Raw genomic sequence first — 72,089 nt, forward strand, 5'->3', positions numbered from 1 at the left:
TTTAATTGCATTAATATGGGATCTGTATGCTGAACAGGAAGATACAATTAGAACTGAATATGGAGAAATCGATCAGTTTCTCATTAGTAAGGGTGTAAGACGAGGATGTATCTTATCACCCTATCTGTTCATTCTTTATATTGTATACATAATGAGAGACGCCAGATTGGATGAAGACAAACAGGGAGTAAAGATTGGAGGAAGGAATACAAACAACCTTTGTTATGCTGATGATACTACCCTACTAGCAGAAAATGAAGATTTGAAGGGCTTATTATTAAAAGTTAAGGAACAGAGCAAAAAGTTGGGTCTACATTTGAATGTAAAGAAAACAAAGACCATGACAACTGAAAGTTTTAACACATTAGTAGTGGATGGAGAGAAGATTGAAATAGTTGACAATTTTTTCTCTCCTGGGATGAATAATCAATAATAAAGGAACTAATGGTGAAGAAATGCACCAAAAATTAATGCTAGTAAGACTTGTTATGAAGAGCCTGGAAAAAGTCATGAAATGTGCTGAGGTAACAATTGCCACAAAAATACAAATTGTCAGTTCTATGGTGTTTCCAGTGACAATGCATGGACCAGAAAGCTGGATAATGAAAAAAAATCGAGTCTTTAGAAAAGCAATATTGCAGAAGGCTTTTGTGAATACGATGGACTATCCAAAAAACAAACAAATGGATTTTGGAGCAAATTAAGCCAAGTGGTCTTTGGAAGGCCAAATGACTCAACTTAGATTAGCATATTTTGGATACATAATCAGGAGAACTAATTCTCTGGAGAAAACACTAATGCTAGGAAAAGTCCAGGGAAAATGTGGAAGAGGCAGACCAGCAGCTAGATGGATAGAGACCTGAACAATGATTAATGGAAGAACCATTAGAAATGTTTTGGATTATGGCAGAAGATAGGACGTTTTGGAGAAAATATATCCATAGAGTCACTGTGAATCGGAAATGACTCGAAAGCACTTGATAATAATACAGAAAGTGAACAGTTTTTGAAGTCTTCATCACAAGTCACCTACCTAACAAGCTAGAAGAGTAGCATAGGGGAAAACTAAACTCCTTCAGAGCTGGAGAAGGAAAATGAGTGATCAGTACATTTATTATCTGTGACTGTGCTTTTATATTTATCAAAACTTAAATTTTAACCTTCATTGTGGATTGTAGATCTCACATCTGATTCAGGAGATGTTTCAATTGGTATGACTTCAGGTACTTTCTGATTTTTGGATTCAAGCATCAGGCTGCAAAGCACAGTATACAGAATAGTAAGCCTACAGAAAATTACTGGGATAGGCCTCTTAGAATGAAATCAAGGGGTTTAGAGACATTGGACTAAAGCAGCTCAATACATCATGCTGTTACTGTATCAACATAGAGATAAATGAGAAAACCTGTAGTTTGGAAGTGAAACAACTCTTGTGGCTTTCAACATTTCTCAGTATGAACCTAGTTAATGTAGACTGAACATCTCATCAAGTCTTCCTCTTAACCTGCCTACTTGGCAAGCTAGAAGATTAATGGCACAGGGAAAAACTGAACTCCTGAAGACCTGTACATTGCAATTCACTCATCAGTGTACATATCATCTGTGATTGTACTTTTGTAGTTTATGAAACTTAAACTTTGAACCTTCTACCAGAGTGCATTTGGGATCTCATGTCTGAACTAGGAGATGAGATTCGACCAGTGTGACTTGCCAGAAAACGGGCATTGGCACAAGGACCGTGAGCAGATCCTGGGTACCTCTTCTGGTATTGAAAAGCTGGATGTGGGCTCGATAAGATGGCTGTGGGCAGAGCCTGAGTTCTTCTTCTGGCATATAGACAGGGGCTTTGGACAGAACCTGAACAACTCCTTTGGCAAAATCTCAGGAATTGTGTTCACACCCTGGGTTCTTCTCCTAGTTCTTATTTTTCGCCTAGGTGCCTCTTCTGGCATTGACACAGGGGCTTTGGACAGAGTCATGGCACCTCTCCTGTCAGTCTCAGGGGCAGTGGTTAGTACCTGGGTGTGTCTTCTGTTATTGACATGGGGAAGTGTGGGATGAGACTGGATGCCTCTTATGGCATTGACACAGGGATTGTGAACAAAACTTGGGTACCTCTTCTGGCTGTGACACAGGGACTATAGGAAGTGACTGGATGCTTCTTCTGTAATTGATGTGGAGCTTCAGGGAAAGAGGCACCCGGTCACCTCTTCTGGCATAGTCTCAGGGACTTTTGGCAGTGCCTGGACCTTTATTTTAGCATTGATATATGGCCTGTGGGCAGAGTCTGGGTGCTTCTTCTGACACAGAGATATGGGCTGTGGGCAGATCCTCTATACCTCTTCTGTCATTGACACAAGAGCTGTGGACAGACCCAGGCACTTCTTCTGGCAGAGACTCAGGGACTGTGGCCAATCTCTTGAGTTACTCTTCTGGCATTGACACTGGAATTATGAGCAGAATCTGTGGCCACTTCTAGCATAGACCCAGGGATTTTAGGCAGAGCCTGGGTGCTTCTTCTGGCATTGATGAAGAGCCTGTGGGCTAAGCCTGGGTGCCTCTTCTGGCATTGACACAGGGACTGTGTCAATCATCTCTTCTGGTAGAATCTCATGAGCTGTGGGCAGAGCCTGGGTGCTTCTTCTGGCAAGGGGGCTGTGAGCAAAACTTTGGTGTCTTTTCTGGCACTGACTCTAGGGCTCTGGAAAGAACCCGAGTGCTTTTTCTGAAAGAGATCCAAGGCCTGTGGTCTATAGTGAGGTTGTGAGGGCCCTGGCCAGGCCGCAGCTTTGTAATGAAATAGAACCACACTAGCAGAGATGGAGACAGTGTGGCAGGTCCTACATTTCAAAGCTTTCATTTTTCTTGCCTCCTCCAACCTGCTCCTGCTTGAGTAGCCTGTCCCAGAAGAATGATGGAGAATGAGTTGCTCCCTGCTCTCAGCACCCTTGCACTCCAATCGGGGGGTATCTTCAGTGCTTTGTTTCCAAAGTATAATTTTCCAGAGGGAAGCTGCCTGGTAGTGGGCAGTCTGGGAGACAGTCATATGCCCCTGCTGTTCTCCATAATATTATTCGGTACTTACTATGTGATAAGCACTGTGTTAAGCAGCTCAGACACCATCCCTGTCCTACCTCATGGTCTATAGGGGAGGGGTTGTTTATTAATGCACATTTTACAGGTGATGAAACTGAGACAAGGAGAACTTAAGTGACTTGCTCAAGATTGCCCAGCAGGCAGGGAGGTCTGGGAGGCAGTCAGGACTGGGAGGCTAAGGCTCAGGTTCAGCCGGGTTCAGGCTGTTTGAACTCCACCATGTGACTCCATCATATAGATGCTTTGCTCCCAGTAGAGTGGGTTTGAGCACGGCTCAGACAAACCCTGCAGGAGCATATGGGATCAGTCAGTCATAGGTAGCAGGGGTGAGTGACTTAGGACAGACAGGGGGAAGGTGATCATAATTTGGAGACCCAAAATGGGGCAAGGCTAAAGGTCAGAAAAAGAAAACAGAGAAGAGATGTAGAAGGGAAATGGAAAGGGAAAGGAGGAAATGCAAGAGGTCAGGAAATGGGAGCAGAGCAGGAAAAGGGGAAAAGGAAAAAAGGAAGAGACAGCTGTGGTTGGAAGGTTGTTCTGCACTACAGCTCTACACTGCTCCTTATCCTCCTTGCTTCCTTCTGCCTCCCCAAAGTAGGTCCAGCTGCAGATACCTAGAACCCTGACTTGTAGAAAAATGCACTGCCTTCAATCTATAAGAATAATAATGATGGTATTTGTTAAGAGCTTATTATGTGCGAAGCACTGTTCTAAGCTGCAGATATCTAGAACCCTGACTTGTAGAAAAATGCATTGCCTTCAATCCATAATAATAATAATGATAATAATAATAATAATGGTATTTGTTAAGTGCTTACTATTTGTGAAGCACTGTTCTAAGCTCTGGGAGGGATACAAGGCGATCAGGTTGTCCCATGTGGGGCTCACAGTCTTACTCCCCATTTTACAGATGAGGTAACTGAGGCACAGAGAAGGTAAGTGACTTGCCCAAAGTCACACTGCTGATAAATGGCGGAGCTGGGATTAGAACCCATGACCTCTGACTCCCAAGCCCGGGCTCTTTCCACTGATCCACGCTGCCTCTCTAATGTAAGTCTTCATGTAATTTCATCAGCCATTCTCAAGGTAGCATAATGACACCATGAGGAAATCAGCAGCCATCAGTCTGATTTCATGCCAGATAGTCTGCTTTTCAACTGGTCTGTCCCCCACTTTGAATGGAAGTAGAGTGGACTAGTGGAAAGACCATGAGCCTGAAAGTTGAAGGACTTGGATTCTAGTCCCGGCTCCACTACACACTTGCTGTGTTACCATGGGCAATTCACTTAACTTCTCTGTGCCTCACCTCATTTGTGAAATGAGGATTAAAGACCATGAGCCTGATGTGGGACATGGTCTATATCCAATCTGATTATCCTGTATCTACCCCAGGGCTTAATACAGGATCCAGGACATAGCAGGCACTTAATAGATATCATTAAAAAACAGTAACAAAAGAACCCTACCAGGTATGGCACCAGACCCCTTTTGGTGCAGAATTTTACTTCATATCTCCAGCCTCCCTTCCCCTTCATCATCAATCGTATTTATTGAGCGCTTACTGTGTGCAGAGTCATCCCCTTGGCTTCTGTCACTGACTTCCACGACTTGGAAGAGGCCTCCATGCTTTTGGGGTCCTGGAAAAGGGATGTGACCACTCCGGAACAGAAAGGGGGCCAGGATGTCAGGTGGCCTCTGAAGAACATCTGCAAATTGATGACCTTGATGTTATCACATTAGGTTGTGCATCTAGCTGAGTGGTCATAATATCTCATGCATCCATGAGGCCAGTGTCCAGAGGGGCCACCACTGACAACTCTCAAAGAAGGCCTTTTTGAACTCCTGAACCCAAAGCATTTCTCCAGGGAACCAACTCCTGCTCTGGCATGAGGGTGCTCACCTTCCCCTCCTAAGCTCTGTTCACACAAGCGCTGCCTCTGACTAGGGGGCTAGACTGTAAGCTCTCCTTCTAGAATGTAAGCTCCTCCCCTAGACTGTAAGATCGTTGTGGCCACGTAATGTGTCTATTTACTGTTGTATTCTACTATCCCAAATGCTTAGTACAAGGCTGTGCACACAGTAAGTGCTCAATAAATATGCTTGACTGACTGACTGACTGACTAAGGTTGAGTGCTTTAAAATCCTTTACTGTGGCCACACTACCCCACCTTCCCTATGAGCCTACCCTTGTGGGGCCTGCTACAGCTGCTCCCCATCAGAAGCCATTCTTGTGGCCTCTTCCTCACCCTTGTCTCCCTATGTTGTGTGTCGTAGCGCTTCTGAATGTCTGTAGGTTATCCTCACTAGTGGCAGTGAGCAAAAGGGTTTCTATTGAAATTCTGGGAGGAACCCATTCTCCAGGCCCCTAAAATTGAGGTGACTCCCCCCCGCTCCTCCCCTGCACATCGAGCACAGAAGGCTTCAACTTGGACTTGGGACCTTAGGCATCTATGTTTTAGATGCTGAGTGGTGTGACTCCATTAGCCATGCCTCCATATTTTGGAGGGCAAGAAGGGAATCATAAATAGCCTGATCTACCTATATTTTCAGGGGCTGAGGTCCTGGCAAGTGCCACAGGGACTGGACATGGCCTGGGGTGTCCTCAGCTTGACTGGGAGTTGTAGTTCCCACATCTCGAGTTGTCCTCAGGACAGAGAAGGAGCTGGGGAAAATACAGCTCATGTAGGAATCGTGCTAGGCACAAACTGTCCTAGGAACAGGAGCAGTGGCTGGGTGAAATCCGGGGTGAGAATTCCGGGGCTGTGGCTCCACTGAGGCTGTCATGGCAATGGCGCCTGTGGGATTCTGGGGTGGGAAATCAGACGGGGGTGAGGCAAAAGTTGGGCAGCTCTTAGGGGTGGCAAGGAAGCCCCATCATCTGGGTCTGGGACCCTGAGAATATCAAAGGGGAGGTGGTAGGGAAGAGGAAGTGCTCCTTCTGTGCTTAGTATTTCTTCCTCCTTTACCCTTTTTTCCTCTCCTTTGTGTTCCTTGCTCCTTTTCCCCTCCCTTCTCTCCTCCTTTCCCCTCCACTTCTTTGAACCAACCCAGCACCCTCAAATCTTCGCCCCAAACCCCACCCCCTCAAAAGCTCTGTCCCCTAATTAACCCCCACATCAAGAAGATGAGCCCTGCTTAGGATCCCTAGGGCCTAGACCTCAGGCCTAGTGTCTGGGGCTGGGACTGGGTCCTGAGGCTGAAGCCTGGGACAAGAAGTTGAGACTAGGAGTGAACACTAGGCTACAGTTGGGCCCAGGCTGAACTGTGCAAGGGAGGTGTCTGGAGGACCTTACAGGCAACCTCAATGCACATTTCCTGGCAGTTATTTCTGTGGAAGGTAGAGCTGTTCACTTCCTGTTGGGCTTGGAGTCCTCAAGTGCCAGAGGCTCTGAGGCCGCCCAGAGCAGCCCTTTTGTCAGCATCCATGGCCAGGTACCTGCTTTTTTCCCTGACACAGAGAGAGATTAGAGTGGCCAGAGTGGCGGTGAGCACAGCTCGCCACCGAGGGCCTCCAGGCGGCCTGGAGTCTCTCAGGGGCTTTGTGTCCTTCAACTTCAGGCTCAGAAATTACCTGCAGAAGAGCACCATAAACACCCTACACTACCAGAAGAGCCTGCCCCAGTAAGAATGGTCTCCTTGAGCCCAGGTGCATTCCTTCCAACTCTCAATTTAAATCAGTCAATCAATCAATCGTATTTATTGAATATTTGGGGGGTTACACTGGAGTTAATAGAGAGGACTCCTACGCTCAGGGAGTTAATAATCTACCTAAAATTAATTGTAGGTAGGGGGAATCAGAAAGATAGTAAAGGCATGTAGTTAAGTGCTTCTAGGAGTGTGAGTGCCTTTAGTACTTAAGGTAACATAGAAATTCTGAAGTGGCAGTTGGGAGTTGGCAGCTGGCCTCCTACTTCATTAACAAAATTAAATCCATCAGGCCCGACCTCCCCAAAGTCACTCCCCCCCTTCTCCAACCCCTTGGCTCTCCACACTCTCTGCTACTCTCCCATCCTTCCCAGCAGTATCCTCAGAGGAGCTCTCCTCCCTCTTCTCAAGTGCTACTCCAGCCACCTGTGCTTCTGATCTCATTCCCTCTCATCTCATGAAATCTCTCGCTACATCCCTTCTCCCCTCCTTAACTTCCATCTTCAACCTCTCACTCTCCACTGGTTCCTTCCCCTCTGCCTTCAAACATGCCCATGTCTCTCCCATCCTAAAAAAACCCTCTCTTGACCCCACCACACCTTCTAGTTATCTCCCCATATCCCTCCTACCATTCCTTTCCAAACTCCTTGAACGAGTTGTCTACACGCGCTGCCTCGAATTCCTCAACACCTACTCTCTCCTCGACCCCCTCCATTCTGACTTCCGTCCCCTACATTCCACGAACACTGCCCTCTCAAAGGTCACCAATGACCTCCTGCTTGCCACATCCAACGGCTCATACTCTATCCTAATCCTCCTCGACCTCTCAGCTGCCTTCGACACTGTGGTCCACCCCCTTCTCCTCAACACGCTATCCTACCTTGGCTTCACAGACTCCGTCCTCTCCTGGTTCTCCTCTTATCTCTCCGGTCGTTCATTCTCAGTCTCTTTTGCAGGCTCCTCCTCCCCCTCCCATCCCCTTACTGTGGGGGTTCCCCAAGGTTCAGTCTCTTTTGCAGGCTCCTCCTCCCCCTCCCATCCCCTTACTGTGGGGGTTCCCCAAAGTTCAGTGCTTGGTCCCCTTCTGTTCTCGATCTACACTCACTCCCTTGGGGACCTCATTCGCTCCCACGGCTTCAACTATCATCTCTACTCTGATGACACCCAGATCTACATCTCCGGCCCTGCTCTCTCCCCCTCTCTCCAGGCTCGCATCTCCTCCTGCCTTCAGGACATCTCCATCTGGATGTCTGCCCGCCACCTTAAACTCAACATGTCCAAGAATGAACTCCTTGTCTTCCCTCCCAAACCCTGCCCTCTCCCTGACTTTCCCATCTCTGTTGACGGCATTACCATCCTTCCCGTCTCACAAGCCCGCAACCTTGGTGTTATCCTCGACTCTGCTCTCTCATTCACCCCTAACATCCAAGCCGTCACCAAAACCTGCCGGTCTCAGGTCCGCAACATTGCCAAGATCCACCCTTTCCTCTCCATCCAAACCACTACCCTGCTCATTCAAGCTCTCATCATATCCCGTCTGGACTACTGCACCAACCTTCTCTCTGATCTCCCATCCTCGTGTCTCTCCCCACTTCAATCCATACTTCATGCTGCTGCCCGGATTGTCTTTGTCCAGAAACGCTGTGGGCATATTACTCCCCTCCTCAAAAATCTCCAGTGGCTACCAATCAATCTGCGCATCAGGCAGAAACTCCTTACCCTCGGCTTCAAGGCTCTCCATCACCTCGCTCCCTCCTACCTCATCTCCCTTCTCTCCTTCTACAGCCCAGCCCGCACCCTCCGCTCCTCTGCTGCTAATCTCCTCACCGTGCCTCGTTGTCGCCTTTCCCGCCATCGATCCCCGGCCCATGTGATCTCCGGGCCTGGAATGCCCTCCCTCTGCCCATCTGCCAAGCTTGCTCTCTTCCTCCCTTCAAGGCCCTACTGAAAGCTCACCTCCTCCAGGAGGCCTTCCAAGACTGAGCCCCTGCCTTTCTCTCCCCCTCGTCCCCCTCTCCATCCCCCTCATCTTACCTCCTTCCCTTCCCCACAGCACCTGTATATATGTATATATGTTTGTACATATTTATTACTCTATTTATTTATTTATTTATTTTACTTGTACATATCTATTCTATTTATTTTATTTTGTTAGTATGTTCGGTTTTGTTCTCTGTCTCCCCCTTTTAGACCGTGAGCACACTGTTGGGTAGGAACTGTCTCTATATGTTGCCAACTTGTACTTCCCAAGCGCTTAGTACAGTGCTCTGCACACAGTAAGCACTCAATAAATACGATTGATTGATTGATTGAGTAATATAGGTTACGATGTTGATCTTAGATGAGAGATTAATCAGGGAAGGTCTCCTGGAGATGCAGTTTAAGGAGGGTCTTGAAGATGGGGAGAACAGCTGTCTGTCAGATGTGTTCCAGGCAGAAGGGAAGGTGGAACCAAAAAGTCAGTTGCAAAAAAGAGACAAGATCCAGTCCCAGTGAGTAGACTGGCTGGAGAAGAGCTGAGTTATAGTAGTTGGGAAGAAGGATAAGTAGGAGGGAGAGAGCTGACTGAGTCACTTAAAGCCAAAAGTGAGGAGTTTTGGTTTGATGTAGAGAAGGATGGGCAACTTTGGAGGATTTTGAGACATGGGGAGATATGGAGTGAAAGTTGTTTTAGAAAAATGATTTGGGCAGCAGAGTGAAAGGTGGACTGGAGAGCGGGGAAGCTGGAGACAAGGAAGCTCTCCACTAGCTTCCTCGTTCCAGCAGTCGATGTGGAAAGATTAGATAAATGCTTGGACCAGCATGGCGACGGTTTGGATAGAGGGGGAGGGGTGGATTCAGGAAATGTTGTGAAGAAATGACAGGATTTTGAGATTGATTGATTATACAGGCTGAAAAGAGAGAGATGAGTCAAGGATAATGACAAGGATGCAGGCTTGAGAGACAGAGAGGATGGTGGCGTTGTCTGCTGTGATGGGAAGATTAGATAGACTAGGGCTTTGGGAGAGAAGTTTGCCACTGGTTATTTAGTATGCCCCATCCCTCCTTCAAGGTTGTGGCTCTTGACAGGTGGGTAAGTATGGCCACTGAAGGTATTCAGGAATATCACGTTCACCCTGACACACTGCCCTCCCACAAATCAGGGAAAGGCTAATTGAAAAATGTAGTATTAAATGCCAGTATAAAAGTGGCCGAATGGCCATCCTACAGATAAGTCTCAGCCTTGGCCCTGAAGAGAGAATTTAGGGAGCCCCTCAATTTATGGTGCTCCAGTCTCTTTTGAGACTTCAGGACCCTAAAGGGACCTGCCTCCTACAGAATGGCCTTTGATGTGGTTTTATCCTGGGCAGTCCATTTCTCCGATGGTCTTTTCTCCTAGATGGTTCTAACATGGCGTCTAATCCCTTTATATTTGGTCCAAACTTCCTCCTCCCCTTCTGCCTTCAAGTCCCATCCTTCAGCTAGGAAGTGACACCTGTGTTTAAAGGGAACTGTCTGGGGCTTAGTTGAAGAAGGCCTCTTGGAAGAAATATGTTTTTAATAATAACATTTATTGAGCACTTACTCTGTTCAGAATCCTGTACTACGTTCCCCTGTACTAAGTGCTTCGAACAGTACTTTGTGAATAGTAAGTGCTTAACAAATACCATTAAAAAAGTGCTTGGGAGAGTACGACAGAGTTAGTAGACATGTTCCCTCATTCAAAGAGCTTACAACAGAGCAGGGGTTCAGTCACTAAAATAAATTACAGGTAGAGGAAGCAATTTATTATTGGGATGTGTACATACGTGGGGTGGGGATGGGGGTGGGATGACAACCTAAGTGCTTAGGGGGTATGGAGTCAAGTGCATAAGTGACACAATAACAAGGGAAGTAGGGTGAGGAGATAAGGGACTAGTCAGGGAAGGCTTCCTGAAGGAGTTATTATTTTAGGAAGACTTTGAAGATGGGGAGAGTGGTCCTCTGTTGAATATGAAGAAGGGGGGATGCGTGTGGGAATTCCAGGCAGGAGAGAGGGTGTAAGCAAAGAGGTCAAAGATGAGAGAGATGGGATTGAGGCACTGTGAGGAAGTTGATGTCAGAGGAGGGAAGTATTCTGGCTGAGCTGTGGTGGGGAAAAAGTGAGGTTAGGTAGGAAGGAGAAAGCCAATGGAGAGGAGTGTCTGATTGGTGCAGAAATGGATGGTCAACCATTGGAGGTTTCAGAGGTATGGAAAGACATACATTATGATAATTTAGAAAAACAATCCAGACAGCAGAGTGAAGTGTTGTCTCAAGAGAGAGGAGAGGCCGGAGGCAGGGAGGTCAGTGAGGAAGCAAAGGAGAGTTTGGTATTCTCAAGTTCTGTCAAAGGCCAACCACTGCCCCTAAGCCAAGCATAGCTTGTGTAGCTGCAGCCCAGGGTGAAAAGCAAGGTGATCCAGTGGAAAGAGTATGGGCTTAGGAGTCAGAGGACCTGGGCTCTGCCACTTGTCTTCTGGTTGTCCCTGAGCAAGTCACTTAGGTTCTCTGGGCCTCAGTTACCTCATCTGTAAAATGGGAATAAAGATTGTGAGCCCCACATAGGTCATAGACCGTGTCCAACCTGATAAGCTTGTATCTATCCCAGTGGTTATTAGAATGCCTGGCATATAGTAAGCGCTTAACAAACTACATCTCCAGCCTTGATCTCTATCCTTCTCTACAGTCTCACTTTTCTTCCTGCCTTCAGGATATCTCTACATGGATGTCTTCCCATCACCTAAAGCTTAACATGCCCAAAACAGAACCCCTTATCTTCCCACCCAAACCCTGTCCTCCCATTGACTTTCCCATAACTATAGATGGTGCCTCCATCCTTTATGTCTCACAAACCCATAACCTTGGCATTGTCCTTGACTTCTCTTTCTCATTCACCTCATATATTCAATCCATCACTAAATCCTGTCAGTTCCACCATCACAACATGGCTAAAATCTGCCCTTTCTTTTCCATCCAAACAGCTACCACGCTAATATAATCACTCATCCTAGCCCACCTGGATTATTACATCAGCCTCCTTGCTGGCACCCCAGCCTCCTGTCTCTCCTCACTCAAGTCCATACTTCAATCTGCAGGCTGGATTATTTTTCTACAAAAACGTTCAGAACATGTTTCGCAATGCCTCAAAACACTCCAGTAGTTGCCCATCCACCTCCACATCAAACAATAACTCACCTTTGGCTTTAAAGCACTCAATCTCCTTGCACTTTCCTACCTCACCTCACTACTTTCCTACTACAACACAGGCTGCACACGTCGCTCATCTAATGCTAATCTTCTCACTGTTCCTCGATCTCATCTATCTCACCACCGATCCCTCACCCATGTTCTGCCTCTGGCCTGGAATACCCTCCCTTCTCAAATCCGACAATGACTCTCCCTGCCTTCAAAGCCTTATTTAGGCATATCTTCTCCAGGAGGCCTTCCCTGATTAAGTCCCCTTCTCCTCTTCTCCCACACTCTTCTGCATTCATTCATTCATCCAATCGTATTTATTGAGCACTTACCGTGTACTGTGTGCAGACCATTGTAATAAACCCTTGAAAAGTACAATTGAGTAACAAAGAAATAAAATCCCTGTCCACAAAGGGTTCACAGTCTAGAATGGGGGAGACAGGCATCAAAACAAGCAAACAGGCATTAATGTAGATAAATAGAGTTATAGACATGTACATATATACATAAGTACTGTGGGGTGGGGAGGGTGAGCTGAGGAAAAAGGGGGTCTTAGACTGGGAAGGCCTCCTGGAAGAGATGAGCCTTCAGTAAGGCCTTGAAAGTGGCAGGGGAGTGTGATTGTTTAGCAGATTTGAGGAGGGAGGGCATTCCAAGCCAGAGGTAGGTTGTGGGCCAGAGGTCGATGGTGGGACAGGCAAGAACGAAGTACAGTGAGAAGGTTAGCATGAGAGAAGCGGAGTGTGCAGGCTGGGATGTAGAAGTAGAGAAGGGAGGTGAGGTAGGAGGGGCAAGGTAATGGAGAGCTTTGAAGCCAATAGTGAGGAGTTTTTGTTTGATATGGAGGTTGATAGACAACCATTGAAGATTTTGGAGGAGGGGAGTGACTTGCCCAGAACGTTTCTGTATAAAGATAATCCGGGCAGCAGAATGAAGTATAGACTGAAGTGGAGGAAACAGGAGGTTGGGACGTCAGAAAGAATGCTGATGCATTGCCCTGACATATTTTCTTTGTTCTTCCCTCCTCACAGCCCCCAGCACTGAAGTACACTTCTGCAAGTTATTTAGTTACATCAACGTCTGTCTCCCACTTCCCTAGACTGTAAACTCGTTGTAATCAGGGAATGTGTCTGTTTATTGTTGTATTGTTCTCTCCCAAGTGCTTAGCACAGTGCTCTCCACACTAAGTCCTCAATAAATTTGATTGATTGATTGAATGAATGAATGAATGAAATACCTTTTTTAAAAACAAAACAAAACAAAAAACTGTGGGACAGGCCAGGCAGGCAGCAAGGGAGGTGGCAGGCGGCAAGGGAGGTGGCAGGCAAGGGCCAACGAGACTGGGGCCAGGACAATCTTGCCAGTGGGGTGTGAGCCTGACATAACTGGCATAACTGCCTCATCCCCAGGCAGGACACCCAGTACTAATTAAATTTACCATATGGCCCTCTCATCTGCAGTGCTAAGACCAGGACATGACATAGAGTAAACACTTAGCAAAAAACACAATTACTATTTTCATTAGTATTTTTAGTTTCCTTCTCACCCCAAACACTCATTCTCCTCCTTTCCCTGTAGCTCTCCAGGGATTTTCCCCAGACATACCCTCCACACCTCTTGTCAGGGGACAAATTCCATTGGCCTATTTGCAGGCTGAAGCAATTGGAGCACTGCTTTTTCAATCTGTCCATGAAATTTATTGAGTGCTTACTTATTCAGAGCAAAGTACCAGGCCCTTGGGAGAGTACAATAGAGTGAGTAGATCCAATCCCTACCCTCAAGGGGTTTTCAGCCTACTACAGCTAGCAGCAATGTACTCTGCACCTTCTGCCTATTTTAGAATGGTAAAGAGACTGCTAGAAATGCCCAGTATTCATGTACCAATTCTAATAACGATATCCTTGTTTTTCTTCAGACTTCCTATTCCCAAAATAGAAGATTCAGTTAAGAGATACCTGCAAGCCCAGAGGCCTCTTTTAAGTGAGGAACAATTCAGGTACAAACACACACATACACACACACATGCATACACATGCTCACACACACTCACAAACACTCGCACAAACACACTCACACACTACTGTCTCCTCCACATTTGCAATTGATACTGAATGTGAAGTTTGACTATGGCAGTGTGTTAGTTGTAAAGAGCCAACAGTTACCCAGTGCACACCACTGTTGGGCTTCCATGTGTGCTTAACACAATACCTCACAATGCTTTTGTTTTACTCTCTGACTCCCAATCCTCTTGAAGATTAAGTTCAATAAAAGGCCCTGTTTTCTTGTCTGCTACAGTTGTCTTCCAGTTTGTAGCTGAGATGCAGTACTGATTGAGGTTTCGTTTTTCTGTGTCCAGAATGTGTTTCCTCCATCCCCCTGGTTTTTGGTCTCCCAAAATACTGGCTATTGGGCAGTCCAGGCATCCCAGTCAGAGCAACACACAATCAGAGCTTTATTCCATAGATTTTGTCTGGTTGTTTTCACTTAAGTTATTACCTGTAACAATTACCTGACATCACGATTTCCTTTCTTATTATTGCAGGCAAACATAAGGATTTTCACAGAGTTTTAAGACTGGAATTGGGAAAGAACTGCAAAAGATGCTGGTTTCTCAGGATAAAAAGAATAAACATACAAGGTATGTTTCAGGTAGGAACCCTACTCGACCACATCTGCTGTGTGACCTTGGGCAAGTCACTTAACTTCTCTGAGCCTCAGTTACCTCATCTGTAAAATGGGGATTAAGATTGTGAGCCCCACGTGGGACAACCTGATCACCTTGTAACCTCCCCAGCGCTTAGAACAGTGCTTGGCACATAGTAAGTGCTTAATAAATGCCATTATTATTATTATATGATGGGTTTGAGGAGCAGTATGGTCTAGTGGAAAGAGCACAGGCTTGGGAGTCAGAAGGCCTGGGTTCTAATTTTGGCTCTGCCAATTGCTTTCAGGTTAACCTTGGGCAAGTCCCTTAATTTCTCTGTGCTTCATTTCTCCTGTTCCCACACCTCCTGAGCCCTATGAGACAGAGACTGTTCCCAACCTAATTTATTTGTATCTATCCAGTGCAGTGTTTGACATATATATATATAGCAGTGTTTGACATATAGTAAGCACCTAACAAATTCCATTAAAAAAGGAGGAGGGAAGGAAACACTGTAGATCTGCTCTTGCAAGCCATGGGCTCTGTGAAGCACGACACATTTCTGAACTTTAGAAAGCTCCGATGGCAGTAACAAGCAGTGTGGCTTTAGGGAAAAGAGCACAGGCCTGGAAGTCAGAGAACCTGAGTTCTAGTACCAGCTCTGCCACTTGCCTGCTGTGGAACCTGGGGCAAGTCACTTCTCTTCTCTGAACCTCAGTTTCCACATTTGTAAAAAAAGGGATGAGATACCTCTTCTCCCTCTCCTTAGACTATGAGTCCCCTGTGGGTCAAGGACTGTGTCCAACCTGATTATCTTATTATTATTAACAAGCTGAAATGAATGTGAAGTAGATATAATCTCCTTAGGCAGTGCCTATAGTAAATAAAAACTGTGTTTTGTTCATTGTCAGAGACATGTCTACCTACTCTGTGTTGTTCTTTTCCAAATCCTTAGTACAGTGCACCAAGCACTTGGCGCAGGTAACAACTTGAATGCCAAATTCAGTAAACACTCAATAAACATCATTGATTGAGATTCACTTTAAAACTCAGTCACAACGTGCCTAGTTTCTTCTATCTGTTCACCTTCTGGGCTAGTCATTGATAATAATATTGAATATGCATTTCATCTGTGTCAAGCACTATGGAAGGTACAATACAATCAGATTAGACCTACTCCCTGTACCACATGAAGCTCACAGTCTAAAGAAAGAGGAAAGCAGCATTTAACTGAAGAAGAAACTGAGACAGTGAAGTTAAGCAGATTGCCCAGGATCACACATCAGGCAAGTGGCAGAACTGGGATTAGAACCCAGACTTCCTTGGCCCTAAGGGTGATCTGACCCCATTCAGCCGGGAACAGCAGGTGGTAAATCGAGTAGAAAGGCCCAGGTTCCTTCTTGGAATTTCGGGATCTGGAATGGATCTGGGCATTCTTGCTACTACTCCAGACCTCCGGCTGGGTTTCTACAACAATGTGGCTGTGAAACCACTGTGATGGCACTTTTGTCTGACAGTAAACCAAGCAATGGTATTTACTGAGTGCCTACTGTTTGCCAAGAACTGTTCTGATTGTCTTCTGTGGTCAGAGCACTGTATAGGGGTCAGTCAATCAACAGTATTTGTTGAGCACCTACTCTGTGCAGAGCATTGTACTAAACACTTGGGAGAGTACAATATAGTAGAGTTATAATGTAAGCTTCCTGCCCACAAAGAGTTTACAGTCTCTAGAAGGAGACAGACACTAAAATAAATTATGGATATGTATATAAATGCTGTGGTGCTGAGGGTGGGGTGAATAAAGTGTACAAATCCAAGTGCAAGGGTGACACAGAAGGGAGAGGGCATAGGGGAAATGAGGATTTCATCAGGGAAGGTCTCGTGGAGGATATGTGATTTTAATATGGCTTTGATGATGGGAAGACTGACCATCTACTGGATATGAAGGAGAAGGGAGTTCCAGGGCAGATGCAGGACATGGGCAACAGGTCATTGATGCGATAGTGAGATTGAGGTACAGTGAATAGGTCAGTGTTAGAAGGGCCAAGTGAACATGATGGGTTGTAGTACGAAATCAGTGAGGTAAAATAGGTTGGAGCAAAGAGATTAAGTGCCTTAAAGCCAATGGTAAGGAGTTTTTGTTTGAGGCAGAGGGGGATGTACAACCACTGGAGAGTGCTGAGGCATGGGGAAACATGGCTAAACATTTTTTAGAGCAATGATCCAGGCAGAAGAGTGAAGAATGGACTGAAGTAGGTAGTGTAGACAGGTGGTAGAGAAGTCAGCAAGAAGCTGATGAAATTATCAAGACAGGATATGTTAAGTGCTTGGATCAATGTGGTAGCAATTTGGTTGGAGAGGAAAGAGCAGATTTTAGCAATGTTGTAAAGGTTGAGCTGACAGAATTTGGTGACAGATTGAATATGTAAAGTGAGGTTATGGGGTTGTGCAACAGGGACGATGGTGGTGCTGTCTACCGTTATGAGAAAGTAAGGAGGAGGATAGGTTTTGGGTGGGAAGATGAGTTGTTCTGTTTTGGGTATGTTAAGTTTTGAGTTGTCAGTTGGACATCCAAGCAGACGTGTCTTAAAGGCAGAAGGAAATGTGAGACTGACAAGAAGGAGAGAGATCAGGTTTGGAGGTGTAGCATAGAGATGGTAATTGAAGCCATGGGAGTGACTGAGTTCTCCAAGGGAGTTGGTATAGATAGAGAATCTACACCAGAATTTGTGCTGAGGGGAAGGGGACCAGAACTAAGCTTTGAGAGACTCCCACAGTTAGAGGGTGGGAGTCAGGCTGGGATTCTCTCAAGGGCAGAAACTGTAGTGGTGTAGTGAATAGAGCAGGGGCATGGGAGTCAGAAGGTCATGGGTTCTAATCCTGGGTATGTCACTTGTCTGCTTTGTGGCAGAAAAATATTTAACTTCTCTGTGCCTCAGTTACTTCATCTGTAAAAAATGGGAATTAAGAGAGTGAACCCAATGTAAAACAGAGACTGTGTCCAACCTGATTAACTTGTATCTACCTCAGTGCTTAGAACAGTGCTTGGAACTTAGTAAGCGCTTAACAAGTACCATAATTACTACCATAATTATGTTTATTATTATAGTCCCTGAACTTCTGCTTTCCTGCTGTTACACATCGGGTAAATTCCTTAACCTGTGCCTCAGGTTCCTCATCTGTAAAATGGGGATAAAATACCAGTTAAAATACAGTCTCCCTCTTAGACTGTGAGACCCATAGGGCAGGGACTGTGTCTGATATGATTATGTCTAACTCAGTGCTTGGACATTCTAAGTACATAACTCATACTATTATAGGAGCATTGCACTACATGTCTAGTAGATGCAGAATACTGTACTGAATGCTTTTTGACTGAAGACCGATGTATGGGTCACCGACCTCTCCTACGTCCAGAACACTGTTCTAGGCATCAGCTGAGTTTGGGGCATGGCACTGACATCTATCTCATACAGAGTGCCATTCTGAAAGCCTACCATGCACAACTGACTACTCTGTTCAGAACACTGTAATTAGTAACAATTATTGTGTTTACTGTGAGTCAAGCACTGTTCTAAGTGCTTGGAGTAGGTACAAGCAAATTGGATTAGACACAATCTCTGTTCCACATGGGACTTACAGTTTATGCAGGAGGAAGATCAGGTATTGGACTCTTGTTTCTCAGATGGAGAAACTGAAGCACAAAGAAGTTTAGGTCACACAGAAGACAAATGGTGGAGCTGGAATTTGAGCCCACGTCATCTGGGTTCTCTCCAGTAGTCCACAGTGCTTCTCTAGTACCACTGATTAAGATTTTTAATCAGTACTACCTATGTGCAAAAGCCCCATACTGAGCGCTGGAAGAGATATCGATAATCGGATTGAACACATTTCCCATCCTGCATGAGGCTTACATCTAAGGCTGATGAAAGAGGGGATCCTAGAGGTTTGTGGGTTCAGAGGGAAAGGGACAAGTGGAGGCAGGGAGTCCATGGGGTGAAAGAGGTGAGGCAGGAGAGCTCCAAGTTGAGGACAAACTGGGTGGTTTGAGTCCCAGAGTTATCCTCTCATCACTTTTCACTCCTTTCTTCCCAGGTCTGTGGCTGGATACATACCTAACTCTCTGCAGCCCCCTTGCCTTCAGCTCTAATGTAGGATTGGCTTTCCACCCGGACCCAAACCTGGGCCACAACGACCAGCTCATCCGAGCAACCAATCTGACCATTTCACCCCTCCAGTTCCTCAAGACTTTCAGGGATGGCTACCTTGAGCCCGAGGTCCTGCAGCTCTACCCAGAGAAGACGGACACCGAAGGGTTTAAGAAGCTCATCCGATGGGTCCCTCAGGCTTTGGTGTGCACTGCTGCCTCTATGGGTAATGTTTACCCCAATGGATATGTCCCAGAATTTCAGGCTTTTCAGCACAACCCGCCTGCCTAAGTTCTATAAAGACAAACTTCACAACGACGAGAAGGCACGGCACCTGCTGGTCTTAAGGAGAGGGAATTTCTATGTCTTTGACGTCCTGGACCGCGATGGTAACATAGTGAAGGTAGCTGAGATCCAGGCTCGCCTGGGGTACATTCTGGACGACGACTGCCCCATCGTTGAGTTCCCTCTGGTCTGCCTGACCAGGGAAAACCGAGACACTTGGGCCCAGCTGAGGCAAAACCTCCAAGCCAGTGACAATAAAAACACGCTAAAGAAAGTGGAGACGGCAGTGTTCTGCCTGTGCCTGGATGACTTCCCCATCCAGAACCCTGACCACCTGTCTCACAACATGCTGCACGGTGATGGTATGAACCTCTGGTTTGATGAGCTCTTCAACCTCATTCTGACCCAGGATGGACAGGGAGCCGTTCACTTTGAGCGCTCCTGTGGCGATGCCACAGCCCATCTTCGGTTCTTGGAATACATCTTCAAAGACAGCAGTCACTCCCCGGCCATCATTCCCTGGGGCCAGCAGAAAACAGGAACAGACAACTCACTGGCCCCTGGGAAGAAGCTCGAATTTATACTGGACGACTCTCTGAAAGCAGGAATAGTCCAGGCCAGGGCTCAGTTCAATGCCGTGTCACAGAACCTGGCTGTCCGGCTTTGTCAGTTTCACCAGAGAGGCAAAACGTTTCTGAAGAATCAGGGAGTGAATCCCGTCTCTGTGATCCAGCTCTCCCTGCAGATGGCTTTCCTGGGGCAGTATAATGCCACGGCTCCAACCACAGAGTCTTGCAGCACGGCAGCCTTCAAACATGGTCGCACTGAGACCCTCCACGTGGCTTCTGTCCATACAAAGAGGTGCGCAGAGGCCTTCATCTGACAACCCTTTGAACACAGTGTAGACTAATTCCAGAAAATGTTTACTGACTGCTCTCATCACCATGTGAAATTGATCAGGGAAGCCACCCACTGCTGGTGAGTCGGCTGGTGGGGCTTGGGGGAGGAGGGGCCGTCTATCAGTTAAGGGTTCAATCAATTCATTTCCATTCAATCGTATTTATTGAGCACTTACTGTGTGCAGAACACTGTACTAAGCGCTTGGGAAAGTACAATATAGCAATAAAGAGAGACAATCCCTGCTCAAAACAAACTCACAGTCTAGAGGGGGAAGACAGACATCAATACAAGTAAACAGGCATCAATATAAATAAATACAATTACAGATAGATACATAAGTGCCTTGAGGCAGGGACGGGGAGGGGAGCAAAGGGAGAAAGTCAGTGTGACACAGAAGGGAGTGGGAGATGCGGAAAAGTGGGGCTTATCCTGGGAAGGCGTCTTGGAGGAGATGCGCCTTCAGTAGGTTTCTGAAAGAGGGGAGAGTAATTTGCTGGCAGATTTCAGGAGGGAGGGCATTCCAGGCCAGCGGTAGGTTATGGGCCAGGGATCGGCTGCTAGACTAGTGAGATGGAGGTACAGTGAGAAGGTTAGCACCAGAGGAGCAAAGTGTGCAGTCTGGGTTGTAGAAGGAGATAATGGAGGTGAGGTAGGAGGGGGAAAGGTGATGGAGAACTTTAAAGCCAATAGTGAGGAGTTTTTGTTTGCTACAGAGGTGGATAGGAAACCAATGGAGATTTTGAGGAGGGGAGTGACATGCCTTGAACATTTCTGTAGAAAGCTAATCTGGGCAGTGGAGTGAAGTATGGACTGTAGTGGGGAGAGGCAGGAGGTTTTAAGAGGTGAGAAAGGAGGCTGATGCAGTAATCTAGGCGGGATAGGATGAGTGATTGTATTAATGTTATAGCGGTTTGGATGGTGAGGAGAGGGCGGATCTTAGTGATGTTGTGAAGGTGAGACCAAAAGGATTTGGTGATGGATTGGATATGTGGGTTGAATGAGACAGCAGAATCGAGAATGACACCAAGGTTATGGGCATGTGAGACGGGAAGGATGGTTGTGCCATCTGCAGTGATGGGAAAGTTCGGGAGAGGACAGGGTTTGGGAGGGAAGATAAGGAGCGTCCTCTCTGGCAGCTCCTGCAGGTTACTCAGACAGCAAACTGGCTCCTGTGGAGCAATAATAATCATTGAATTTATTAATCAATCAATCAGTGTTTACTGAGACCCAATTGTGTACAGAGCACTGTACTGAACACATGGGAAAGTGCAATATAACAGAGTTAGTAGACAGGTTCCTGCCCACAGTGAGCTCACAGTCAAGCACTTACTATTTATCAAGCACTGTGGTAGAGGCAGAATAATCAGGTCAGACACAGCTCCTGTCCCACACCAGGCTCACAGTCTGAAGAAGAGGCAGATAAAGCTAATCAGGTTGGACAGAGTTGTTTTTTTTTAAATGGCATTTTTTCAGCACTTACTGTGTGCTAGGCACTGTAATATACACTAGGGTAGATATAAGCTAATCAAGATGGACATAGGCAGTGCCCCACCTGGGGCTCACACTCTTAATCCCCATTTTACAGATGAAGAAACTGAGGCACAGAAAAGTTATTTGGCTAAGGTCACACAGAAGACTAGTGGCACAGCCAGGATTAGAAACCAGGTCTTCTGACTCCCAGGCCTGTGCTCTTTCATTTAAGGCACGTTGTTTCTCACTAGGTCATGATCCTTCCCCCTGCCTGTAATTCATTTTAATGTCTGCCTTCCCCATTTGATGTTTAATTCCGTAAGTGCAAGAATGGGGTCTACTAACTCTATTAAACTCTCCCCAGTGCTTAGTTTAGTGCTTGGCACAGAGTAAGCACTAAGTAAATATTCTTGATGAATGGATCCCTCCTCATTTGTGGCTCTCGGTAAGCAGCAGACCTATCTCAGCTTTCTCAGCCCCCTCAGCCACCCAACCCAGAAAACAGGACAGATGTCTACCTTGTGCCCCGTGCCTTGACCTAGGAAAGATTGGCTGTCACCTGGAGATAGATTAGGTCTGGCCCTCCATCAGATCTGTTGAGAGCTTTGGAGCTTCTGGGAGCTTGGGATATTCTGATTTTTAATGAGCTCAGAATTGACACTGAACATATGCCAGTGTCTCTGCTTTCCAGAATTCTGGATTGATTTTCATCATTTTCTCTCCTTCTACCTGCTAAGGAGTTGGAATTTAGATGTCTTCCCGTGTCCATGACAAAGTGTCTTTTCCACAGGCCATGGCTTGACAGACACCTACGAGCTCCGTATCACTTGGCAATGACCAAAGTTACCAGACTTCTTCTTCGACTCGGCCTACAATCACCTAAATCACATCATCCTGGCCACTAGTCTGACGTCCAGCCCCTCCTTGAAAGCAGGAGTGTTTCCACCAGCAGTATCGAGTGGCTTTGGGAATGCATATTCAGTGGAACCGAAGGCCCTCCAGTTCAACATTTCCTGCTCCTCTGGCCAGAGCCTTAATAAATTTCAGCAGAATGTGAAGAGATGCCTGGAGAAACTCTAGTTCAATTTAGAATCTGATAATCTGATAATCTAACTGATAATCCCCCCATTATCAGTTAGAGTGGCATAACTACTGTGTTGCTGGGGTGGGGGTGGGGAGAGAGGCCCCCCCCGTCCTAGGACTCCACCCTCCATTCCTCATTCTCAGCTTCTTGTGCCCTTCCCAAGTGGTTCTTGTAGATGGAAGTGGCTAGATCCCCCACCCACCCTCCAGACAGTTCTCCCCCCAGAGATGGGGCATTGGTGATGGGAGATGGGATTGGGTGGAGACTCTCAAGGCCTTCTCTGCTGGAGATCTCAAGTGGGTCAGGCCTTTGACTTGGCCAGTTCCATGAATGAATGACTTGAAGCTTCACCATAGATGGGGCCTGGGGTCAGATCAGGGAACCCCCAACATCACGTGTCTAGTGGGCTCTTGGGTCTCTAAGGCCATATTTGAGGAGTGGAGTGGGGGCCCTCCCTCTGAATCTTGAGCAGCTGAGGTGTGAAGGCTTATACAGAGGATCTCCTCTTGGGATTCCTCAGCCCAGAAGGACAGCCTCAGCCCAATGGGGTTGTCTCGGGGCAGGCCCCACAGGTAGACTGGGCTGGCTGGGCTGGGGAAGCCTCAGGGTGATTGGAGATGTCTGGCAGCATGTCTGCTAACCCGGGAAAAAGATGATGGGGCTGATATTTTCCCAATGTTCCCCTCCCCAAAGCAGGGGGATACCTTCCATCTGTTCAGCATTTGGAGCCCCAGTGGGGCCCACAGAGCCTGGGACAGTGGCCTTTTTGAGTAAAATTGAATGACTCTGCAGCAGAGAGAGTTGTTTAGGCAGCCTGGTGCTAGCATTTCTCTAGAAAGCAGAGAACTTTGAACAAATTTGCGAAGGTGTCAGAGAGTTGAACACCCATTTAAAGAAGTTTATACAGCCCAAGGTGGTTTCCCAGAGACCCAAGAGGTGTCCTGATTCGGGGATGGGGACGGTGGAGAGGGCTTCAGCTCTGCATTCTTCCAAGGCTCAAATTCAGCCCTCTCAAGCCAGTGCCCGGACCTAGGGCCAGGCAACAATCAAATACTCTTTTCCAGCTGACGAACATCTGGTTTACCTCTTGGCATTTTAAATGTGGCCAGCCAACATTTCCTTTTATTGCTTTTATTAAGTTGCAGCTGTCAAACTTGTCATTATTGTTAGATTGTGAGATTCCTGTACTCAGGAAGCTCACAATCACTCAATTGCATTTACTGAGCACCCACTGTGTGCAGAACACTGAACTAAGCGCTGTGTAAAATAACATTAGTAGGCATCCCTACCCTCAGGGAGTGTACAATTTGGCAGTATACAATCAAATTGCCAAAATTTTGCAATCTTTTGGCTTTAATATATTTCCTTCTGGGTTCTAAGGGAGATTAACCTCACTTTATACAGGAATCCTGCCTGCTACTTAGGAAATCTTCCTTGTTTCCCAGGTTCCATCCACACGCCTGTTGGTCTGCCAAAGAAAATGGGGCTTTGGGTGTTTCTTCACGTGTAAAATACTAGAGACCTGGGGTTGCTGAAAGGACCAGCTCTAGCCTTCTGATTGGATGGTACAGCTGGCCAGAACTGACTGCATGGGATTGTGGGTGGACCCACAAACCCAAAATAAAGGGGCTGGTGCGGTCTTGGGTGAAGAGGGCTCCAAGTGGGATAGAAAAAAAGGGAAGAGAGAGAGAGAGTGAATGAGAGAGACAGAGAGAGGCAGAGAGAGAGGGAGAGAGAGAGAGAGTCTGGGTGGGTAGGTGTAAAGAGCAAGGTGAATAGGGGAGGCATAGTGATAGAAACACACACACACACACACACACACACACAGAGAGACACGCACACACACACAAACAACCCTAAAGACCCCTGTTCCCAAGGGAAGACCAATATGAACAACTAAGCAGGACTCCAGAAAGAAGAGCTTTCCTATTTTTCCCCTCCCATCAGCTGCTGGGGGTGGGAAGTGGCAACTGAGTAAGTGTGTGTGGTGGAAAGGGCATTGTCAGAGAGAAACAGATAAGAGTAGGAAGAAGAGGGATAAGCGGAGGGAAGGAGGAGGGGAATTAGGCTGGATAGCCTTCTCGACCTCCCTAAGGCTGCTGAAGATGCATCACAGATGACAGCACTACTTTGACAGGCCTACAGCGGCATCCACAGTAGAGCTTGGACACCAGAATTCATGGCTGTCTCTCCTACCGTGAGCATCTGCTTGCTGTAATGCCCTGTTTCCTGGTGGCCAGACCCTACAGGATAGTAGCGCTCCTCAGGCCGAGGCAGCTCTGAAGCGGCCGGTACAAGGGATGGGCAGACGTTGGGGGAACTAATTGTGATGGCCACAGAGCCATTAGGACTTGGACCTGTCGCAGAGCTCTGCCTCCAGCTTTAGCCACACAGCACAGCACAGCACATCTCAGCACTTGTTAGACCTGCTGCAGCCCCCCACCTCCTCCTGGCAATGGCCCCTTTAGGACTGGAAGGTTCCCTCTTCTCCCCTCCTTGGCCTGGGTGCCCTGGGCATCAGCAGGATTTGGCAGCTGCTCACAGGAGTCCCTTCCACCCTCTGAGCGCCACTCCCCTGAGCCCCCAATCCACTTCACCCACTCTAGACTATCAGACAGTGGGGCAAGTCAGGTGGTCATCTCAGGAAGACAAGCAATGTTGGGTGACCACTTGTCATTTGACCCTTGCAAGATTCACCAGATCAATCATTCGATCAATCGATCAGTGGTATTTATTGAGCACTTACTATGTGCAGAGCACGGTACAAAATGCTTGGAGAAAGTACAATACAAAAGAATTAGCAGAAATTTTCCCTGCCCATAACAAGCTTACAGTCCAGATGGCAGCTGAGGCAGACCTTTCTAAGTTGGCAGCCACACAGATAACATGCCAGAGGTGGGATGAGGCAGGCTATAGCATCACCAAAGGGGACTGTGGCAAGAGCAAGGCCACATCAGCAGGGTGGGATTCCTCCAAGCCAAGACCAAGGGCTAAACTATCTTGTGAGCCCCTGCAAAGGATGCCGTATTGAAGTGTGCATTTTTCACCGTGCATTAATAACTTGCTGAATTCATTAATTCATTCATTCAATCGTATTTATTGAGCACTTACTGTGCGCAGGGCACTATACTAAGCTCTTGTAAAGTATCAGAGGTCATGGGCTCAAATCCTGGCTCCGCCACTTGTCAGCTGTGTGACTTTGGGCAAGTCACTTAATTTCTCTGTGCCTCAGCTGCCTCATCTGTAAAATGGGGACTGTGAGCCCCACGTGGGGCAACCTGATCACCCTGTAACCTCCCCAGCACTTAGAACAGTGCTCTGCTCATAGTAAGAGCTTAATAAATGCCATCATCATTCTTATTATAGAGAAAATCCCCATCCAACAACGGGCTCACTGTCTAGAAGGGGGAGACAGACAACAAAACAAAACAAGTAGACAATCATCAATACCATCAAAATAGATAAACAGAATTATAGATCGCTTTCTGTGATTCCAACCAGACAGACAGATAAGCTCCATGCGAAGACACACCTGCTGGGCCCCAGGAGAGACACTTTCTAAGAACGGAACACAAAGGAACTGTAAGTGGTAGATTAATATAAGTAAGAAGAAGAAGCTCGATGTAACAATCAGCAAGTATAGTATAAAAGCCTGAGGCAAATCCCTGTCCAGGCTGCTCACTGTACTCTGAAAGAAAGGCTGAGAGTGCGCTCTGGTCAAAGGACTTCTTAGGCCGGGGACGTCATTGTCGATCTGACTCATTAAGAACATGAACACAGAACGGGGTTGATCATCCTGAAATAGGAAATTCTCAATGCCCCTGGGTTGAGGGCTTGAATAGTGGTAGAGATCTCATCGCCCCTGGATTGAGGGCTTAACAGAAACAGGATCCTTTAGTATGAATGATTTTCTGTATACTAATACATGTTTTCATTCTGTGATACTGAATGTCGTGGTTTATATTCCACCAGTAAAGCTGACCGCCCCCCTTCCCCCACGCTGTCCCTGTTTTTAATTGACTCTATTGGGACGTAACACAAGGGCAGTGTAATTTTGACCACAACTTAGTATGATGATGATATGCATGATGCCCTGTAACAATGGCATTGTTCAGTACTACACCTCTCTAGCCAGAGTGGCACTGGAGCTAGAGTACTTATTTTAATATCTGCGCCCCCCCCCCGCCAGCCTCAACACACACACACACTAAACTATAAATTCCTTGATGACAGGCTCGTGTCTACCAGCTCATTCATTCATTTATTCAATCATATCTATTGAGTGCTTACTGTGTGCAGAGCACTGTACTAAGCGCTTGGGAAGTACAAGTCGGCAACATATAGAGACGGTCCCTAACCCAACAATGGGCTCACCATCTAGAACGGGGAGATAGACAACAAAACAAAACATATAAACAGGTGTCAAAATTGTCAGAAAAAATAGAATTAAGGTATATGCACATCATTAACAAAATAAATGGAATAGTAAATATGTACAAGTAAAATTAATAGAGAAATAAATCTGTACAAATAAATACAAGTGCTGTGGGGAGGGGAAGGAGGTAGGGCGGGGCAGATGGAGAGGAGGAGAGGAAAACGGGTGCTTAGTCTGGGAAGGCCTCCTGGAGGAGGTGAGCTCTCAGTAGGGCTTTGAAGGGAGGAAGAGAGCTAGCTTGTGGGATGTGTGGAAGGAGGGCATTCCAGATCAGGAGAAGGAGGTGGGGCGGGGGTCGACAGCGGGACAGGCAAGAACGAGGTACAGTGAGGAGGTTAGCAGCAGAGGAGCGGAGGGTGCGGGCTGTGCTGCAGAAGGAGAAAAGGGTGGTGAGGTAGGAGGGGGCGAGGTGATGGAGAGCCTTGAAGCCGAGAGTGAGGAGTTTTTGCTTGATTTGTAGGTTAACAGGCAGCCAATGGAGATTTTTGACGAAGGGGGTAACATGCCCAGAGCGTTTCTGCAAAGATAATCCGGGCAGTATAGTGAAGTATAGACTGAAGTGGGGAGAGACAGGAGGATGGGAGATCAGAGAGGAGGCTGATAATAATAATGACAATGTTGGTATTTGTTAAGCGCTTACTATGTGCAAAGCACTGTTTTAAGCGCTGGGGGGATACAAGGTGATCAGGTTGTCCCACGTGGGGCTCACAGTCTTAATCCCTATTTTACAGATGAGGTAACTGAGGCACAGGGAAGTGCAGTGACTTGCCCAAGTTCACAAAGCAGACAAGTGGTGGAGCCGGTATTAGAACCCATGACCTCTGACTCCTAAGCCCGTGCTCTTGCCACTGAACCACGCTGCTTCTCAATGCTGATGTAGTAAACCAGTCGGGATAGGATGAGAGATTGAACCAGCAAGGTAGCGGTTTGGATGGAAAGGAAAGAGCGGATCTTGGCAATGTTGCAGAGGTGAAACGGTAGGTTTTGGTGACGGAATGGATGTGTGGGCTGAACGAGAGAGCGGAGTCGAGGATGACACCAAGGTTGAGGGCTTGTGAGACGGGAAGGATGGTAGTGCCGTCTACAGTGATGGGAAAGTCAGGGAGAGGGCAGGGTTTGGGAGGGAAGATAAGGAGTTCAGTCTTGGACATATTGAGTTTTAGATGGCAGGCAGACATTCAGATGGAGATGTCCTGAAGGCAGGGGGAGATACGAGTCCGGAGGGAGGAAGAGAGAGCAAGGGCAGAGACGTAGATTTGGGTGTCATCAGCATAGAAATGATAGCTGAAGCCGTGGGAGCGAATGAGTTCACCAAGGGAGTGAGTGTAGATAGAGAACAGAGGGGACCAAGAACTGACCCAAGAGGAACCCCTAAAGTAAGGGAATGGAAGTGGGAGGAGGAGCCCACAAGGAGACTGAGAATGAATGGCTGGAGAGATAAGAGGAGAACTAGGAGAGTACGGAGTCTGTGAAGCCAAGTTCCCTTCTGTTTTTCAAGCAAAAGCTCCTCACTCTCCGCTTCAAGGCTCCCCATCACCTCGCCCCCTCCTATCTCACGTCCCTTCTCTCCTTCTACAGCCCAGCCCGCACTCTCAGCTCCTCTGCTGCTAACCTCCTCACTGTACCTCGTTCTCACTTCTCTCACCTTCGACCCCCAGCCTACGTCCTCCCCCTGGCCTGGAATGTCCTCCCTCCACACATCCGCCGTTAGCTCTCTCCCTCCCTTCAGAGTCCTACTGAGAGCTCACATCCTCCAAGAGGCCTTCCCAGACTGAACCCCCTTTATCCTCTCCCCTTCCCCATCCCCCCGCCCTACCTCCTTCCCTTCCCCAAAGCACCTGTATGTATGTTTTTACAGATCCATTACTCTATTTATTTTACTTTTACATATTTACTATTCTATTTATTTTGTTAATGATTTGTTCTGACGACTTGACACTTGTCCACCTGTTTTATTTTGTTGCCTGTCTCCCCCTTCTGGACTGTGAGCCTATTGATGGGTAGGGACCGTCTCTATATGTTGCCAGGTTGTACTTCTCAAGCGCTTAGCACAGTGCTCTGCACACAGTAAGCACTCAAAAAATACGATTGAATCTGCCAACCCCTGCGCTATGCTGCCATCATGCACTACAGGCTCTGCCTCCAGCTGGCAGCCTCCTCCTGGTTCAGTGGCTTTGGGAATTCTGCCCTGCATTTATTCATTCATTCTTTCAATCGTATTTCTTGAGTGCTTACTGTGTGCAGAGCACTGTACTTAACGCTTGGGAAGTACAAGTTGGCAACATATAGAGACGGTCCCTACCCAACAACGGGCTCACAGTCTAGAATGGGGGGATGAACAACAAAACAAAGCATGTAGACAGGTGTCAAGTCATCAGAACATACAGAATTAAAGCTAAAAGCACCTCATTAACAAAATAGAATAGTAAATATGTACAAGTAAAATAGAGTGATCAATCTGTACAAACATATATGTAGGTGCTGTGGGGAGGGGAAGGAGGTAGGGCGGCGGGGAGGAGGGGAGGAAAAAGGTGGCTCAGTCTGGGAAGACCTCTTGGAGGAGATGAGCCCCTGTCCACGTGGACGCCTGACTGTGGATGCCTGACTGTAGTCGCCGCCTAATAGATCACTTTTTATGCGAGGTACCCGCCCTGCTGAAGTTATCCTGCGCCAATACCATGGCCAATGAGGCAGAGCTCTTCTTCATCAGTGTCCTCTTCCTCCTGATCACCGTGACCCTCATCCTGATCTCCTATGGCTTCATCGCTCGGGCCGTGCTGAGGATCCTGTCAGTGGAGGGCCTCCGCAGGGCCTTCGGGACCTGTGGTTCTCACCTGCTGATGGATTTGCTCTTTTACGGGACAGGCATCAACATGTACCGCAGCCCCGTCCCCCAACTCACTGGACCGGGGAAAGATGGTCTCATTCTTTCATGGAATCATCACCCCCATGCTGAATCCTGTTATCTACACCCTGAGGAATAAAGATGTGCACCAAGCGTTTTAGGGCTTGATGTCCAGGTTATCCTCCCTAAAGTAGTAGGAAATTCGCTAAAGCATAAAGGGATCCACCTAGAGCACCCATGAAGACCTAGGGTCCGTCTCCGCCTTTGTAAAAAATCAACTTAAATAATAATTATGGTACTTGTTAACTGTTTACTATGTTTTCAAGTACAGTATTAAGCACTAGGGTGGTTAGGAGATAATCGGGTTGGACACAGTCCTCTAATACTTCCTCTATTATTCAAGCCCTTCTTCCTATCTGAAAATTATGTTGTGTAGATCTTCCCCGTGATCCTGTAAGCTTCTTCAGGGCAGCGATTGTGTCCTTTGTCTCTTATAGTTCTCTCTCAAACCCTTAGTACAGTGCTTTCCCCACACCGACATTTTATAAATACAGTGCATTGATTGACTACTTGTATTTTGGGGATTGGGGTCTCTTGTTAGATTGTGATCTCCTGGAGCTCAGAGATCATGTTTCGACCAAACATTTAGTGCAGTGCTCTGTCCAAGGAGAATCTCAATAAGGACCATTGATGGATTTACTAATGGCTCTTTTAGTGGAAGCTGCTGTGCCCTTCTATATTGTGAGGTCCTTGAGGGTAGAGATTGTGTTTTTTACCTTTCTTGTACATTCCCATCTCGCAAGCCCAAAACCTTGGTGTCATCCTTGACTCCGCTCTCTCATTCACCCAACACATCCAATCCATCACCAAAACCTGCCAGTCTCACCTTCACAACATCTACAAGATCCGCCCTTTCCTCTGCATTCAAACCACTACCTTGCTGGTACAATCTCTCATCCTATCTCGACTGGATGACTTCATCAGCCTCCTTTCTGATCTCCCATTCTCCTGTCTCTCCCCACTTTAGTCTATACTTCACTCTGCTGCCTGGATTGTCTTTCTACAGAAGCGCTTTGGGCATGTGACTCCCCTCGTCAAATATCTCCAGTGGTTGCCTATCAAACTTCGCGTAAAGTAAAAACTCCTCACTATTAGCTTCAAAGCTCTCCATCACCTTGCCCCCTCCTTCTTTCCTCCCCCACTCCCTTTCTCCTCTTCTACAGCCCAGCTCGCACATTCTACTCCTCTGCCACTAAACCCCTCACTGTGCCTTGTTCTAGCCTTTTCCTGCCGTCGACCCCTAGCCCATGTCCTAGGTCTGGCCTGGAATGCCCTCCCTCCTCATATCTGCCAAACTAGCTCTCTTCCCCTTTTCAAAGCCCTACTTACAGCTTACCTCCTCCAGGAGGCCATCCTAGACTGAGCCCCCCTTTTCCTCTGCTCTTCCTTCCCTGCCCATTGTCCCTACTCCCTACCTCTTCCCTACCCCCTTCCCCTCCCCACAGCACATATGTATGTTTGTACATATTTATCATTCTGTTTATTTTATTAATGATGTGTATATATCTATAATTCAATTTATCTGTTTTGATGGTATTGATGCCTCTCTACTTGTTTTGTTTTGTTGTCTGTCTCCCCGTTCTAGACTGTGAGTCCATTGTTGGGTAGGGATGTATCCACCAGTTGCCGAATTTTACATTCCAAGTACAGTGCTCTGCACACAGAAAGCGCTCAATAAATAGGATTGAATGAATGGATGAATTATTAAGCCTTTTGGGCAATGCTCTGCTTTTAGGAAATATTTCTGAGTGAAAGAGAGTGGAAAGGCAATAATAATAGTAAATAAGGTGTTGGTTAAGCCTGTACTGTGTGCCGGGCACTGTACTCAGATCACAACAATAATTCTGAAATTTATTAAGGGCTTACTATGTGCCAAGATGTGTACTAAGCCCTAGGGTAGACACAGTATAAGTAGGACTCCCACAGTCCTCATTGAGGAGGGAGAACAGATGTTGAAGCCCAGTTGTAGAGATGAGGAAACTGAAGCATAGAGATTAGGTGACCTGTCCCAGGTCACACAGAAAGCAAGTGGCAAAATTGGGATTACAATCTCAATGTCCTAACTCCCAGTCCTATAGTCCTATAGTCCTAACGGACTATATTGCTTGCAGATTAAAAAACAACACATAAACACGAAAAAATGCTACAAATGACAATGATCCAGGTCGTAATACAAATCCTCAAGATAAAATATGATACAAGAATGGAGGCACCATATAAATGTTGTACTTTTAATCTCCCAAGTAGGAAACTTTGAAGGATTGCCCATATGTGGATCCTTGAATACCGGGGAATGAGGGATTGTGAGTCTGATGTAGGATCCTGTAGGCCAGACTATGTGTTTAATAAATGCCAGCATTATTTCATGAAGAGAATGAGCATCTTCTCTCCCTGCCAATCTCTGCCTTCTTAGAGGCTACAATAATATTCATTAAACACTTGCTAGGTGACAGCCACTGAGGGAGATTCAAGATAATCAGATCAGTTATAGCTCTGAAACACATAGGGCACAGAATCTAAGAGTGAAGGTGAGTTGGTATCTTATCCCCATTTTGCTGATGAGGAAACTGGGTTCAGAGAGCTTCACTGAATTGTCCAGTGTCACATAGCCGGTCACCGTCAGAATTGGCTCTGGAACCATGTCTCGACTCTCAGACACTTGCTCTTTGTACTAGCCCTCTCTGATAAGGCAGGTAAGTGATTTTTCTCATATCTAAGGTGGCAGGTATTGCTTAACGTGAGTTGGATTTTGGACTGCTTTGGAAGATGGATATTTTACATAAATCATTGAAAATAAACTATTTGCCTAAGGTATCAAATTACAAATTTTGGCTATATTTCTGGGTTCAGGGCCTTGGTCATAAATGCTCCCAGCTTTTGGTTTGTTGAGTTATGGCCCAGTGTTTCCCTCTGTCCTGGAGAATCTTTATTTGTCCTCCTCATATAATAAAATGTCATTAAAGATTTCCATTTCACAAGTCTCTGGGGATAGACCAAAATAGTGCTAACACTATCATGAAAGGAGAAGCTGGTCATGCGCAACAGTTCCCTATGGAATTAGGGAACAATTGGTGTAAAATAAAACGTTGCCATTCCTTGCAAACCTTAAGCAAGCAAGAAAATGCAAGAGATGACAGACATTTTGCTTGCACAATAGAGCCAGAACTCTGGGTCTCTCATTGACCTTTTAAATCAAGCATGCACTCATTGAGGGACTTGTCCATTAGTGGCGTACCCTTCAAATTTGAAAGACAATGCTATATAAACCCTAAAAAATCTTATTTCACATCCTTGCAGCCTTGGCCTTATGCTTTATGGTCTTGATTCAGTGAACTACCTTGGCTCAGTCTGATGCTCTTGAGCTTTTTCCCAAGGCTCTTTAGGGCTTGCCACTGCTACAAGACAGAAAGGATCAACAGCAGTCTGGGGTCTTTCCAGAGATGAGGGAAATAGAAGGTGTCATCTCCGGAGGGACTCATAGTTCAGGATTCTTCCGAGTCCCCCAGATGTTTCCTTCTGGACACTAACATTAATGAGACCTGAAAAGTTTACAAGTCACGACTCTCTCCAAAATTGTAAAACTAGTGGCATTTATAATAATAATAATGGCATTTATTAATCGCTTACTATGTGTAAAGCACTGTTCTAAGCGCTGGGGAGGTGATCAAGTTGTCCCACATGGGGCTCACAGTCTTAGTCCCCATTTTACAGATGAGGTAACTGAGGCACAGAGAAGTTAAATGAGATTCTAGTTAGTCATTTGTATTTATTGAGAGCTTACTGCGTGCAGAGCGCCATACTGTCTGGGGGAGTACAATATAACAACAAACAGACACATTCCCTGCCTACGTTAAACTTATTTTGCAGTAAGAAAAATCCAGTTTGGATGTCTAGTGTAATTATCAGCCTGAAAATTCCTTAGTTCTCTCTTTCTTTATTACTATAGAGGCATAGACAATATATGGACATGCTTGAGGTCCCTAAAGACAATGAATTATTTCAACTTCTGGTTGAATTTTACTGTCAGTGGCATCTTACATGATAATGAAAGACATCTTTATCTGTCTCATTACCTACCTCTCTTCTTTACCTAGTTCCTTCCCTGCTCTTTTCTGTTTCCTCTCTTTCCTTGAGGGAAGAGATTGTGCTTACCTATTATATTATACTCTTAAAAGTGTTTAATACAGTGCTGTAAATACTCATTACATGCCATTGATTGTCTAATGTTTCTTTCTTCATTCTCTTTTTCATCTCTCTACCTCTGCCCCACTTTCTTTTTCTCACTCTTCTCCTGTCTCTCTCTATTCCTCTTATTCTCTCATCTCTGAGCCTGTCTTGGTGTGGGATAGTCATATCTGGGGATTGAGTAGTAGTAACCACAGTCATAGGAACAGTGTTTTTGAGGGACCATTGGGTGTAATGAGCTCTGCCAAGCACTAGGGAAATACAAAACAAGAAAGTGACACATTCCCGCTTCCCACCGGCATTCTCTCCTTCATGCCCCAAAGTCTACCTTCTCTCAAAGGGAGCTCAGACTCCAGAAAGCAGATTGGTTATGTGGAGACCACCCAGGTTTAACAGACCTTGATGATTTCCAGGACAATATAGGGTGCCTTCAACACTGTGGATAACCCTCTACTCCTCGAAACATTTTCTAACCTTGGCTTCACTGACACTGTCCTCTCATGGTTTCCCTCCTAACTGTCTGACCGCTCATACTCAGTCCTTTTTGCAGGCTCATTCAGTCATTCATTCATTCATTCATTCACTCCTTCAATCGTATATATTAAGTGCTTACTGTGTGCAGAGCACTGTACTAAGCGCTTGGGACAATACAATATAACAATAAACAGACACATTCCCTGCCCTCAGTGAAATTACAGTGTAGAGGGGGAGACACATTAATATAAATAAATCAATACCAGTTATGTACATAAGTGCTGTGGGGCTGTTTAGAAGCAGGAAGGTGTCTGATCTGACTACATAGTACCTACCCCAGCACTTAGCACAGTGAAAGGACACATGGTAATCTATCGATAAATATGCTAATTATTATAACTCTGCTAATTTATGCTAATTAATTCCAATAAAACCCTGATAATTCTCTTAAGTGTCTTTCATGATCCATCTACCCCAACCCATATTCCCACTGAGAATTCTGCTGCCAGACCTTTACTCATTGTAGACATGAAAAATGGTGGGCTGGTCATTGTCCCCTTCATTCTGGTTTCTTTTTTCTCCTGCAGCTGTAATAGAGGTGAGCCAGCGTGGACTTGACCAATGGGAGTTCCTCACAAGACTTCATCCTGATGGGCTTCTCAGGCCAGCCCTGGCTGGAGCGGCCCCTCTTTGTGGTCTTTCTGGTCTCCTACATCCTGACCATACTAGGCAATGTGACCATCATCCTGCTGTCCCGCGTGGACCCTCGACTCCACCCCCTCATGTACTTCTTCCACACCAACCTCTCCCTACTAGACCTGTGTTATACCACCACCACCGTCCCTCAGATGCTAATCGACCTTCTCAGCACATGCAGAGCCATCAGCTACGGTGGCTGTGTGGCTCAGCGCTTCATCTTTCTGGCCTTGGGTTCCACTAAGTGAATCCTCCTGATGGTCATGTCCTTCGACCGCTTCGTTGCCATCTGCCGACCTCTGCACTATGCCTCCATCATGCACCGCAGGCTCTGCATCCAGATGGCAGCATCCTCCTGGCTCAGCGGCTTTGGGAATTCTTCCCTCCAGTCCACGTGGACGTTGAAGATGCCCCGCTGCGGTCGCCGCCAAGTAGATCACTTCTTCTGCGAGGTACCAGCCCTGCTGAAGTTGTCCTGCACCAGTACCATGGCCAGTGAGGCAGAGCTCTTCTTCATCAGTGCCCTCTTCCTCCTGATCCCCATGACCCTCATCTTGATCTCCTATGGCTTCATTGCCCAGGCCGTGCTGAGGATCCCAGCAGTGGAGGGCCACCGCAGGGCCTTAGGGACCTGTGGCTCTCACCTGCTGCTGGTTTCACTCTTCTACGGGATGGCCAACTACATGTACCTGCAGCCCCCGTCGCCCACCTCTCTGGATCGGGGAAAGATGGTCTCACTCTTCTATGGAATCCTGTCATCTACACCCTGAGGAATAAAGATGTTTTCCACGCTTTCTCGGGCTTGGTGTCCTGGTTATCCTCCCTAAAGTAGTCGGAAATGCGCTAAAGGATAAAGGGATCCTTCTAGAGCAAGCATGAGCACCCAGGGTCCTCTATGCCTTCATACAAATCAACTTAAAAAGTAGTTATGGTACTTGTAAACTGCTTACTATGTTTTCAAACACAGTATTAAGCACTAGGATGGTTATGAGATAATCGGGTTGGACGCAGTCCTCTATTACTCCTCTACTATTCAAGCCCTTCTTCTTTCTATTTGAAAATTATATTGTGTTGATCTCCCCCATGAACCTGTAGACTTCTTCAAGGCAGCGATTGTGCCTTTTGTCTCTTATAGTCCTCTCTCAAACCCTTAGTACAGTGATCTCCCCACACAGACATTTTAAAAATATAATGAATTGATCGACGACTTGTATTTTGTGGATGGGGGTCCCCTGTTAGACTTTGATCTCCTGGAACTCAGAGATCCTGTTTCGACCAAACACTTAGTACAGTGTTTTGTCTATGGACAACCTCAATAAAGACTCTGATGGATTTACTGATGACTCTTTCTGTGGGAGTTGCTGTGCCCTCCTAGATTGTGAGGTCCTTAAGAGTAGAGATCGTGTTTATTACCTTTCTTGTACACTATTAAGCCTTTGGGCAATCCTCTGCTTTTAGGAAATATTACTGAGTGAAAGGGAGTGGAAAGACACTAAGAATAGTAAATATATTCAGTCATTCAATCGTATTGATTGAGCGCTTACTGTGTGCACAGCACTGTACTAAATATAGTGTTGGTCAAGCCTGTACTATGTGCCAGGAACTGTTCTCGGGTAATAACAATAATTCTGAAATTTGTTAAGGGATTACCATGTGCCAAGATGCATATTTAGCCCTGGGGTAGACACAGTATAAGTAGAGCTCACATCGTATTTTTCTCTCATGCAGGAGGGAGAACAGATATTGAAGCCCAGTTTTAGAGATGAGAAAACAAGCACCAAGATTAGTTGACCTGCCCAAGATCACACAGCAAGCAAGTGGTAGGGTTGAGATTATAATCTCAATGTCTTGACTCCCAGTCCTATGGTCTTTCTCATGGATTGAAGATTGCAGATTGAAAAACAACAACACACACACACACACGAAAAAAATGCTATAATTGACAATGAGCCAGGGCACAATACAAATCCTCAAGATAAAATATAATAAGAAAAGGGAGGGGCCATATCAATTTCCTACTTGAAATCTCCCAGATAGGAAACTTTGTGTATCCTTGGATCTTGGGAATGAGAGATAGTGAGTCTGATGTGGGATCCTGTAGTCCAGACTATGTGTTTAATAAATACCAGTATTATTTCATGAAGGAGGTAAGTATCTTCTTTCCCTGCCAATCTCTGTCTTCTTAGAGGATACAATAATAGTCATTAAGCACTTACTAGGTAACAACCACTCTGGAATATTCAAGATAATAAAATCAGTTATAGCCCTGTCACACACAGGGCTCAAAATGTAAGAGTGAAGGTGAATTGGTATCTTATCCCCATTTTGCTGGTGAGGAAACTGGGCTCAAAGAGTTTCAGTGAATTGTCCAGTGTCACATAGCCGGTCATTGTCAGAACTAGGTTTGGAACCATGTCTCCTGACTCTCAGACCCTTGCTCTTTCCACTACGTCTCTCTGATATGGCAGTTATGTGATTTTTCTCATATCTAAGGGATCCCAAAATCTTTCAGGTGGCATATATTGCTTAACGTGAGTTGGATGTTTGACTGATATAGATGATGGATATTTTACATAAATCATTTAAAATAAGCTATTTACATAAGTTATTAAATTACAAATTTTGGCTATACTTCTAGGTAAGGGCCTTGGTCATAATTTCTCCGAGCTTTTGTTTTTATAAGTTATGGCCCAGTTTTTCCCTCCATCCTGGAGGATTTTCATTTGTCTTCCTCATATAACAAAATGTCATTTAAAATTTCTGTTTCAAAAGTCTCTGGGGATAAACCAAAATAGTGCTACGCTATCAAGAAGGAAGAAGCTCTTCATGAGAACTGTTTCCTATAGAATTAGAGAACGACTGTTCTAAGAGAAAACGTTGCCATACTTTGCAAACCTTAAGCAAGCAAGACAGTGCAACAGATGACAGCCTTTTTGTTTACACAATGGAGGCAGAACTCTGGGTCCTTCAATGGCCTTTGAAACCAAACACGCACTCACTGATGGACTTCTCCATTAGTGGTGTACCCTTCCAATTTGAAAGACAACGCTATAATCTCTAAACAATCCTACTTCACATCCTTGCAGTCTTCGGCGTATACTTTATGGCCTTGAATCATTGAACTACCTTGACTCAGTCTGATGCTCTTGAGGTTTTTCCCAAGGCTCTTTAGGGTTTGCCACTGCAGTAAGACAGAAAGCAGCAACAGTGACCTGGTGTCTTTCCAGAGATGAGGGAAATTGAAGGTGTCATCTCTGGAGGGACTCATAGTTCAGGATTCTCACCAGCCCACCAGATATTTCCCTCTGGACACTAACATTAACTAGACTTGAAAAGCTAAGAAGTCACAACTCTCTCCAAAACTGCAAAACTAGTGGTGTTAATAAAAATGTCCACACAGCTTGGCTTTTCTTCCTTAGGCTTAGGTTCAGAGCAATAGTTGCATAATTCTAGATCACTTCATGGGTGTCTCAGGATTTTCAGTTGGTTCCCTCAGCCGGAGTTGCACAGCTCTGCTCTGAAACTCTGTCTCAATGAAGCTCCTCTGCGCTGGTTCACTGCTGTCCCATTCCATAGACTCCATGGAGGTATGTTGTTGGATCTGAACTCCATTCATTTATTCAGTCGTATTTACTGAGTGCTTACAGTGTGCAGAGCACTGACTTAAGTACCTAGAAAGTGCATTTCAGCAAGAGCACTGACCTAAGTACTTAGAAAGTGCATCAGCAATGGAAAGAACTTAGCCAGTCATTGCATCAAAGAGGTTCCCATCCCTCTGAGCTGAAAGGATGTTGCAATAGCTTAGTCTCCTTTTCCCTTCAATCCCCTAAATTCTTTTCATTTTCCCTCCGTTGCCAGGTGATGGAGTGTGGAATAGACCATGTCTCTGTGATACTTTGGACTTCAAGGTTTGAGAAAAAAATCTAAATAATATCCTTCTCCCCGTGCTGGGCAAAAGAACCAAGAATGTTGCTAGTCAATTTGTGGGTGATCTGAGATTTGTCAGGGTTATTAACACTTTGGAAGACACAGCTGAATTGTAAAAATGATCTCATGTCAATAGACTGAAATTCAAAACGAATGATTTCTAGGTAGCACTCAGCGATAAGAAACAAAACACACAAATAGGAAGAGAGTGGCTAATTCATTCATTCAGTCATATTTATTGAGCGCTAACTGTGTGCAGAGCACTCTAGTAAGTGCTTGGGAAGTACAAGTCGGCAACATATAGAGACAATCCCTACCCAACAATGGGCTCACAGTCATGAAGGGGGAGACAGACAACAAGAACAATACATGAAGGCAGGTGTCAAAATCAACCGAACAAATAGAATTAAAGCTATATGCATATCATTAACAAAATAAATAGACTAGTAAATATGTACAAGTAAAATGAATAGAATAATACATCTGTACAAATATGTACAAGTGATGTGGGGAGGGGAAGGAGAGAGGGCAGAAGTGGGGGAAGGGGAGAAGGAGAGGGAAAAGGGTGCTCAGTTTGGGAAGGCCTTCTGGAGGTGAGCTCTCAGTAGGGCTTTGAAGGGAGGAAGAGAGCTAGCTTAGCAGATGTGTGGAGGGAGGGCGTTCCAGGCCAGGGGAAGGACGTGAGCCAGGTGTCGTCGGCGGGACAGGCGAGAACGAGGCACAGTGAGGAGGTTAGCGGCAGAGGAGAGGAGAGTGCGGGCTGGGCTATAGGAGAGAAGGGAGGTGAGGTAGGAGGGGGCGAGATGATGGAGAGCCTTGAAGCCGAGAGTGAGAAGTTTTTGCTTGATGTTCAGGTTGACATGCAGCCACTGGGGATTTTTCAGGAGAGGAGTAACATTCCCAGAGCGTTTCTGTAGATAGATAATCCGGGAAGCAGAGTGAAGTAAAGACTGAAGTGGGGAGAGACAGGAGGATGGGAGATCAGAGAGCAGGTTGATGCAGTAATCCAGTCGGTATAGGATGAGAGATTGAACCAGCAAGGTAGCAGTATGGATGAAGAGGAAAGGTTGATTAGTTATAGCCCCATATCCCTCCTACCATTCCTTTCCAAACTCCTTGAACGAGTTGTCTACACACGCTGCCTCGAATTCCTCAACATCTACTCTCTCCTCAACCCCTTGCAGTCTGGCTTCCGTCCCCTACATTCCACGGAAACTGCCCTCTCAAAGGTCACCAATGACCTCCTCCTTGCCAAATCCAACGGCTCATACTCTATCCTAATCCTCCTCGACCTCTCAGCTGCCTTCGACACTGTGGACCACCCCCTTCTCCTCAACACGGTATCCTACCTTGGCTTCACAGACTCCGTCCTCTCCTGGTTCTCCTCTTATCTCTCCGGTCGTTCATTCTCAGTCTCTTTTGCAGGCTCCCCCTCCCGCTCCCATCCCCTTACTGTGGGGGTTCCCCACGGTTCAGTGCTTGGTCCCCTTCTGTTCTCTATCTACACACTCTCCCTTGGTGAACTCATTCGCTTCCACGGCTTCAACTATCATCTCTACGCTGATGACACCCAGGTCTACATCTCCGGCCCTGCTCTCTCCCCCTCTCTCCAGTCTCGCATCTCCTCCTGCATTCAGGACATCTCCATTTGGATGTCTGCCCGCCACCTAAAACTCAACATGTCCAAGAATGAACTCCTTGTCTTCCCTCCCAAACCCTGTCCTCTCCCTGACTTTCCCATCTCTGTTGACGGCACTACCATCCTTCCCATCTCACAAGCCCGCAACTTTGGTGTCATCCTCGACCCCGCTCTCTCATTCACCCCTCACATCTAAGCCGTCACCAAAATCTGCCGGCCTCAGCTCCACAACATTGCCAAGATCTGCCCTTTCCTCTCCATCCATACCTCTACCCTGCTCGTTCAAGCTCTCATCCTATCCCGTCTGGACTACTGCATCAGCCTTCTCTCTGATCTCCCATCCTCGTGTCTCTCCCCACTTCAGTCCATACTTCATGCTGCTGCCCGGATTGTCTTTGTCCTGAAACGCTCTGGGCATGTTACTCCCCTCCTCAAAAATCTCTAGTGGCTACCAATCAATCTGCACATCAGGCAGAAACTCCTCACCTTCGGTTTCAAGGCTCTCCATCACCTTGCCCCCTCCTACCTCACCTCCCCTCTCTCCTTCTACAGCCCAGCCCGCACCCTCCACTCCTCTGCCGCTAATCTCCTCACCGTGACTCGTTCTCGCCTGTCCCGCCATCGACCCCCGGCCCACGGCATCCCCCGGGCCTGGAATGCCCTCCCTCTGCCCATCCACCAAGCTAGCTCTCTTTCTCCCTTCAAGGCCCTACTGAGAGCTCACCTACTCCAGGAGGCCTTCCCAGACTCAGCCCCTTCCTTCCTCTCCCCCTCGTCCCCCCTCCATCCCCCCATCTTACCTCCTTCCCTTCCCCACTTCACCTGTATATATGTATATATGTTTGTACATATTTGTTACTCTATTTATTTATTTATTTTACTTGTACATATCTATTCTATTTATTTTATTTTGTTAGTACGTTTGGTTTTGTTCTCTGTCTCCCCCTTTTAGACTGTGAACCCACTGTTGGGTAAGGACTGTCTCTATATTTTGCCAATTTGTACTTCCCAAGCGCTTAGTACAGTGCTCTGCACACAGTAAACGCTCAATAAATACGATTGATTGATTGATTGATTGGATCTTGGCGATGTTGTGGAGGTGAGATCGGCAGGTTTTGGTGATGGATTGGATGTGAGGGGCGAACGAGAGAGCGGAGTCGAGGATGTCACCAAGGTTGTAGGCTTGTGAAACGGGAAGGATGGTAGTGCCATCTACAGTGACGGAAAAGCCAGGGAGACGGCAGGCTTTGGGAGGGAAGATAAGGAGCTCAGTCTTGGACATATTGAGTTTTAGATGGCGGGCAGACATCCAGATGGAGATGTCCTGAAGGCAGGAGGAGATACGAGTGATTGATACTATGTAGTAATTGACATTAATTACCTAGTTGTTCAGAAGGTGAAAGTCAATCTAAATGAAGGATCTTTATAAGATCTTTATTAATAAGAACTAGGAGTTTGGTAATCGAGATGGGAATGGCAATTTTTCCACTCTGCTAGTTTCTGGTGAAATTTTCTGGGTTGCCGGGACTTAGTCTTGGTCCTTGAACCTTTTTACTGTGGTATTCATTATCCAATTACTATATGCCAAATTCTTGAAAAAGTGTTGGGGTAGAGAGAATGCAATCAGGTCAGATACGGTTAAAAAGAGCCTCTCTGTGGGGCAGAGATTATGTGTGACCTGATTATCCTCTATTTCCCCTTGCATTTGGCACAGTGCTTGGCATGTGGCAAGGATCTAAAAAATACCATTATTATTTTAATTTGAAAAGGGATGGGAAATATGTCCATTGCTTGAAAGATGAAGACATTGACAGTGCTCTATCTAGAGACAGATAGAGCTCATAGTGAGCTTGACTGGGAAATTGCTAACTAATTTGTTTTTCATATTTATTGATTTGTAAATGTGAGAAAAGGTGTTTAAATCAAAGCAGGTGTGAATGTGGTTGGATATAAGGACTGCTACATAGTGAGCTATCTATCTACTCTGCTGTATTTTCCCAAACGTTTAATACACTGGTTTGCACAAAGTATGTGACCAATAAATACTCTTGATGGGTATTAGAATGGGGAAAACATGGGAGAAAACAAAACAAAACAAAACTCCTAAGGTAGTTTGTGGAATCCCCATCCCTAAAAATCTTTAAGAAAAGAAATCATGGGAGATTGTTCTGGATGCAGTATATCCTGGTTTAGTCAACTTCTTGGTATAATTTGTATTGGGAAAAATAATTAGATCTACTTCTGTGAATCAATCAATCAATTATATTTATTGAGAGCTAACTGTGGGCAGAATACTGTACTAAGCACTTGAGATAGTACAATATATCAGCGTTGGTAGACAAGTCCCCTGCCCACAGTGAGTTTACAGGCTAGAGGGGGAAACAGGCATTAATATAAATAAATAAATTAGGGATATATACATAAGTGCTATGGAGGTGAGGGAGAGGTGAAGAAAGGGTGAAAATCCAAGGTTAAATATGATACAGAAGATAGTGGGAGAAGAACAAATGAGGTTCTAGTTAGTCAATTGTATTTATTGAGCGCTTACTGTGTGCAAAGGACTGTACCAAGTGCTTGAGAGAATACAATATAACAATAAACAGACACATTTTCTGCCTATGATAATCTTGTTTTGCAGTCAGAAAACTCTGGTTCGGTTGTCTAGGGTAATTGATCAGCCTGAAAATTACTCAGTTCTCTCTTTCCTATTACTGTAGAGTTATAGAAAATATATGGACAAGCTTGAGGTATGTAGAGACAATGAATTTTTGTACGTGTAGGTGAATTTTACTGTCAGTGGCATCTTGTATGATTATAAAAGACATCATTATCTGTCTCATTATCCACCTCTCTTCCTTGTTTCATTTCTTCCCTTCTCTTTCCTGTTTCCTCTCTTTCACTGTGGGAAGGGATTGTGTTTGCCTACTATATTATACTCATCCGAGTGCTAAATACAGTGCTGTAAATGTTCATTGCAAGCCACTGATTGACTGACTAATGTTTATTTCTTCTTTCTGTTTTTCATCTCTCTGCCTCTGCCACACTTTCTTTTTCTCTCTTTTCTCCTGCTTCTCTCTACTCATCTTATTTTCTCTTGTCTCTGAACCTGTCTTGGTGTGGGATAGTCACATCTGGGGATTGAGTAGTTGTAGCCACAGTCATAGGAACAGTATTTTCGAGGGACCACTGGGTCCAATGAGCTGTGCTAAGCACCTGGGAAATAGACAACAAGAAAGTGACATAGTCCTGCTTCCCACCGGCCTTCTCTCCTTCAATGCCCCAAATTCCACATCCTCTCTCACAGGGAGCTCGGACTTCAGGAGGCAGATTGGTTATGTGGCGACCACCCAGGTTTAACACACCTTGATGATTTCCAAGACAATGTAGGGTGCCTTCAACACTGTGGATAACCCCCCACTCCTGGAAACATTTTCTAACCTTGGCTTCACTGACACTGTCCTCTCCTGGTTTTCCTCTTATCTGTCTGGCCACTCATTCTCAGTCTCTGTCGCAGGCTCATTCATTCATTCGTTCATTCATTCAGTTGTATATATTAGGTGTTTACTGTGTTCAGAGCACTGTACTAAGCGCTTGGGACAGTGCAATATAACAATAAACGGACACATTCCCTGCCAATAGTGAGTTTACAGTCTAGAAGTGGGACAGACATTAATATAAATAAGTGAATACCAGTTATGTACATAACTGCTGGGGGGCTGTTTGGAAGCAGGAAGGTGTCTGATCTGATTATATAGTACCTACCCCAGCACTTAGTACAGTGAGAGAACATACAGTAATCTATTGATAAATACGCTAATTAATATTATAATTCTGATCATGTATGCTAATAAATTCCAATAAAACCCTGATAATTCTCTTAAGTGTCTCTTATGATCCATCTACCCCAAAGCATATTCCCACTGAGAGTTCTGCTGCCAGACACTTTCTTAGTGTAGACACTCCGGTTTTTCTTTTGTCCTGCAGCTGTCCTAGAGGTGAGCCAGAATAGACTTGGCCAATGGGAGTTCCTCACAAGATTTCATCCTGCTGGGCTTCTCAGACAAGCTCTGCCTGGAGCTGCCCCTCTCTGTGGTCTTTCTGGTCTCCTACATCCTGACCATCCTATGCAATGTGACAATCACCTTGCTGTGTCAAATGGACCCCCGACTCCACACCCCCATGTACTTCTTCCTCACCAGCCTCTGGACCTCTGTTTCACCACCAGCACCGTCCCTCAGATGCTAGTCAACCTTCGCAGCACACACAGTACCATTAGATACGGTGGATGTGTGGCTCAGCTCTTCATCTTTCTGGCCTTGGGTTCCACTGAGTACACTGAGTACTAATGGTCATGTCCTTTGCCCGCTTTGTGGCCATCTGCCGACACCTACACTATGCCACAATCATGCACCACAGGCTCCGCCTCCAGCTGGCAGCCTCCTCCTGGCTCAGTGGCTTTGGGAATTCTGTCCTGCAGTCCACGTGGACATTGAAGATGCCCCGCTGTGGTCGCCGGCGAGTAGATCACTTCTTCTGCGAGGTGTCTTCCCTGCTGAAGTTGTCCTGTGCCAATACCATGGCCAATGAGGCAGAGCTCTTCTTCATCAGCGTCCACTTCCTCCTGATCCCGGTGACACTCATCCTGATCTCCTATGGCTTCATCGCCCGGGCCGTGCTGAGGATCCCTTCAGTTTAGAGCTGCCACAGGGCCTATGGGACCTGTGGTTCTCACCTGCTGGTAGTTTTGCTCTCTTATGGGATGGCCATCTACATGTACCTGCAGCCCCCATCCACCAGCTCTCTGGACCGGGGAAATATGGTCTCACTTTTCTATGGAATCATCACTCCCATGCTGAATCCTGTCATCTACACCCTGAGAAATAAAGACGTGCACTACGCCTTCTTGGGCTTGTTGTCCAGGGTATCCTCCCTAAAGTGTGGGAAATACACTTAAGGATAAAGGGATCCTTCTAGAGCAAGCATGAACACTCAGGGTTCTTCTTCCCCTTTGTACATATCAACTTTAATAATAATAATGGTACTTGTTAAGGACTTACTAAGTTTTCTAGCACAGTAATGAGCTCTAGGGTAGTTGTGAGATAATTGGATTGGATGCAGTCCTCTTAAACGTCCTCTACTATTCAAGCCCTTCTTTCTATCTGAAAATTATTTTGTGTAGGTCTTTCCCATGAGCCTGTAAGCTTCTTCAGGGCAGCAATTGTGTCGTTTGTCTCTTATAGTCCTCTCTCAAACCCTTAGTTCAGTGATCTCCCCACACAGACATTTTATAAATAAAATGGATTGATCGACTACTTGTAATTTGGGGGTTGGGGTCCCCTGTTAGATTGTGATCTCCTTGAGCTCAGAGATCATGTTTAGGCCAAACATTTAGTAGAGTGCTCTGTCCCTGGAGAATCTCAATAAGGACTACTGATGACTACTGATTTACTGATGAGATTTGTGTGTGAGTTGGTGTGCCATACTAGATTGTGAGGTCCTTGAAGGTAGAGATTGTGTTTTTACCTCTCCTGAACATTATTAAGCCTTTTGGGCAATGCGCTACTTTTAGAAAATATTACTGAGTGAAAGGGAGTGGAAAGACAATAATAATAGTAAATATAGTGTTGGTCAAGCCTGTACTATGGGCCAGGCAATGCTCTGCTTTTAGAAAGTATTACTGAGTGAAAGGGAGTGGAAAGACAATAATAATAGTAAATATATTGTTGGTCAGGCCTGTACTATGTGCCAGGCACTGTTCTCGGATCATAACAATAATTCTTAAATTTGTTAGGGGCTTACTATGTGCAAGATGTATATTAAGCCCTGGGGTAGACACAATAAAAGTAGAAGTCACACAGTATTTTTCCCTCATGTAGGAGGGAGAACAGATGTTGAAGTCCAGGTTTAGAGATTAGGAAACTGAAGCACAGAGATTAGGTGACCTGTCCCAGGTCACACAGAAAGCAAGTGGCAGAGTTGGGATTATAACCTCACTGTCCTGACTCCCAGTCCTATCATCTTTCCAATGGACTATATTGCTTGTAGATTAAAAAAACAACAACACACAAACACGAAAAAATGCTACAAATGACAATGAGCCGGGTCGCAATACAAATCCTCAAAAGAAAATATGATTTGATAAGGGAGGGACCATACAAATTTTGTACTTGAAATTTCCCAAGAAGGAAAATTTGAAGGAGGCCCATATGTGGATCCTTGGTTCCTGGTGAATGAGGCATAATGAATTTGATGTGGGATCCTGTAGGCCAGACTATGTGTTTAATAAATGCCAGTATTATTTCATAAAGGGAATGAGTGTCTTCTCTTTCTGCCAATCTCTGTCTTCTTAGAGGCTACAATAATATTCATTAAACACTTATTAGGTGATAACCAGTCAGGGAGATTCAAGTTAATCACATCAGTTATAGCTCTGTCATGAACAGGGCCTAGAATTTAAGAGTGAAGGTGAGTTAGTATCTTATCCCCATTTTGCTGATGAGGAAACTGGGTTCAGAGAGCTTCACTGAATTGTCCAGTGTCGCATAGCCGGTCATTGTCAGAATAGGGTCTGGAACCATGTCTCCTGACTCTCAGACCCTTGCTCATTCCACTGTGCCTCGCTGATAGGGCAGGTATTTGATTTTTCCTATGTCTAAGGCATGCCTACGTCTTTCAGATGGGATGTATTGCATAATGTGAGTTGGATTTTGGACTGGTATGGATAGTGGATATTTTACATAAATCATTTAAAATAAACTGTTTACATAAGTTATTAAATTACAAATTTTGGCTATATTTCTGGGTAAGGGCCTTGGTCATAATTTCTCCCAGCTTTTCTTTTGATGTTATCCCGAGTTTTTCCCCCTATCCCGGAGAATCCTTATTTGTCCTCCTCATATAACTAAATTTCATTTAAAATTTCTGTTTCACAAGTCTCTGGGGATAGACCAAAATAGTGCTATGCTATCATGAAAGAAGAAGCTCTTCATGAGCAACTGTTTCCTATGGAATTAGAGGACTATTGGTGTTAGATAAAACGTTGCCATACTTTTCAAACCTTAATCAAACAAGACAATGTAACAGATGACAGGCTTTTTGTTTGCACAATGGAGCCAGAATTTTGGGTTCTTTATTGGCCTTTTAAACCAAACACGCACTCACTGATGGACTTCTCCATTAGTAATGTATCTTTCAAATTGGAAAGACAACTCCATATAATCTCTAAACAATCCTACTGAACATCCTTGCAGCCTTGGGATTATGCTTTATGGCCTTGATTCAATTAACTACCTTGTCTCAATCTGATGCTCTTGAGGTTTTTACCAAGGCTCTTTAGGGTTTGCCACTGCAGCAAGACAGAAAGCAACAAGAATGGTCTGGTGTTCTTCCAGAGATGAGGGAAATAGAAGCAGGTGTCATCTCCGGAGGGACTCATGGTTCAGGATTCTCCCCAGTCTCCCAGATATTTCCCAATGGACCATAGCATTAATTAGACCTGAAAGGTTAACAAGTCACTACTCCCTCTAAAACTGCAAAACTACTGGCATTAATAAAAATGTCCACACAGCTTGGCTTTTCCTCCTTAGTCTTAGGTTCAAAGCAGTTGTTGGATAATTCCAGTTCATGTCATGGGTGTTTCAGTATTTTCAGTTGCTTCCCTCAACCGGAGTTGCTTAGCTCTGCTCTGAAACATTGTCCTACTGAAGCTCCCCTAGCCGGCTCACTGCTGTCCCCTTCCATAAACTCCATGGAGGTAGGTTGTTGGATCAGAACTCAGTTCATTCATTCACTCGTATTTCCTGAACGCTTACAGTGTGCAGAGCACTGACCTAAGAGCTTGAAAAGTATAGTTCATCAATGGAAAGAACCTTAGCCAGTCATTGCACCAAGAGGTTCCCATCTTCCTGAGCTGAACTGACGTTGCAATAACTTAGTCTCCTTTTCCCTTCAATCTCCTCAATTGTCTTCATTTTCAGAATCAGAATGGTCACAGTCCTCTACTACATCCTCTACTATTCAAGGCATTCTTCCTCCAATCTGTAAATTATTTTTTGTAGTTCTTTACCAAGAGACTGAAAGCTTCTAGGAGGCAGATATTGTGTTCTATCCATGATTGTACTCCTTAAACCTAAGTACAGTGTTCTGTAGCCACTCCATAAATTCCTCAGTTCTCTCTTTCCTTATTACTGTAGAGTCATAGACAATATATGGACATGCTTGAGGTACCTAGAGACAATGAATTATTGTATCTGTAGGTTAAGTTTCCTGTCAGTAGCATCTTCTATGATAATAAAAGACATCATTATCTGTCTCATCTACCTCTCTTCTATGCTTCATACCTTCCATTCTCCTTCCTGTTTCCTCTCTTTCCTTGAGTAAGGGACTGTGCTTACCTACTATATTATACTCTTTTAAGTGCTTAATGCAGTGCTGTAAATGTTCATTACATGCCACTGACTAATGTTTCTTTCTTCATTCTCTTTTTCATCTCTGTACTTCTGCTCCACTTCCTTTTTCTCTCTTTTCTCCTGTATTTCTCTATTCCTCTTATTCTCTCTTTTCTTTGAACCTGTCTTGGTGTGGGATAGTCACATCTGGGGTTTGAGTAGTAGTAACTACAGTGATAGGAACAGTATTTTCGAGGGACCACTGGTGGCAATGAGCTCTGATAAGCACTAGGGAAATACAAAACAAGAAAGTGACACATTCCCACTTCCCAACGGCCATCTCGCCTTCATGCCCCAAATTCCACCTCTTCTCACAGGGAGCTCAGACTCCAGGAGGCAGATTGGTTAAGTTGAGACCACCCTGGTTTAACAGACCTTGATGATTTCCAGGACAATATAGGGTGCCTTCAACCCTGTGGACAATCCCCTACTCCTGGAAACATTATTTAACCTTGGCTTCACTGGCACTGTCCTCTCATGGAATTCCTCTTATCTGTCTGGCCACTCATTCTCATTCCCTTTCGCAGACTCATTCATTCATTCATTCATTCACTCATCAATCATACAAATTAAGTGCTTACTGTGTGCAGAGCACTGGGGACAGTACAATATAAAAATAAACAGACATATTCTCTGCCAACAGTGAGCTTGCAGTCTAGAGGTGGAGACAGACATTAATATAAATAAATGAATAACAGATATGTACATAAGTGCTGTGGGGATGTTTGGAAGCAGGAAGGTGCCTGAGCTGATCGTATAGTACCTACCCCAGCACTTAGCACAGTGAGAGAACACATGGTAATCTATTGATAAATATGCTAATTCTTATTCTGCTAATTTATGATGATTAATTCCAATAAAACTCTGATAATTCTATTCAGTGTCTTTCATGATCCATCTACCCCAACCCATATTCCCACAGAACTCTCATGTGGACATAGGAAATGGTGGGCTGGTCATTGTCCCCCTCACTCTGGTTTTTCTTTTGTCCTGCAGCAGTCCTAGTGGTGAGCCAGCATGGACTTGGCCAATGAGAGTCCCTCACAAGACCTCATCCTTCTGGGCATCTCAGACGAGCCCTGGCTGGAGCTGCCCCTCTTTGTGGTCTTTCTGGTCTCCTATATCCTGACCATCCTAGGCAATGTGACCATCATCTTGCTGTGTCGTCTGGACCCCCGGCTCCACACCCCCATATACTTCTTCCTCACCAACCTCTCCCTCCTGGACCTCTGTTATACCAACAACACCATCCCTCAGATGATTGCCAACCTTCACACCACACGCAGAACCATCAGCTATGCTGCCTGTGTGGCTCAGGTCTTCATCTTTCTGGCCTTGGGCTGCACTGACTGTCTCTGTCCCCCACGTGGGACAATCTGATTATCTTCTATCTCCCCTAGGGTTTAGAACAGTGCTTGGTACATAGTAAATGCTTAACAAATGCAAAAGTTATTATTATTATTATTATTATTATTATTATTATTAAGTATAGATAGAAAATCTGGGTCCAACCTCTTATTTTGTACTGACCCCAGTGCAATGTCCTCTGAGACGGGATGGTCCATCACACACTGATCTTATCAGATGTCCTCCAGACTCTGAGAAAGCCTCCTTTCGTCCAGAAAAGACAACTGTTCATATGCACTCTTCTGTAGGGTGTCTTAGTGAGGTGAGTGAAGGCAATATCAACACAAGGAGACAGATTTCCTTCCAGAAAAACAGGTGGGTAAAGCTCCCCTTTAGGACTTTCCCAGGGCGGTTGATAGAGATAGAGATAGATATAGATGGAGAACAGAAGGGGACCAAGAACTGATCCTTGAGGAATGCCTACAGTAAGGGGATGGGAAAGGAAGGAGGAGCCTGAAAAGGAGAATGAGAATGAACTGCCAGAGAGGTAAGAGGAGAACCAGTAGAGGACAGAGTTTGTGAAGCCAAGGTTGGAGAGCGTGTTGAGGAGAAGGGGGTTATCCACAGTGTCGAAGGCAGCTGAGAGGTCGAGGAGGATTAGTATACAGTAGGAGTCATTGGATTCGGATTTGGAAGGAGGTCATTGGTGACCTTTGAGAGGGCAGTTTTGGTGGACTGTAGGGGATGGAAGCCAAATTGGATGGGGCCTAGGAGAGAGGTGGAGTTGCAGAATTCGAGGCAGCAAGTGTAGACCACTCGTTCTAGGAGTTTGGTAAGGAAGGGTAGGAGGGAGATAGGACGATAACTAGAAGGGGCAGTGAGGTCAAGAGAGTGTTTTTTAGGATGGGGGAGACAAGGGCATGTTTGAAGGCAGAGGGGAGGGAACCAATGGAGAGTGAGTGGGTGAAGATGGATGTTATGGAAGGGAGGAGGGAAGAGGTGAAAGGTTTCATAAGATGAGAGGGAATGGGGTCCGAAGCACAGGTAGATAGAGTGGCACTTGACAGGAGAGATGAGATCTCACCTGAAGATACTGTTGGGAAGGATGGGAGTGTAGTGGAGAGGATTGAAAGCCCGTGGGGGGAATGGAGAAGGGGGAGGGGTGACTTTGGGGAGCTCATACCTGATGGTGTTAATCATTCCTTCTTGTTTCAACATTATAATCATTATGTTTATTAAGAATTTAATTGCCAAGTCCTGGAGTAGAAACAGAATAATCAGAAGAATCATATTTCCCTGTTCACAGGGGCTCAGAGGGTAAGAGAAAAGCGAGCACATATTGAATCCTGATTTACATAGAGGTCCAGAGAGGTTAAAGTTCTGGGCCAAAGTTTTCCAGCAGGCCAGTGGCAGAACTGGGCAAACATCTCAAGTCTTATGACTCCCAGCGACAAGCTCATTCCGTTAGGTCTTGATGCCCCGCAAACAATGAATTGTCAGCTACACACGGCTTATCAGCCTCCCTCACAGACACTGACAAATCCTCAGTCGCTGGAATTTCTCTTTGGATTTGTAGGCTAGCTGATGATGGATGGGAAAATCAGTGAAAGAAAGCAGACATTTTGTCCCATAGAGGAGGGATTAGGCCCAGAGAGGCCTTCATGTCCCTGTTCCTCAGACTGTAGAGGAGGGGATTCAGAGCGCGTGGCACCACGGTATAGAACATGGACACCAGGAGATTCATCGCCAGGGGGGAGCCTGACACGGGCCATAGAGAGAGACGGTGATGACAACGACGTAAGGCAAGCAAGTGGAGAAGGCCTTGGCCCGGTCCTCGGAGGCCGGCCTCCTCATCATGGCCCAGGAGATGTGGACTTAGGAGATGATGATGAGATTGAAGCAGACGACGTCTAAAGCTACCCCGGCGGTGACGCCCATGGCGATGTGGTCCACGGAGCAGGTGACCTTCAGCAGGACGGGGACATCACAGAAAAACTGCTGGACGTTGTTGGACCTACAGAAGGACAAGGAGAAGATCGAAGCTGAAAACAAGACTCCAAACAAGCCCACGCTGAGCCAGGAGGCAGCGGCCATCTTCCCACAGGCCCTTTGAGCTCTGACAGCTTTGTAGCTCAGAGGGAGGCACATGGTGGTATAGTAGTCGTGGACGTGGTCGTGAGGAAGTACATCTCTGAGCTGGCAAACCAGATCATGGAGAAATTCTGGACAGCACAGCCCTCTAGGGAGATGGATCTCCTGATCTTCTGATCCCTCTCAAAATCCTCCCCCTCCAACTGCACCTCCAACCTCATCCTTTCGCACCTAATAAAATCACTTCCCCCTCCTTTTTTCCCTTCCTCATCTTTCATTTTCCAAGGGTCCCTTCCCCACTGTTTTCAAACATACTCATTTATCCTCTATCCTTTATCTACACCTACTCCCTTGGAGCTCACTGACTACCATGGCTTCAACTACCATCTCTATGCTGATGATTCCAAATCTATATCACCAGCCCTGGCCTCTCTTCTCTACGATCTTGTATTTTCTCCTATCTGCAGGACATCTCTACCTAGACGTCCCACTGATGCCTCCAATCTAACACATCCAAAATAGAACTCCCCATTTTCCCATCCAAATCCTCTTTCACCCATCTTTCCCTTCACTGTAGGCAGCAGTACTATTATCCCAGTCTCCCAAGCCCTTAACCTCTGTATTATCCTTGACTCATCTGTCTCATTAAACCCTCACATTCAATGTCACCAAATCCTGTTGGTTCTAACTTCACAACGTTGCTAAAATTTGCCCTTTCCTCTCAATCCCTACTGCTACCACACTAATCCAAGCACTTTCCTTCTCTTGCCTTGATTGCCGTATCAACCTCCTTGCTGTGCTCTGTACCTCCTATTTCTCCACACTCCAGTCCATACTTCACTCAGCTGCCCAGATCGTTTTTATGAGGAAAGTGAAGCACAGAAAAATGAAGTGACTTGCGAAAGTCACCCAGCAGGTAAGTGGTGGAATAGGAATTAAAACTCAGGGCCTCTGACTCCCAGGACTGTGTTCCTTTTTTCCCCTAGGTCACACACCTTCCCTGGTGCCAAGGTGCCATGATCTAACTGGTAGTTGCTTTGATGAAAATTGTGTTCTCTGCATACATTAGCTAACTCTTAATGAAGATTCCATCTGAACCTTATGGAAGCAATCAGTGGTATTTATTGAATGCTTATTTTGTACAGAGCACTGTACAAAAGGTCTTGGGAGAGTACAATATAACTGCGAAGCTCTGCATATGGTAAGTGCTCAATAACTATGATTGCTTGATTAAGTTGAAAGGCAGCGTGTCCTAATGGATAGAGCATGGAGCTGGGAATCAGAAGGGCCTGGGTTTTAGTCTCGGCTCTGCCACTTTACTGCTGTGTGACCTTGGGGATTAATGGCGATTAAAACTAAGCCCCAAGTTGGAACAGGGACCGTGTTCAACCTTATTAACTTATTAACCCCAGTGCTTAGTGAGGTGGCTCGCACATAATAAGCATGTAACAAATGCCATTAATGAAAAACAGAGTTAATAGACATGTTTCATACCCACAACGCCCCCAGGGGGAACTTTGGTCAGAAACCTTAACCCAGAAGTCAGACCACATCCTCAGTCCAATCAGTGAATCATTCGATTGTATGTACTGAACACTCACTGTGTGCAGAGCACTTCACTGAGCACATGGAGGGTACAATACAACAGAGTTGGTAGACATGTCCCCTAACAAACAATGATCTTACAGTCAAAAGGACAGTTGAGTCAAGTTTCCCTTCACCATTCATTGGAATGTACATTTCATTGTTCAATATTTCTCCCTCTCTCATTGTTCCATCTGGATAGTGGATCTTATCTGCATCAAAAAGAAACAACACCCCATCAGTTTTAAAATACTCAATCTCCTTGACCCCTCCATTTCTCCTCGCTGTTCTCATTCTATAACCCACCCCGAACACTTCGATCCTCTAATGCCAGTTCATTCTGCTTCAATCTCATCTACCTCACTGCAAACCCCTCGCCCATGTCCTGTCTCTGACCTAGAACTCCCTCTTCATATCCTACAGATTATTACTTTGTCTCATATTCAAAGCCTTTAGAAGGCACATTTCTTAACAGAGCTCTACCACTTTCATTCACTCTTTCAATAGTATTTATTGAGCGCTTACTGTGTGCAGAGAAGTGTACTAAGTAAGTGCTGGGGAAGTACAAGTCGGCAACATATAGAGACGGTCCCTACCCAACAACGGGCTCACAGTCTATAATGGGCAGACAGTCACAATCGTCAGAACAAGTAGAATTAATGCTATATGCACTTGATTGCTGTGTGACCTTGGGCAAAGCACTTAATTTCTCTGTGCCTCAATTTCCTCAACTGTAAAATGGGGATTGAGTACTTCGACTGTGAGGCAAATATGGGAAAGCAATGTGTCTGACTTGATTACCTTGAATCTACTCCAGCCACTTAGAACAATGCTTGACACATAGTAAGTGCTAAATAAATATCATTAAAAATGAAAAAAAGCAGAAAGAAGACGAGGAAGAAGATAACTACTGGGAAACAGTGTGGTCTAGTGGAAAGAGCAAAAGCCTGAGAGTCAGAGGACCTGGGTTCTAATCCCAACTCTGCCACTTGTTTGCTGTATAATCTTGAGCAAGTTATTTAACTTCTCTCTGCCTCAGTTACCTCACCTGGAAAATGGATGTTCAATACCTGTTCTCCATCTCATTTAGACTGTGGGACCCACGTGGGACAAGGACTGTGTCCAATCTGATTATCTCGCATCTACCCCAGCGCTTAGGACAGTGTTTGACACATAGGAAGCGTTCAATAAAAGCCATAGTTATTCATGAGGAGGATGAAGATGGAGAGTATGGATTTATTTGCCTTGTCTTCTACAAGGAAATGGGAGAGATTCCTATTTTCATTTTCCCCTGTTGCAGTCCTCCTGTGAAACTCCCTCCCTGGCCTGCTCTCCTCCTGTACTTCCCATTCAGACTCACAGCGTCAGGCCTTGGCTTCAGTGTTCATGCTGGTTCACATCTCTGTCTTCTCCTTTCGAGCCTGAAAACCCTTAGTGTGGAGGAAGAGGATTTCCAGACCTCTTGGTCCCCACTTACCTTGGCTCACCAAGGGCAAAAGGATCAAAGGCCACTTCTAACTTGCCCTTATTAGGAGCGGCCAGGAATCCCTGGGGGAAGGATCTCCTTGGTGATGGGATTGGGACCTCATTACTGGTGAATCACCGAAGAGCTTTGCAACTATGGTTCTCTGGAGAACCCCCAAGTTGGCTCCGCTGGGAAACAGAAGATTCACCAGAGTGTCAGTTCGCTTTTAGTTAAGCCCTGCTGTTGTTGTTGCTTGCTTTGTTTATGGCATTTTCTCAGGGCTTGCTTTGTTCCAGGCACTGTTCGAAGTGCTGGGGTAGATGTAAGTTAATCAGGTTGGACAGAGTCCCTTTACCATATGGGGCACACAGTCTTTATCCCCATTTTACAGACGAGGTAACTGAAGCCCAAAGACGTGAAGTGACTTGCCCAAGGTACTCAGCAGAAAAGTGGTGGAGTCAGGTCCTTCTGACTCCCAAACCCATGCTCTATCCACTAGGCCACACTGCTGTGGATCTGGGTGAAAGAACATGCCCCCGGGAATTGAAAGACCCTGAACTCATAATAATAATTGTGGCATTTGTTAAGCACTTACTCTGCTCCAGGCACCGAGCTATGCACCGGGGAAGATACAAGATACATGGTGGACACAGTCCCTGTTCCACAATGGGGCTCACAGTCTTAATCCCCATTTTACAGATGAGGTAACTGCAGCACAGAGAAGTGAAGTGACTTGCCCAAAGTCACACAGCAGGCAAGTGGTAGAGCTGGGATTAGAACCCAGGTCCTGCTGACTCTCAGGCCCAGGTTGTATCCACTAGGCCAGTTCAAGCTCCAGCTCTGCCTGCTGGCACTGGGCCACCTCTGGGGGAGGTTTCTGACCAAAGAATCACCGTTGTATGAAGTGGGTGGATCCAGTAGGAATCCCCTAAAGGAGATGGCTAATGTGAACAGCAAAGATGTCCTTGGAAGACTGGAGATCTGGTTCCAGCTTCACCACTCTCTGCTGTGACCTTGGGCATATCATTTAACTTCCCTGTACCTCGGGTGAAATGAGGAATAAACATCTTTCCTCCTGATTTTTATTTCAATGTCTGTCACCCCCCCTAGACTGTAAGCTCACGGTGGGCACAGAACATGTCTACCAACTTGATTATATTGTAAGATTGTATGCTCCCAGGCCTTTAGTACTCTGTACACAGTAAGCATTCAATAAATAAGACTGATTAGGTTAAAAAGCAATGTGGCCTACTGGAAAGAGCATGGGACTGGGAGTCAAAAAAGGTCATGGGTTCTAATCCCAGCTCTGCCACTTGTCTGCTGTTTAACCTAGGGCAAGCCACTTCACTTCTTTGTGCCTCAGCTACCTCATCTGTAAAATGGGGATTGAGGCTGTGAGCCCCCCATCGGTCCAGGACTCCGTCCAACCTGATTTGCTTGTATCTACTCCTGCTGTCAGTACAGTGCCTTTAACACAGTAAGCACTTACAAATACCATGATGATGATGATGATGATGATGATTAATCTGGGTTCTAATCTGGGTCCCTCCATTTGCCTGCTGTGTGTTCTTGAGTAAGTCATTTCACTTGTCTGTGACTCAGTTGCCCAACTGCAATATGGGGATTAAATGTAAATGGGAGCCCTAGGTGGGACAGGGACTGTGTCTAACCTGATTAACTTCTATCTACCCCAACACGTAATTCAGGGCCTGGCACAGAATAAGTACTTAACAAATTCCATTTGGAAAAGAAAAGTTGAAGACTGTCTACTGGAGGGCTCTCTTAAATTCATTCACTCATTCAATCGTATTTACTGAGTGATTATTGTGTACAGAGCACTTTACCAAGCACTTGGGAGAGTGAACAAGAGTGAACAGACACATTCTATGCCCACAAACAAGCATACAGTCTAATGGGGGGAGACAGACACTAATATAAATAAATAAATTACATATATGTGTGTAAGTGTTGTGGGGCTAGGTGAGTGGATCAACAAAGGGAGTAAGACAGGGTGACACAGTATAGAATGGGAGAAGAGGAAAGAGGGGCTTAGTCTGGGAAAGCCTCTTGGAGGAGTGGTGCCTTCAATAAACCTTTGAATGGGGGGAGAGTAATTGTCTATCGAATTTGAGGAGGGAGAGTATTCCAGGCCAGAGGCAGGATGTAGGCAATGGACCAGCAGCGAGATCAAGGAGATCAAGGTACAGTGGGAAGGTTGTCTTTAGAGGAGCGAAGTGTTTGGGCTGGGTTTTAGTAGGGGAGTAGCAAAGTGAGGTAGGAGGGGACAAAGTGACTGAGTGCTTTAAAGCCAATGGTGAGGAGCTTTTGTTTGGTGTAGAGGGGGATGGAAAGCCACTGGAGTTTTTTGAGGATTGGGGGAATATGTCCTGAATGTTTCTATAGAAAAACGATCCAGGAAGCAGAGTGATGTGTGGACTGGAATGGATAGAGACAGGAGGCTGGGAGATCAGTAAGGAGGCTGATGCAGTAATCCGGGAGGAATAGGATGAGTGTTGGTATTAACATGGTAGCAGTTTGGATGGAGAGGAAAGGGTGGATTTTAGCAATGTTGTGAAGGTGGGACAGATAGGATTTAGTGATGAATTGAACATGTGGGTTGGATGAGAGAGCAGAGTCAAGGATAATGCCAATGTTATGGGCTTGTGAGAGAGGAAGGATGGTGGTGCCATCTACAGTGATGGGAAAGTCAGGGAGTGGAAAGGGTTTGGGAGGAAAGATAAGGAGTTCTGTTTGGGACATGGTAAGCTTGAGGTGTTGGGGAGACATCCAAGTAGAGATGTCTTGAAGGCAGGAAGAAATGTAATACTGCAGAGAGGGAGACAGATCAGGGCTGAAAATGTAGATTTGTATATCAACGACCTAGAGATGGTATTTGAAGCTATTGGGAGCAAATGAGTTCTCCAAGAGAGTGGGACTAGATGGAGAATAGCAGGGGACCCAGAACTAAACCTTGAGGGACCCTCACAGGGAGGGGGCGGGAGGCTGAGGAGGAACCTGCAAAGGAGACTGAAAATGAATGGCCAGAGAGATGAGGAGAACCAGAAGAGGACAGTGTCAGTGGAGCAAAGGTTGGATAATGTTTCCAGGAGAAGGGGGTGGTCGACGGTGATGAAGGCAGCCGAGAGGTTGAGGAGGATTAGGATGGATTAGAGGCCGCTGGATTTGACAAGAAGGAGATCATTGGTGACCTTTGAGAGGGCGGTTTCTGTAGAGTGGAGGGCGTCGAGGAGAGAATTGGAGGAGAGGAATTTGAGACAGTTGTTTTAGAGACCTAGCTCTTGGAGTTTGGAGAGCAATGGTAGGAGGGAGATGGGGTGATAACTGGAAGGAGTCGTTGAGTCAAGGAAGGGTTTTTTTTAGGATAGGGGAGACTTGGGCATGTTTGAAAGCAGTAGGGGCAAAGTCATTGGAGAGCAAACAGTTGAAGATAGCTGTTAGGGTGGAAAGAAGGGAGAGGACATGATCTTAGATAAGGTGCAAAGAAATGGGGTCAGATGTACAGGTGAAGGTGGTGGATTTGAAAGAAGGCAGGTGACTTCCCCTACAGATACTGCTAATAAAGTTGAGAGAGTTGAAGAGCAGGCAGGAGGGTGGAGGGACCTAGGAGGGACAGGGGAGATCTTAGGGAAATCACACATGACAGTTTCAATTTTCTTCATAATGTAGGTGGCCAGGTCTTTGGGGGCAAGAGGTGGGGGAGGCAGGGGGTCTGGGGGCCAGAAGAGGGAGTTGAATGTCTGGAACAACTTGGGAGGGTGATGGGCATGGTTGTCAATAAGGGTGGAGAAGAGGGCTAGTGTTAAAGCACTCAAGGATAAACTTGAAGTGGACGAAATCAGCCTGATATTTAGATTTCCAACTGTAGCGCTCTGCACCTTGTTCATAAGAGCAAAGGAGGCAGACAGTGCGGGTGACCCAGGGCCGTGGGTTAGTGGTATGAGATTGATGAAGGGCTAGGGGCCAAACCAATGGGGAAGAGTGGGCAGGATGAGCCTTGTCCTTCTGAAGATCGTAAGTGCTGGATTTAGAGTGAATGAAAATCGAACAGAGGATGGAGGTCTTGAGAGTGGAGGCCCACACAGTTGATTTGTCATTTACGGACATTATCAGAATGGAAAGAGGAGAAGCTCTAGTGCCTGAATGTGTTGGGGAATGTGGGTTGGGAATCTGTTCAACCAGTAAAAACTGGGGTGAAACGACTGAAAGAGAACACAATGGCCTTTGCTGTGGATCTCCCTGTAGACTGTAAGCTCCTTGTGGGATGGAATGGTGTTTACCAATCAATAAATTGTATTTTTTGAGTGCTTACTCTGTGCAGAGCACCATAATAAGTGCTTGTGAGAGGACAATATCATAGAGTTGGTAGACATGTTCCCTGCGCACAATGACCTTACAATATACAGGAGGAGACAGAAGTTAATGTAAATAAATAAATTACAAATACAGACATATGTTGTGGGTCTGAGGGTTGGGTGAGAAGAGGGAGCAAATCCAAGTGCAACTCTGTTGTAGTCTTCCAAGAGCTTAGTACAGTTTTCTGCACACAATAAGCGCTCAATAAATACCATTGATCGACTGAATGAGACTCATCAGTTGTGAGACTCTGGTTAGTCATGCAAACAGAAGAGGCCTCCTCTTCTCAGAGATTAATTGCCCCCTTTAGGACCCTCCCCAGGGCAGCCTTTATGTCCCTGTTCCTTGCTGTAGATGAGGGGGTTCAGGGCGGGAGGCACCAGGGTGTAAAATAAGGATACCAACATGTCCCGGGCCGAGGGGGACTCTGAGGGTGGAGCTAAGTAAGGAAAGGACCCAGTAGTAAAAAAAAAACAGAGGTAATGGTGAGGTGGGGCATGCAGGTGGAGAAAGCTTTGGACCGTCCCTCTGCAGACTGGATCCTTAGCACAGTGAAAAAGATGTGCACATAAGAGACTACGATGGAAACAAAGCAGAACAAAGTCAAACAGAAGCCAATGTCTACAGTCAAATCGAGAGTTGCGTGTTCTTCTGAACAAGAGATCTTCATCAAGGAGGGGACATCACGGAAGATTTGTTGGATCTCACGGCACCCACAGATGGGCAAGGAAAATGCACCAGCTGAGCGGGACACTCCAAGGAGGCATCCACTAAGCCAGGAAGCGGCCACCATCTTCTTACAGGCCCATCGGGCCATGATGACCTCGTAGCACAGGGGGTGGCAGATGGCGGTGTAATGGTCATTGGACATCGCCGTGAGGATGGAAAGTTCTGAAGTGGCAAAGAAAAGCACCAGAAGGACTTGCAAACAACAATCCAGGAAGGAGATGGAGCGGCAGGGTGTCAGAGAGACCAGAATGGATTTGGGGACGGTGATAGAGATGAGGCAGAAGTCGAGGATGGACAGGTGGCTGAGGAAGAAGTATATGGGGGTGTGGAGGCGCTGGTCAAGGGAGATGATGGCGACAATTCGAAGACTCCCCATCAGGGCCACCAGGTAGAGAAGGAGGAACAGCACGGTGTGGACCAGCTGCAGCTCCCAGACCTCTGAGGACCCCAGGAGGAGGAATTCCATCACTGTGGTGTCGTTGACCATGATCTGCCAATGTTACCCAGACATAGAGAAGGGAACCATCTCGATCAGAACATCTGAAGCGATCAGACCTCTGAGAACCATTGAATCTACCTCACTTTCACATACCTGGACTACCCACTAATAATAACTGCGGTACATGTTAACCACTTACTATGTACTGAGCAATGGTGTTGAGTATTGGATTACATAAAAGATGATCAGGGCCCACATGGGGCTCACAGTCCAAGTAGTAGAGAGAATAGAGTTTGAATTTACATATGAGAGAACTGAGATACACAGAAGTGACTTGACCAAGATCACTCAGAAGGTAAGTGGCAGATCTGGGATTGGAAACTAGATCCCCTGACTCCCAGTCCCATGCTTCCCATGAAAAATCACAAACTTGATGGTTCGGTCCTACTTTGATATATTTACCAGGACGGCTGTTTTACAACTTCCCTCACTTCATTATCATTATCATCATTAATACCATGAATTGGGCAAACACTTGGTTCAGAACATTCTACTGAGCTCTTGGAAGAGTAAGGAACGTTTTAAGATATGGTCCCTGACCTTGAAGTCTAGCAGAGAAAACAAATGCCTAAATCAATTAAAGATGGGAGAGTAATAGGTTATATAAGATATGAATAAGTTTCGGGGGACCTGTGACAAGTCCTTAGGTGGAGTGCAAGGGCTGAGGTTGCAGGCGTTGATGTAAGCTGGGAAGATTAGAAATTAACTGGGGAAGGACTGCTGGAGGCAGTGGGATCAATCAGCAATCACTAGTATTTATTTTTACTTTTATTTTTTATGGTATTTGTTAAGCAGTTACTATGTGCTAGGCACTGTACAATTCCCTGGGATAGATAAAAGATAATCAGATTGGATCTAGTGGAATAAGGAATATGGTTCCACATGGGGCTCACAATCCTAACCCCATTTTACAGGTGAGGTAAATAAGGAACTGAGAATTTAAGTGACTTACCCAAGGTCACGCAGCAGACAAGTGGTGGAGCTGGGCATAGAATCTATATCCCCTTACTCCCAGGGCCATGCTCTTACCACTAGGCCATGATGACTCCAAAAAAATAATCATGTCTCATATTGAAATCATATTTTAAGTAGGATGAAGTATAGGCAGTGAATTCCCATTTTACCAATGAGGGAACTGAGGCACAGAGGTGAACAGGGAACAGGTGAACACAGGGAACTGGGCAAGTGATGTGACTTGCCCAGGATCACAGAGCAGTTGAGTGGCAGAGTCAGGGGTCATCCATCAGTCATTCATTTTGAACACTTACTGTGTACTGAGCACTGTACTAAGCACTTGTGAGAGTAAGCAATTTAACATATTCCCTGTGCACAACGAGCTTATGGTCTAGAGGTGGGGAATAGGGGAATGCCGGGGGAGGGGTGAGGGAATAGGGAGCAGGGAATAGAATCCAGTTCCTCTGACTCCCAAGCCCGTGCTCTTTCCCCTAATCCAGGTTAGTTATAATAATATTGATAATCATGGCATTTATTAAGCGCTTACTATGTGCAAAGCACTGTTCTAAACGCTGGGGAGGTTACAAGGTGATCAGGTTGTCCCACGGGGGGCTCACAGTCTTAATCCCCATTTTACAGATGAGGTAACTGAGGCACAGAGAAGTTAAGTGACTTGCCCAAAGTCACACAGCTGACAACTGGCAGAGCTGGGATTTGAACCCATGACCTCTGACCCCCAAACCCATGCTCTTTCCACTGAGCCACGCTGCTTCTTGCTGTTATTGAGTGCTTATTGAGTGTATTGAGTACTTATTTTGTGCCAAGCATTCAACAAAGCACTTGGGAGTATTAACTAAGGTGAGGTGGGAGAACAGGGTGGATAGGTAAGAGGGTAAAGAATGATGGAGTGGCTTAAATGAAAGGTCAGGAATTTTTGCTGGATTTGGAGGTGTATATGTCACCATATGAGAAGGTGGGGGGGATGTGTGTAAAACGATGCTATATAAAGATGATCAGGACAGCAGAGTTTTGCAATAACTGGGGAGATTGAACAATTTCAGACTAAGTAGAAAACTGATACAGTATTGTAGGTGGAGTATGGCTAGTATCCACACCTGGATGGGGGACACTTGGCTGGAGAGTAAGGGGTGGATCTAGGAAATATTGGGGACGAAAAACCTACTGGTTATGCCAATGGCCGGGATGTGAGAGTTGAAGAGGAGGGAGAAATCAAATATAATGTCAAGGTTACAGTTTTCTGAGGCAGGAAGGAAGGGGTTGTTGTCAACCGTGTTGGGAAAGCTAGGTGGAGGAGATGATTTGGGAGGGAAGATAAGAAGTTCGTTTCTTTCTTTTTTTTTTAATGGTATTTGTTAAGCCCCTTCTAAGTGCGCAGCACTGTACTAAGCACTGGAGTAGACACAAGCTAATCATGTCCCATATGGGGCTCAGTCATAAATCCCATTTTACAGGTGAGGGAACTGAGGCACTGAGAAGTGAAGTGACTTGGGACATAGACTCTGTCCAACCTGGTAAAGTTGAATCTACTCTAGTGCTTAGAACAGTGTTTGACATATAGTAAGCACTTAACAAAATCCTTTTTTTTAAAAAAAAAAGTAGGATTTGAGGAAAGCTCTGAAGGCATGAAGAACAGATATGTGTGGGGAAGGAGGTCTAGGCAGGTGAAATCGGAAGCAGAAGCAGTGGAAAGAGCATGGGCCTGGCACTCAGAAGACCTGGGTTCTAATCCTGCCTCCACCATTTGCATTGTTTGTGACTTTGAACAAGTCACTCAATTTTTCTGTGCTTCTGTTTACTCACCTATACAATGGGGATTCAATACCTGTTCTCCCACCTTCTTGAACTGTGAGCCCCTCGTGGGACAGGAACTGTGTCCAACTTTGTTTTCCTGTATCGATCACAGTGTCTGGAACATGGTGTGCACTTAACACATACTACAGTGATTATTATTGCATGGTTTTTCCTCCCAGTGGTAGGGTTAAGTCTTCTGCTCCCCAAACTGATCCCACTGTCCCTATAAAGAGAGGGAACTGCTGTGCACTCAGAAGGTGCAGAATATCATTGCAATAGAAATAATACTGTTATTATTGATCCATCCTGGATTTTCTGCCCAGGGAGTCTAAGGGTTTGTCACTCTCGTTTCACATCCCAGAAACCCTGAAATTTAAGGACACATCTTCTCCTAAAGGCCGAGCCCGATTAAGCCCTCTTTAGCCTGATTTCCTCTCTGGTCTCAGTCGCCCTTGCACTTGGATTTGCACCCTGGATTCAACCCACCTTCAGTCCCACAGGACCTATGTTCATACCATAATTTATTTATTCATATTAATTTCTGCCTCCTTCTACAGAGTTTAAGCTTCTCGTGGGAAAGGAATGTGTCTATTTACTGTTATATTTTACTGTTCCCAGTATAGTACACTGCTTTGCACACAGTAGGTATTCAGTAAATACGATGGACTGGCTGATGGACTGTTTTACTCTTCCGAGAGCTTAGAACAGTGCTCTGCACTCAGTAAATTCTGCATAAATACCATTGATTGATTGATTGATCAATCATCTAGACTGTAAGCTCATCTTTAGCCACCCTTCCATATCTGACTGTTCCCTGACTGATCATATCAAATCTACTTCAGTGCTTAGCACTGGTGCAGAGAAAGTGGTTAGTAAATATAATAACTATCTAAATAAATGAACCATTGCTTTTCTGGTCATCTCAGTTCTTCTAGCTTGATTCCCTCTCTCTCTCTCTCTCTCTCATGCCCTGACTATCTTTCCTAGTGCTCCCTGGTTCCATGGCTTCTTGCACTTGAGAAGCAGCAAGGTCTGGTGGATAGAGCAAGAGTCTAAGAAACAGAGGTCTCAGCTCCTACCACGTCTGTTGTGTGTCCTTGGGTAAACCACTTAACTTCCCTGGGACTCAGTTACCTAATCCACAAAATGGAGATTAAAGCTGTATGCCTCGTTTAGGACTAGCTTGTATCTGCCCCAGAGCTTAGTACAGTTCCTGGCACATAGTAAGAGCTTAGCAAATGCCATAACAACCCCCTGACGAAAATAAACGCCAGAAAAGACTGCAGGGATCTTACCTACCCACTTTATATTGTTGCAGTCTCCCAGTCACTTAGCACAGTTCTCTGCACACAGTGGGCATTCATTAAATACCTTGCTGGATCTGCTGATCGAGCAAGGCAGAGAAGCTCGGGCGGTGGGGAGAGATTTATGCAGCAAGCAGTGATGCCAGGACTGGAACGATTTTCCTCCTCCTTCTCTCAATTCTCCTGACCCAGTTAACCATCTCTTCTCCCAACCCCTGCAGCATCGAGACTCACTGTGTCGGTCCCAGGTTTGAAGGGAACAACCTCCATCTGCTCATCAATGTGTTGGAGTTCCTGGAGAATCTGGGAAAGCGTCTTCATGAGGACAAATTTCCCAGCATACCTTGCCAAGATGTTTCCATTTTTCCCTAAAGAAAAACAGCCATTGTGTCGCAGGGGGAGCTGAGTACCCCGGTGTTTCCATTGCTTTCTTTCTCTGTGTCTCCCGAGGCTCCAGATGGATTAATTGTTCTTCCTCATGAGATTTCCTTCTGGGGTCTGCTAATTCCATTGCTTTCTTTCTCTGTGTCTCCCGAGGCTCCAGATGGATTAATTGTTCTTCCTCATGAGATTTCCTTCTGGGGTCTGCTAATCCACCCCAGTGAGCTGATGTAATGGCCTAATGCCAAGAGGAAGAACTGTTCTAGTCCCAGCTCTGATTTTTTTGCCTTGGTGACCTTAAGCAACTCACTTAATGTCTCTGGACCTCCTTTTAAATCAATCAATCAATGACCTTTTTATTATTACCTTTATTAATAATAACAACAATAATAATATTTGCTAAGCTATCCCTTTGTGCCAGGCACTGTATAATAATAATAACAATAATGTTTGTTGAACATTTACAATGTTACAGGCACTGTTCTAAGCACTAGGGTAGATACAAGCCAATCAGGTTGGACATAGTCCCTGTCCCACTTCGGGCTCACAGTCTTAATCCCCATTTTTCAGATGAGGGAATTGAGGCCCAGAGAAGTGAAGTGACTTTCCCAGGGTCACACAGCAGACAAATGGCAGATCCAGATTAGAACGTGGGTCCTTCTGACTCCAAGGCCAAGGCTCTAGGGACAAGGTCACACTGCTTCTCAATTTATTAACAATAATAATGGTATTTGTTAAGTGCTTACTATGTGCCAGGCACTGTTCCAAACACTGGGGTAGATACAAGATAATCGTGATGGACAAAGTCCCCGTCCCACATAGGGCTCACAGTCTTAATCCTCTTTTTACAGATGAGGGAACTAAGGCACAGAGAATTTAAGTGACTTACCCAAGGTCATACAGCAGACAAGTGATGGAGTCGGGATTAGAACCCAGGTCCTTCTGTCTCCCAGGTCGATGCTTTATTCCCACTAGGCCATGCTACTTTTCGTGCTGCATGGGCTTGAGAGTCAGAGGAACCTGGGTTTTCTCTGCCGACAACTTGCATACATCCTGCTGCTGGCCTGGATTGCCCTCTACCTTCATATATGACATGCGATCACTCTCCTCACCTTCAAAGACTTATTTAAATCACATCTCCTTCAGGAGGCCTTTCCTGACTACACCCTAATTCCCCCTACTCTCTTTCCCTTCTGCATCCCTCTTCCACTTGGATTCACACTCTTTATTTACCATACCCTCAGCCCCCTGGCACTTTTGTACCAATCTGATTTTTATTTCAATGATGGTTTCCCCCTCTAGACTGTAAGCTCATTTTAGACAGGGAACGTGCTTACAAACTCGTTTTATTGTACTCTCCCAGGCACTTAGTACAGTGCTCTGTAAGCAGTAAGCATTCAATAAATACCATTGATTGATTGATTATTTGCCTCCATCTTTAAACTGTGAGATTCTGGTGGGCAGGGAATATGTCTACCAACTCTCTTATACGGTCCTCCCTCAAGCTCTTAGTACAATGTTCTAACTGCATAAACATCATTGATTGATTGATTACGTGATTTTTCTGCCTTTTCTGGTGCCAGGCTTCCGGTTCCCTTCTCTCATTACCCCTCCACTGACTTCCCTGACTATGGTGCCATTTGTCTTGTTTCCCACTGAACAGTGTGGATCTCGTTCCTTCATTCAATCGTATTTATTGAACGCTTACTGTGTGCAGAGCACTGTACTAAGACCTTGGGAAGTACAAGTCGGCAACATATAGAGACGGTCCCTATCCAACAATGGGCTCACAGTCAAGAAGGGGGAGACGATCTCATGCTGTCATCATTATTAGCATCAGTAGTATTTATTGAGTACTTACTGTGTGCAGAGCACTATATGAAGCACTTGGAAGAGTACAATACAACAGAGTTAGTAGATACACTCCCTGCCTACAGTGAGCTTACAGTCTCTAGGGGGAGACTTCCCTTCAAATTTCGTGAAGTTGTCTGTCATAAGGTCATTGTGGTATATGTATCTGTAAAATTTTCTTGGTAAAGATATGGAAGTGCTTTACCATTGTCTTCTTCCACGCAGTAAAAACTTGCATCTCTGCCATTGTCTTTGATCAATGTTTTGATCGCTTGATCACCCTGCGCCTTTGACTCTTTCCCACACCACTGTTGCCTAGCACAGGTGAAGCAACTTTGATGCTTCGGCTTAGACCTTTCCATTATGGGTAATGGCATAACTCTAAGCTTCATCATCGTACACAAACTCTCCTGCCACGATAAGATGTCTAGTCATAGGAGAGATGGGGGAGAAAGATATTAATTATTCAATCAATGGTATTTATTGGGTGCTTACTGTGTGCAGAGCACAGTATTAAGAGCTTGGGAGAGTACAACAGAGCTGATAGACACATCCCCTGCCAATACCGAGCTCATGGTCTAGAGAGGGAGACAGGTATTAATCAATTAACCAATCAATCAATCAATCAATCAGTGGTATTTATTGAGCACTATCTGTGTGCAGAGCACTTGATGAAGTTCTTGGAAGAGTATGGTACAACAGTGTTGGTAATATAATAACGATTAATATTATGGTATTTGTTAAACATTTACTATGTATGTGCCAAGCTCTGTTCTGAACACTGGGGTGTTCGCAAGACAATCTTGAACACAAGACAATCAGGTTGTCTCACCATAGGGCCCAAGTCTTAATCCCCATTTTACAGATGAGGCAACTGAGGCACAGAGAAGTAAAGTGGTTTGCCCAAGTTTACACAGCAGTCAAATGGCAGGGCTGGAATTGGAAACCATGTCCTCTGTCTCCCAAGTCCGTGCTCTTCCAGAAAGCCACCGTGACTTCCCAACTCCCTGACCATAATGAGTTTACAATCTAGAAACGAGTTTACAGTCTAGAGTCCATCCCCTGTCTGGTGTGGAGACAATGGTGAGGGAGATGGAAATGTCCTAATAGGGAAGGGCAAGGGAGAGGACCTGGGAGATTGGAGAGGGAGATTGTAAGTGACCAGAACAAGGAAGACTGCTCCTTACTGAACACCCCATCATCGTGTGATCTTGGGCAAACCACTTAACTTATCTGTGCCTCAGTTTCCTTAACTGTAAATGGGGATTAAGACTGTGAACCCCACGTGGAACAACCTGATTACCTTATGTTAACCCAAGCACTTAGAACAGTGCCTTCGACATTGTGAACCAACCCCTTCTCCTCAACACACTATCCAGCCTTAGCTTCAAAGACTCCGTCCTCTCCTGGTTCTCCTCTTATCTCTCCGGCCGCTCATTCTCAGTCTCCTTTGCGGGCTCCTCTTTCCCCTTCCATCCCCTTATTGTAGGGGTTCCTCAAGGTTCAGTTCTTGGTCCTCCTCTGTTCTCTATCTACACTCATTCCCTTGGTGAACTTATTCACTCCCACGGCTTCAATTATCATCTCCACGCTGATGACACCCAAATCTACATTTCTGCCCTGCTATCTCTCCCTCCTTTCAGGACATCTCCATCTGAATGTCTGCCCGCCATCTAAAACTCAATATTTCCAAGATTGAACTCCTTATCTTCCCTCCCAAACCCTGCCCTCTCCCTGACTTTCCCGTCACTGTAGATGGCACTTCCATCCTTCCCGTCTCACAAGCCAGCACCCTTGGTGTTATCCTCGACTCTGCTCTCTCGTTCACCACTCATATCCAATCTGTCACCAAAACCAGATGGTCTCACCTCCGCAACATCACCAAGATCATCCCTTTCCTCTCCATCCAAACTGCTACCCTACTGGTTCAACCTCTCATCCTATCCCGACTGGAGTACTGCATTAGCTTCCTCTCTGATCTCCCATCCTCCTGTCTCTCCCCACTTCAGTCAATACTTCACTCTGCTCCCGTATCATCTTTGTGCAGAAACGCTCTGGGCATGTTATTCCCCTCCTCAAAAATCTCCGGTGGCTACCAGTCAACCTATGCACCAGGCAAAAACTCCTCACTCTTGGCTTCAAGGCTCCCCATCACTTCACCCCCTCCTACTTCACCTCCCTTCTCTCATTCTACAGCCCATCCCGCACCCTGCTCGTCTGCCGCTAACCTCCTCACTGTGCCTCGTTCTCGCCTATCCCACCGTCGACCGTCGACTCCCGGCCCACGTCATCTCCCTGGCCTGGAATCCCCTCACTCTGCCCTCCCTCTGCTAGCTCTCTTCCTCCCTTCAGAGCCCTGCTGAGAGCTCACCTCCTCCAAGAGGTATTCCCAGACTGAGCCTCCTTTTTCCTCTCCCCCGTCCATCCACCCCGCCCTACCTCCTGCCTTTCCCACTGCACCTGTATATGTTTGCACAGATTTATTACTTATTTATTTTACTTGTACATATTTACTATTTTATATATTTTGTCAACGATGTGCATCTAGCTGTACTTCTATGTATTCTGATGACTTGATACCTGTTTACATATTTTATTTTGTTGTCTGTCTCCCCCTTCTAGACTGTGAGCCCGTTGATGGGTAGGGACCGTCTCTATATGTTGCCAACTTGTACTTCCCGAGCGCTTAGCACATTGCTCTGCGCACAGTAAGCACTAAATAAATGCGATTGAATGCATGAGTGAATGCTGGGCACAAAGCAAGTGCCCTGACCTGCTTGAACTCTAGCCTGAATCCAGCCCTGTGTCGGGAGTCAGGGCGATTGGGTGGTGAAGCAAATGGCATTGAGAAGTGTGTGATAGTGCTGGAAGCAGAAGGGGGCAAAGGAAGGGGAAGAAAAGAGTGCAAATGAAGTAGGGCTGATGGTTGTCGACACCACTGGGCATTAGTCAACAGGCGTGACTGACTTTTGCGTTCTTACTTTCGGTGAGTGGATTGAGAGTGGATCCTTTGAGATAGAAATCAGGCTATCTTTCCTTTGGGTAAAGGAAATATGGAATAAGTAAAAAAAAACAATAAAATCAATGACGAAAGCCTAGGTCGCACCCTGGGGTATTTATGCTGGTTCAGAACAGGGTTCAAGCACACTCAGGTTGGCCAAAAATGGCACATATAATTACTGGATACACAAACATTTATTCATTCATTCAATCGTATTTATTGAGCACTTACTGTGTGCAGAGACCCTGTACTAAGTGCTTGGGAAGTACAAGTCGGCAACATATAGAAACGATCCCTAACCAACAACGGGCTCACAGTCTAGAAGGGGGAAAAATATGTGACCGAATGTGTTACATACGAATGCAACATAACCTAAGGACCCCACATTAAAACACGTTCCCAGGTATATCTCTGACCACCTCCATTTCTCCAAAACCATTATGCTACCCTTGAACACACGTGCTGCTTCTGGGCCATGGGACCCACCAGCAGTTACCGAAGTTGGAGGGGAGGGGGAAACCCGGCATTCAAAATAAAAACACCAGACTGGACTAGGGGAGACCCAAATTGTTCAGTGTCAAAGCATCCTCTAGGGACACATGGGTGTGGGAGGTAACACTAGTGACACAATCTGAGCCCTGAAGTACCTCAAGGGATGATGTCACCAACAGGCCTCGGATTCTCCAGGTAACAAGGCCTCTCAAGCAGAGCTCAGGGCTGGTCTTCCCGGGGGAGCTCCCTCCCCAACTCTGCCCAGAACAGCGACTGCTTTAAGGGGACTGTGGAGTCATTGGGGGATCATTAGGAACGGGTTATCTCACAGTGTCTTTCCTGTCACAATCACGACTGTGCAAGAGGAGACAAGGAGAGGTTAGCATCCAGAATCAGCGGGGACCCCTAACACTAGTCCGTTTCAGTGAGTCAGAGTTGGGAGACTGGCACCCAAAACATGAGAAAATCAATCTGTCCAATATCTTCACCTCAAAGTGATATTATTGTTTGGGACATTTATTAAGGGTTTACTAAGGGGTAATGGCTGGGGTAGATACAGAATAATCAGAACAGACCTAGTGCCAAACAGGGCTCAAGAGCTAAGTGTTAGGGATACCGAATAATCAGAACAGACCTACTGCCAAACAGGGCTCAATAGCTAAGTGTTAGGGAGAGAGCAGGGGCTGTATCCCCATTCTACAGAGAAGGAAATCGAGGCCCAGAGAGTTAAGTGAGTCATCCAAGGACTGTCAACGGCAGAGCTGTGAGCAGAACCCAGGTCCTGTAGTCTTACCACTAGCCCATGCTATCTCCAAGGTAAAGATATCTCTCCTAAAGAAAATCTAAGGAAAAGGTCTGAACTTTTTATTTGGGGTGGTGTTAGGTTAACGAAATATTTATTCAGTTAACCAACGAATAAGTTTCAGACCCGAGACTACAAGTTCCCCTTTTTTCAGAGAAAGAAGCGCAGACACATAGCAATATAAGTGTATCGTTACAATTTTAATAGAAGGACAATTTTAATAGAAG

At 45.7% G+C, this 72,089-nt stretch overlaps 1 protein-coding gene and 4 pseudogenes across 1 annotated transcript; all 5 read left to right on the plus strand.

Annotated features, from left to right (window-relative positions):
* The first annotated feature begins 6,520 nt into the window (after nucleotides 1–6,520).
* LOC119935568 lies at nucleotides 6,521–22,464 on the plus strand (annotated as a pseudogene).
* Nucleotides 22,465–29,001: 6,537 nt separating this feature from the next.
* Nucleotides 29,002–29,909, plus strand: LOC119935565 (annotated as a pseudogene).
* Nucleotides 29,910–32,077: 2,168 nt separating this feature from the next.
* On the plus strand, nucleotides 32,078–35,995 carry LOC119935543 (annotated as a pseudogene).
* Nucleotides 35,996–38,744: 2,749 nt separating this feature from the next.
* Nucleotides 38,745–45,683, plus strand: LOC119935544 (annotated as a pseudogene).
* A 4,510-nt stretch (nucleotides 45,684–50,193) lies between these two features.
* Nucleotides 50,194–52,104, plus strand: LOC119935545 (olfactory receptor 11-like). Its single transcript, XM_038754918.1, has 3 exons — nucleotides 50,194–50,542; nucleotides 50,832–50,898; nucleotides 51,972–52,104. Exons 1-3 carry the CDS (start codon nucleotides 50,194–50,196, stop codon nucleotides 52,102–52,104), a joined length of 549 nt encoding a protein of 182 aa, XP_038610846.1.
* The last annotated feature ends 19,985 nt before the right edge of the window (nucleotides 52,105–72,089 follow it).

This window comes from Tachyglossus aculeatus, chromosome 12, assembly GCF_015852505.1.
Source record: "Tachyglossus aculeatus isolate mTacAcu1 chromosome 12, mTacAcu1.pri, whole genome shotgun sequence".
NCBI lineage: Eukaryota > Metazoa > Chordata > Mammalia > Monotremata > Tachyglossidae > Tachyglossus > Tachyglossus aculeatus.

Coding starts and splice junctions, on each gene's coding strand:
- LOC119935545 (XM_038754918.1), top strand. CDS start 50,194: ATGGACTTGGCCAATGAGAGTCCCTCACAAGACCTCATCCTTCTGGGC. Junction 50,543..50,831: donor TGACTGTCTCTGTCCCCCAC/GTGGGACAATCT, acceptor ACTCTTCTGTAG/GGTGTCTTAGTGAGGTGAGT. Junction 50,899..51,971: donor ATTTCCTTCCAGAAAAACAG/GTGGGTAAAGCT, acceptor TATGACTCCCAG/CGACAAGCTCATTCCGTTAG.